The sequence below is a fragment of the Pan troglodytes genome, chromosome 9 (assembly GCF_028858775.2).
Source record: "Pan troglodytes isolate AG18354 chromosome 9, NHGRI_mPanTro3-v2.0_pri, whole genome shotgun sequence".
Lineage (NCBI taxonomy): Eukaryota > Metazoa > Chordata > Mammalia > Primates > Hominidae > Pan > Pan troglodytes.
Window position 1 is genome coordinate 116,517,719 of NC_072407.2, and position 72,089 is coordinate 116,589,807.

Genomic DNA, 72,089 nt, shown 5'->3' on the forward strand with positions numbered 1-72,089 from the left:
TCTGTATTTTCTTAGTTATAAGACATAACAATTACAATGAGAAGCAGAAAAATTAATTCATCAGCATGTCTTTTGGGGGAAGATTAGGGATAGTGGATGGAACCACAGGAATATGCTCGTATTACAAAACATAATCTGTAAAATGCCTTTAAAGAAAGCCAGTCCTGTTAACTGGGCAGGGAAGTGGGATGGGTAGCTTTTGTTTTGCTGAATGCCAAGTCTGAAATTTGGAAATAGAAACTCCTTCAGGAATGAATTACTCTGCATAATAAAGAAGAGATGATCCAATAAGGCTGGGCACCGTGTGAGGAAGGGGGAAAAAGGAGATAGAAAGAGACGATGAGGGAGAGAGATGGAGAGAGAGAGAAAGAAGCTCCTCCATACCATGCCCATGTTAGTACTGTCATGGAGAACAGAAATAAAATTATATGATTTAAATAGCTTATTTTAGGAAACAAAATGTAAAGCCTTGCCTCTTTGTCCCTTACCAAATCCTCAGTGAAGTCTCAATTGTGTGAAAGCTTTTGTGTGAGTGGATTCGTTTTGTGGAATCCAAAAAGTTTCTATGTTTTGAATCTGGATGCGCAGAGCAATTTAGATACTTCACAGGCAAAATGGAAGTGAGGGAACAAAGGATCAGTTTAGAGTTGGTTAACCTTTGGGAAGTCCAAGATGAAATTATTTTAAATAAGATATAGTACACAGTTGCAACTCATATTGAATCACTACCTTCTGATTGATCTATGACTTCCCAATTACTGAAGCGTGGTGTGGGAGAACTTGTAGAGGTGTTGAGTGTTGAGACCAAATGAATGAATGCAGAAGAGAAGACAAGGGGCAGCTCTAATTTGTGTCACACACTATATTGCAATAGATTATTTACTTTTTAATTTCCAAAAGACTGTCAATTTCTGAAGAATTGGAATATTGTCTATCGCAGCATTCTATGTCCAGTGTCTAGCATGGTGCCTGACAAGCACAATATTTGTTGAATAAATAATTTCAACAGAATCCTGATTTTTAGACCAACTTCAACTTCTGTCCACTGAAATTTCATATTTTCTCGGAATGTACAAAAAGCATGTTCAATAGGGCAAAGAAGAAAAAATCAGTCAAGGGGCTACTCTGACCCCTCCTGCCCCCGAGACTGATCCAGGTTTTCTGACTGTTAAGTGAATTTTGTAAAGTATGAGTTATAATGTCTCATCTGATTCATTTTTCCTTGCCTAGAAAGTAGTGCATATGGATATGTTTCAGCAGCATTGAAAAAAAAGTATGATTGCTATTGCACTTTTATAAATCTTAGATTCTCAATCTCCTTTTCATAGATCTTTAAACTTATTCTGTAAAATACTGGGTACTTACCCAATAGGTGTCAGGTAGCACAGAATGCACTGAAAATAAGGAGAAGCAGCAAAATGAATGAAATAAACATTTATGTTGGATTAGAATACAGTAGTAGAAATACCAAATTCTTGTTTATCTCTGAAGAAACCTTGTTCTTCTAAGCTCCTGAGTCTTTGCCCAAGCTGTGCTGCCTGAAATTCTTATTATCTCCTCCCTCACTGCACCAACACTGCTCAATCTCCACCATGCTTCCTGGTAAACTTGGAAAATTCCTATTCATTGTTTGGGTTTGAGCTTTAATGCCAACTGTTCTTTCCTCAATAGTTTTCATTGATAATTTATTCCTTTGTGCTCTTATAGTCTCATATGCGTACCTTTGTAATAATATGTGCTATACTGTTGTATCTCCTTATGTGTCTGTGCCTTCATTAGACTGATGGACATTCTAGAGGAGATTCCCTCGGAGAGTCCCTCATTCGAGAGGAGAATCACCTCAGGCTGAATCTACCTATCTTGGATTGCTGATATGTCACAAGATCCCAGTCCTGACAACCAAGCAGTTCTGTGGTTCATATCCCTGGTCTGACATTTCCACTGATGCACTACCAACTTTGGTTAGAGTTGGCTCCTTTGAGAGTGGCCAGAGAGCTTCTTTGTCAGATGGAATTTTACTGATGGCAGAGTTTTGGAAATTTATTAACCCCATCCTCTATACCATGCTTATTTTTGCATCTATTTTCTACTTGCAACCCTTAATCAAGATCACATTTGTCTAAGCCATAAGTAACTGCAAATCAGACTTCTTAGAATCCTATGGCCAGATAATCTCATTTATCCCAAAATCAATGTCTCACCTAGATTCTACTCCTTAGCTTGAGCTCTGCATATCCCAGTGTCTTTAAGATGCCTCCATTTGGAAATCCTCACTGGTAGAGGTGAGCTGAACCTAGCCTTTGCTGGCTTATGAAAGCCTATTCATGCACATTTCTTTCCAACTGCTCATTCAGTGACATCATCTTGGTAGCTTGAAATAGGCCATGATGGGTACATTTGGATCGTGGAAATCATCAAAGGCTATAAACAGGATTTTTGTTTTTGTTTTCTGGGAGAGCAGGTTTGTCAGTATACCCCTGCTCATAGGAATCTCAAAGTCAACTTGTCCAATTGCAATGTTTTTTCTTCTTCCAAATGTCTTCTACTTTTTGTTCTCCCCATCTTTGTGAATGGTATCCCAAATCAGAAACTTGGCCACTGTCTGACTCACTTGTCTCCTCTCCTTATGCTTCTATATGGTCATCCTCAGACAGGATTGAATCAATGTACAGAGCCCGCTAGTTGTCTCTTTCATCAGCTGTAATAGAAACTTGTAGCTGGACATGTGTTAGCCGAGATACACAACCTTTCCTGGCCTCTGTTGTATTTGACTGTGGCCAGGACACTGAGTTCTCTGATATGTAAGCAGAGGCCATGTGTGCCATACCTCCTCCAGGTTCTCTTTCCTCTTCCTACTTGTGTAAACGAGAGGGGGCAGCAGCCTAGCTTAGACCACAGAGGTGATGACAATATTCCAGAACAGGGGGTTCTTAAACATTCTTTGTGACATGGGCCCTTTGATAATCAGTCCTATGACCTCTTTTCCAAATACATAAAATAAAATGTATAGAATTATAACAAAAGCCAACTATACTGAGGTATAGTTATCAACATTTTAAATAAACTAATTTGTTATATAGTCAAATAGCATTTTTTAATTAACACGCTAAATAACAAAATTTAGCAACCAGGTCTTATATTTACAGTAATTTCAAGGCAATAATAATTATGAGTGATATTTCAAGATTCTTTATTAACAGTACTGTGATATGAAAATAATCTGTGACTTCAAGTTGCTAAGCCACAGGCATTGCTAATACTACCGTGATTTGTTGTCATAATTCATAATTGAAGAGATTGCTAAACTTTATTTAGAAGCTAGTGAAAATAAAGATGTAATTTTTTTCCCATTCAGGTTCACAGGCCTCCTAAATTCTGTGCATGGGCCCATTTGTGGGCCTGCCAACCCTAGAATAAGACCACTGGCAGGGGATAGCAGAGCTTGATGTTTACCTTCCTGGATGACCTCAAGGTGCATACCCTAACTAGATAGTTACATGAGACATAAATCCCTATCTTGTTTTCTTGTTTAAGTCATTGCATTTTGGGAGTCTTTTCTTTTTTTTTCATGGCAGTCCAGCCTGTCTACATCTACCTATTAAGTATCTCTTCAATTTGTGGTTCTTTTTTTTGTCATTACTGTTGCTGTCTGGTATAGGTATTTCTGGGGCATTAACTGGGAATTGTTTCAGTTTTGTTTTTACAGCATTACTGAGGTATAATTTACATTCAATAAGAATACATGGTTTTTTTTTTTTGAGATGGAGTCTTGCTCTGTTGCCCAGGCTGGAGTACAGTGGTGAGATCTCAGCTCACTGCAACCTCCACCTCCCGTGTTCAAGTGATTCCCCTGCCTCAGCCTCCTGAGTAGCTGGGACTACAACAGGTGTGTGCCACCATGCCCGGCTGATTTTTTATATTTTAGTAGAGACAGAGTCTCACCATGTTGGCCAGGATGGTCTCGATTTTCTGACCTTGTGATCTGCCTGCCTTGGCCTCCCAAAGTGCTGGGATTACAGGCGTGAGCCACCACACCCGGCCAAGAATACATGCATTTTAAGTGCACTGTTTTATGAATGTTGGCAAATGTAGACACCTGTGTACCCATCACAATCAATAAGTAGAATATTACCACCACTCCAAAGTTCCATTTCCTTGTCAATTTTGTCCTCCTCCTGTGCATGCCCCGCTGCCCATGCCTAACGTGTTTCTGGCCCCGGATAATCACAGATTTAGTTTTTGGCACTACAGATGAGATTTGTTTTTCTAGAGTTTCACATAAATGGAATAATGTAGAATGTACTCTTTTGTGTCTGGCTTCTTAGACTTATGATTATGTTCTTGAAGATTCATCAAGGTTGCATTTATCAGTAGTTTGTTCCTTTTCATTATTGAGGAATATCTCATAACATCTGTTCCTCATTTGATAAATATTTGGGTTGTTTCAAGATTGGGGCTATTGTGAATAGAGCTGCTCTGAATATTCATATATTGTTCTCTATATGGACAAATGTTTTAATTTCTTTTTGGTAAGTACCTAAGGGTGGAATGACAGGGCCATATGGTAAGTAAATGTTTAACTTTTGACAAATCTACAAAAAGCCTACTGGAATTTATTGCTCTTAATCTGTAGGTAAATTTGGGGAGAATTGCTCTAGTAACAATATTGAGTTTTCCAATTCATGAAAACAGTTTATACCTCTCAGTTTGAATTTATGGAGAGTTGGTTTTATTTACTTTAAGGTGGGTCTTGAAAAGCCTGGGCTTTTTACACCACGTTCCTCCCTTTTACTGGAACTCAAAACCTACAAACTCTGTTTCCTCCTTCAGTGAGCAACAGATTAAATCTCTACTTATTCAGCTGTTGTTCTGTGCTACACTTTGTGGAGTCTCCCTTGGATACACAGAGCTCAGGGATCAGTCAAAGATTTGAGAGTAGATTTCAGGGTTTTTTCTTCTAAGGCCTTTCTCCTGGAATTTCCTTGGTCAATTGCCTTGAACTCCATCCTGTGACATCTCCAGGCTGCAAGTCTGCAGTTTTCTGCTTGAATTCAAGTTGCTTTGCACAGTACACACTGAGGTATATTGTCAGGATAAGAGCCCTTAAAGCTGGCTTCCATGCAGCATGATTCCCTACTTTTAAGTGTCAAATTCCCTCCAGTTTCTGCCAGTTTTTGGCCTTTTTCTAGTGCTTTCATATCATTTTTTAAAATATATTTTTTCCAGAGTTTAATACTGTTCTATGAGAAATATTAGTCTCATCTAAGCCACTCTGCCATTTTTTTGCAGCTAGAACTTCCTAGTCCATTTATATTTCATATTATCATTGATATATCTATGTAATTTTATCTTACTATTTGGTTTTTATTTGTCCCACCTTCTTTATTTCTATTCCATTTTCTCCCTTTTTGACTTTTTTTTTTTTTTTGAGACAGAGTCTCACTCTGTTGCCCAAGTTGGAGTGCAGTGGCACTATCTTGGCTCACTGCAACCTCTGTCTCCTGGGTTCAAGCGATTATAGTGCCTCAGCCTCCTGAGTAGCTGAGATTACAGGCGTGAGCCACCACACCTGGCCAATTTTTTGTAGTTTTAGTAGAGACGGGGTTTCACCGTGTTGGCCAGGCTGGTCTCGAATTCCTGACCTCAAGTAATCTGCGTGCCTCAGCCTCCCAAAGTTCTGGGATTACAGGCATGAGCTACCGTGCCTGGCCCCCTTTTTGACCTCTTGTGTATTAATCAAAAATTCTAAAATTATTCTATTTCCATTCTCATTTAGCTTGTTATAAAAACTACTTTAATAATTTCTACTCTATTTTGGAAATTTCAATATGCATCTTTGACTTAATGAAGTCTAATATAAATTGGTACTTCTACTAATTATTAGGAAATGAGGGACCTTAGAAAACTGTACTCCATTTACATTTAACTCTTTCACATTTTCTTGCTATAGTCAGGCATTTCAGTTCTAGAAATATTTATTTTATTTCTTTTAGAGATGGAAAAGAAATATGCTGCCTAGGTTGGACTGGAACTCCTGGGCTCAAGTGATCCTCCTACCTTAGCCTCCCATGTAGCTGGGACTGTAGGCACTCACCACTGACTGGTTTAATTCTAGGAATATTTAAAACACCACAATATATTATATATAATACACACACACACATATATATATATATATATATAATCCTTGTTCATTTAGATTTGTACATTTAGTTTCCTTCTTTTTCATTCTTCTTTGCCGTTCTTTACTGTCATTTGGGAGAATTTATCTTCTGCTTCAAGAACTATCTTTAATATTCTGTAAGACATCTTCTAGTGACAAATTCTCAAGTTTACATTTTAAAAAATCTTATTTTGCTTTCATTTTGAGGGTTACTTTTGTGGGCTATACAATTCTAGATTGACAAGTGTTATTTATTTATTTTTGTTTTTGGTGGTTAGAGTATCAGCACTTTGAATATGTTACCTCATTTTCCTTCTATTTCCCTAACTGCCCTTTGTTCCTCTCTTGCTTTCTCTCTAGAATCTAGATCTCTCAACCCCTCACTGCCCCAGTTGCTCTCTGATGCTTAACAGATCAAATATAACATTCTCTAGCTTTTCTAGTTGCTCTCAAAAGGAGACTATAAGCAAGTCTACTATTTTGGGAAACATAAATTTTATTTATAATTATAAATATAAACTATACACACATCTATGTATATGTGTTTATGTGTGTGTGTGTATATATATCCATATATATGCACATTCTATATGTTTTTCTTTTTATTTCATTTTCCAAACAAATGTCTGTGGCTGATGTGTAGAAATGCAAGTGTTTTATTTTAATAGTGCTTTTATATAGGCACACATAGAGAACAAAGATGATTAGAAGTGGCCATATTGGGTACGTTTGCCTTGTTTTCATTGTTAGTTTCAACATTTTACTATGTGTAATTAAATATATGATGTTGGATTTATGATATTTGCTTTTCTTAATGCCTTCTATTAGATTGAGGAAGTTATTTTTTAAGAAAGAGTTTGTGAAGTGTTTCTATTACTAATGGAAGTTGAGTTATTGACAGAGGCCTTTTCTGATTCATTGAGGTAATTATATGAATTTTTAAACTTTTATGTTTAAAGGTGATATATTACATTAGTATATTTTCTAAAGCTAAACAATCCTCCTGTTACGGACTTAAGCTGAACTAGGTCAAAATATAGATTGGATCTTTATACATAACTCTGCTGTGCTACATAAGAGTACAAATTAACATGATCGTTTTGAAAGCAGAATGGCAATATTTTTGTTAGTTTGTGTTTATCTATGCCCTATGTCCAAGCAATTCATTCTGGATACATCACAGAGGACTTCTCAGTCAGGTCCATAAAGAATCACATACAAAGTTTGTTTTCAGTTGATTATATGTATAGCTGTAATTGTAGGGAATTAAATAGACTTTATTACTATGAAATGGTTAAGAAACATGTAGTGGATGTGTATTGTGGGACACTATCCAACAGTTAGATACAACTCACTAGATTTACCTGTAACATGAAGAGCTCTTAAAAACAGCTCTAGGTGAAGAAAGAAATAAACATAAATCTTTATCACATTTTTATGTAAATTAAAAATATACATACAAAGCACAATACATGGATACACACATACTCAAAGACAAAAATTAAAAAAGAATCCTTCCTGCTTTTCTGGCTTTGTTTATGACTCATCCTGCTGCCCACCTGGGATGGCCTGCCCCTGCACCAATCTAGACTCTATAGTCAGTGAATCCCCAGCTCAGGGGCAATCTCTACAGGAAACTTTCCAGCATAACTCTAGACCACAACGATCTCTCCCGTATTTTGAATTCCTGTGACATATTCATACATTTTCCACCCAAACAATGTCATACATAAAACAAGGCAAAGAAATATCAGTTGTAAACAGGTATTTTTGATGTCCTTCTTCCTCTCTCCCACTAGATGTTAGGTTGAGTGACTATATCCATGCTTGCTTCCCACAAAGCACTGGGGACTTTTGCTGGTTGGTTATTAGAGAAATATTTTATCTTGATGCTGTCTCACCATCAAAACCAGCCTATCCTTGTCAGTAAGAGAGGCTCTCAGTATCAGTTTTTTTTTGTTTCCCACACTTTCTTCTGAGCTTTCTCCCTTTTCTTCTCTTTCTTTGACTTGAGAGAACCCCTCGGCAGACACAGTCTTTCTAATTTCTTTTGCTTTGTTCTTCCCTGCCCTCCACTGACCACTGGCAAGATTAGAAATAGAGAAAGGCAGTCTCCATAGTTTTGCTTACTCACCTGTTTTAATGATCTCTCCTATCTGGGTGGCTGGAAAAGTACCTGTGAGTTCTTAACTGGCTCTTGTGGCTGTGTAAAATGTTTTTGTTTCTTGTCTGTGAACACATTTATTTTCATCAGTCTGTTTTCCTCATAAATTGGCTTATCTTGGGGTGGAGACTTGAAGAGGCAATAAAGAGTAGTACAATTAACTGACAATTAGATAATCCCACAGCCTCTGTTAACTGGGTGTTTCTTGGATATTCTTTGAGATTCCTTCTCTCTCCATGTTACTGGTGACCCTTGGGAATGGAAAACCTCTTAGATCTGAAACAGCTGTGGTCCTTGAAGTCATAGTGTAAAAATACCCCAAGTGACTCTATGGATAGGCTTTCCTCAGAAAATCTGAAGTCTCACCACAACTCCAAACAAGAGAACAAATTGTCAGTGGACACCATGTGAGAACTGGTGGGTGATTGAGAATTCTTTTTTTTTTTTTTTTTTTGGACAAAGTTTTGCTCTGTTGCCCAGGCTGGAGTGCAGTGACGTGATCATAGCTCACTGCAACCTCGAACTCCTGGGCCCAAGCCATCCTTCTGCCTTGGGCCTAGGGCCTACAGGTGCATGCTGCCACACCTGGCTAATATTTTTAATTTGTATTTTGTAGAGATGGGGTCTTACCATGTTGCCCAGGCTGGTCTTGAACTCCTGGGCTCAAGTGGTCTGTCTTCCTCGGCCACCCAAAGTGCTGGGATTACAGGCATGAGCCACTTTTCCCAGCTGGATCTTTTATCGGTTTGAAAAGGATATCTAATAAATGGGGAGGACTATTTGCTCTGAGTTAGGGAAAGGGGATATGGTTCATTAACTCTTCATTATCATAAACATTATTTAATTCACCAATACAGTAAATGTTGCTGTAACTTCTGCTATGCCAAATGCCTGTAACATGAAAGGGAATATATGGGTGTATATGAATAATTAGGCCTATTAATCCTTCTTTCCCCTCTAACCCCTGGTCACCACTGGTTTTCTTACTGTCTCCATGGTTTTGACTTTTACAGAATGTCATATAGCTGCAATCATACAGTGTGTAGCTGTCCCAGATTGGCTTTTCTCTTAGTGATACGGATTTCAGTTTCTCTGTCTTTTTGTGGCTTGATAGCTTATTTCTTTAGTGCTGAATAATATTTTACTGACTACATGTTGGAGACCTTTCTCTCATGCCTCATGCCCTTCCCTCTGGAACCTTCATATTTGTCATGTGACTGTTACTTCAGCTCTGTAACATAAATCTAACTTCATCTCTCTTTCTAAGCCTGGATGCCCAGACCCTGTGCCAATTTGTAAGATTTAGTTTTGAAGATCACAAGTATTATTAGTACTGTGCTAAGTACTCATAGGATTAAATGAATTAATACATGTACAACATTTAAAAACAGTTTCTGGCACTTAGTTTAAGCACTAAATAATTAGCAACTACTACTATCACCACCCCAACTACTACTATTTATGCATGGGAGTAAATTTTGAGATTGGCTTTTTTCTCCCACTCAGCGTAACGTCCACGATGTCCATCCAAGTTATTGCATGTGTCAACAGTTCATATCAACATATTGCCTCACTCACAATTAGGCAATATTGTTTGTTACCTTGGTTTCTTTAACCAATATTGTTTCTCAAACCTACTCCTCACTACTCAATTTGTTTCTTATCTTGTAAAGTCTTTGGTAGCTCTTTCAGAGGGGACCAATATTAGACTGAGTACATATTTTTTCTTCCTAAATGGATGATAAATTTACTTGCTATAGAATTAGGTGAAAAATATTTTTCTTCTTAGCCTTGAGGATACTGTTTCATTCTCTTCATGCATCCAATGTCATTTATGAAATGTCTGATGTCAAAGTTAGTATCATTGTGAATCTTTGCAGCATTTTTCTCTTCATCCTTGGTATTATGAAATTTTATGCAGATCTTTTTATCTTCATGATGTTTGGCACTTTTAATGGCCCATTAGACCTGAGATCTAATATCTGTTAACTTTTCTTTCATAATTTTGATCACACTTTCCTTTTATTCTGTATTCTGCAAGAATTCTTGAGTTAACATTTTATTTCTCCAGTTTATTGTTTTCATTTTGAACTTTAGTGTGTCCGTCAAGTTTTTCTTTATTTCACGTATCATATTTTAAATTTAACAAATATCTAGTTAACTCTAAGTATGGCTGCACTATCCTCTCACATCCGTCTGGTAATTAAACACACTTATTCTAAATTCTTGTATCAACTGTCCTTTTAACTTTGTTTTCTTGGCATGTCAATTTCTTCTGATTATTGTGCTTTATGCCTCTCTTTCAAGTATTAGTCTCTTTCAAATGATTGGTAATTTTTGATTATGTGTTCATCTTTCCATTTGAAATTTTCTGCTAGCCTCCCTGTAAATGTTGGGTTTATTTATTGCATTTTCTTCAGGGAGAGTGGTTAGAAATATTTCCTGGTGCTGAGTGCCAATATCCAGTCTTCTGAGAGTCCATGCTCTCTTCTTCCCTCTTGGGGATTATGCACAGCACTGCTCTGTCTTCCCAGCCCTTGCACACATTCTCAGTGCTTCCATATGATATGTGGAGAGGTCATACCTCATGGCAGTCTCTGTTAAACTCTGTGTCCACCTTTACTGATTTCAGTAGGAATCATAGGAAAAGACAGAAATACTATTATTTTACATATTTCTCGTCAGGATATCCAACAAGTTCTGTTTGATATCAAACATACATCCTGGGACTATTTAATTATGCCATTTTCCTAGACTCTGTAACAACTTTCACAACTGCATCTGTAATCTCTCTTATTTATTACTATCCAGAGTCAAGTTGACTTTACAGAAGTAAATTATCTCTTTCAGTTGTTGTATCCAATCACACAAGCTAAAGGAAAAAGTATACTTAATGACTCATATGAGTGGGAAGTCTTAGGAATTAATCTAGCTTCAGATAAGGCTCGATCTGTGGTTCAAACAATGTAATCAAGCTTCTCTCTAAGCCTGTAGGCTCTCCTGTCCTATTTTCTTAGAGATGCTTGCTCTCAAGATAATGCAGCAAGATAGTCCTAACATGTTTAATCCATACATGGTCGTTGGTGTTCAAGATCTCAGAATGAGAGAGACCCATTTCTTTTCAGAATTTATATTACGTCACAGAAAAAAATCAACAACTCTAATCAACTGTCCTAGTACCAATCACTTATGAAGGGTTTGGGGGAAGAGTGTTTTGATGAACCAGTAGGCACCAAAAATAGGCAAAAATCACATGATTGAGAGTCTCAGTAGCATGCTATAAAGTGGGGAAGCTACAGTTCTCCAGGAAAAGAGGGGCCCTCTTTCTGGAAGTAGGAATATTAGTCACAATTCAGCAAGAGATGTTCAGTACAAGAGGCAATAAAGATGAGGGCAAATAAGAGGGTGAGTCATATTTTCTGTCACTAATCCCTCATCTCTCTTTTTATCTCTCAGGAAGCTTTTCTGAAATTTTACTTTCTCCTCATATGAGTCATATAGGGAACTTACTTATTGATTCATTCATTTTCTTATTTACTTCCAGTCATTTATTACATGCCTGCAGTTGCAAACTTGGAAATAACTGGGATCCCACATGTGGACGCTTATCTCTAAAGTTTGGGATTATTTTAATTAACTCCTAAAAAGCTTCTGCACAGCAAAGGAAATAATCAGCAGAGTTAACAGACAACCCACAGAGTGGGAGAAAATTTTCACTAACTATGCATCTGACAAAGGACTAATATCCAGAATCTACAAGGAACTCAAACGAATCAGCAAGAAAAAAACAAACAGTCTTATCAAAAAGTGGGCTAAGGACATGAATAGACAATTCTCAAAAGAAGATTTAGGAATGGCCAACAAACATATTGAAAAATGCTCAACATCACTAATTATCAGGGAAATACAAATCGAAACCACAGTGCAAACCACCTTACCCCTGAAAGAATGGTCATAATTTAAAAAACAAAAAATAATAGATGTTGGTGTGGATGTAGTGAAAAGGGAACACTTTTACACTGCTGGTGGGAATGTAAACTAGTACAACCATTGTGGAAAACAGTATGGAGATACCTTAAAGAACTAAAAGTAGATATACCACTACTGGGTATCTACCCAGAGGAAAAGAAGTCATTATATGAGAAAAGACACTGGCACACACATGTTTATGGCAGCACAATTAGCAGTTGCAAAAATATGGAACCAGCACAAATGCCCATCAATCAATGAGTGGATAAAGAAAATGTGGTATATATATACCATGGAATACTACTCAGCCATAAAAAGGAAGGAAATAATGGCATTCGCAGCAACCTGGATAGAGTCGAAGCCTATTATTCTAAATGAAGTAACTCAGGAATGGAAAACCAAACATCATATCATATGTTCTCACTCATAAGTGGGAGCTAAGCTATGAGGACATAAAGGCATAAAAAGTGATCCAGTGAACTTTGGGGACTTGGGGGAAAGGTTGATAGCGAGGTGAGGGATAAAAGACTACACATTGGGTACAGTGTACACTGCTCAGGTGATCTGAGCACCAAAATCTCATAAATCACCATTAATCACAAATAATCATCCTAAAAAAATAAAGTTTGGGGATTATTTATATATGAGTAAGATATATTCCCTGCCCTCACGAAATGTATGATTTAATTGTAGTGTTATATGTGTCTAAATGCAGATACATAAATAACTATTTCTAGCACAATACAGAATAGCCATATGAAAATAGTGCAGGAGTGCACAGAGAGGGGGTGGTTGAGTATGCCTACACCACCTGGGACTTGACTGACCCAGATCCCACCTGGGATCTGGGACTTGAAGGGTGACTGAAATCTCATTGGTTGGAGAAAGCCATGAGGGATATTCTTTCCATAAAAAAGGAACAGCCAGGACAATGGATTGAATGCAAGAATATATGTTTCATATGATCTTTACCTAATTCTGGAAAGGAAAATCCATTAAAGGGCCACCTTTAGAGCCTAATTTATTGTGGGATATAGGAGTTTGAGCTATTCCAGAAGACCTCTTGTTTTACTTATAAGTTATTTCTATACCCTATAAAAGATTATCTCCCTAGTTGGATAATGAGTACTTTCCAGGCAGGAAAAAATCTTATTCATCTTTATTTTTCCAAGCACGCCAAGCCTTTTCCAGGAACCGTTTGTATTGATATCATTGTCTACATTCCAGAAGAGCAAGTCTTTCCTGGCAACAGAAACAGTACAGCAAATAACAGATGTCAGGATTCTCCTATTTTAAAGCTTTAGCCATCAATGGAAAATATTGAAAAACATAATTTGTCCTTAAATTCTTCATTTGTGAGTCAGAACATCAAAAATATTTGTGATATACTTCACATGGGCTTTTGCAGGCTTGATGAATTTTGGGGCCTCTCTGTCATATTTTGGATATATTCTCCTAAAAGAGAACGTGTCTTTATTGTAGGCCATGCCCTTTTTACACAAAACCATCTGTTTAAATAGGTGGCTGTTACATTCCACTTACTCCCTGGCAAATGTAAAATGAATCATTGTATTTTATTTAACAGGTATAGACTGAATCTTTAACATATGCTAGACATAGTTCCTGATGCTGCGAACAAGGCACCTAGTGAACAAATACGTGGTCCTTACTGTTAGAGAACCTAGAGTTTACTGTGAGTAGAACAGGTAAAAATAATATGTACAACTAAATTAATGAGATTATTTTGGATAGTGATACATACACTCATGAAAAGGAAACAGTGAAGTAATTAAGAGTAATAGGGAGTTGGAGTGATCTAGTTTTACATTGTGTGGTCAGGAAAACTTATCTGAGATTGGAATGACAGGAAGACTCATCATTATGGATCATAGAAAGGAGTTTGGAAGCCATTACAGGGTTTTATCCAGGGATGTAAAATGGATCTCATTTACAGTTTAAAAAGCTCAGTCTGGCTACTGGGCAAAGAATGGGTTGTAGAAGTTTCAAGATTATGAGCAAAAGATCAGTTATTGCCTGAGTCCAGGAAAGAGGTGATACTGTTTAAACTAAGATGGTAGCAATGGAGATAGAGAAGAGGAGAAAGATTCTCCACATATATTGTAAAAAAAATATGGCAGCACTTTGAGAGGAATGAGAGAAGTAGATGAATCAAGGACAATTTATGACTACCTGTATGAATCTTGGAAACATTTCTGAGCCGGAGAAAACTAGGGACAAATGCATTTTGGAATATAAATAAAGAATTCTACTTTGATCATACTGAGTTTGAGATGTCTCCTAGACAGGTAAATGGGAAATTAAGTAGGCAATTAGATATGCAAGTCCTAAGCGCAGTGGAGAAATCAGAGCTGGAGACAAATACTTAGAAGTTATGGAAATTATCGGTGGTATTTAAGCCAGGGAGTGGGTATCACCCCAAATTAGCATATAGATAGAGCAAAGTAGATGCATAGGAATGAATCCCAGGGCACTCCAACTTTAGAGGCCAAGCAGCTGAGTGGGGATTGGCAAAGGAAAATGGGAAGGAGTGACCAAGGAAGCAGGAGGAAAACACAGAGAAATTTGTGGCACAGAAACAAAGGAAAGTGAGTGAGTGAATAAAGAAGGCACAGTCAGTTGGGTCAAACACTACTGAGAGGCTGAGTTGGATGAAGACAAAGAAGTAGCCATTGGATTTAGCAACACAAAGGCCATTAGTACCCCTGGCAGGAGCGATTTAGAACATAAGCCCAACTGGAATGTGTTGTAACAGAGAATAGGAGGTAGGAAGGACAAAAAACTATATGTTTTCAAGAAGGTTTTATAAAAAGGGGAGAAGATATGTGGCCATACCTCAAGAGACACATGTAATATCAAGGGATCTCTCTCTCTCTCTATCTCTGTATATATAGAATATTTGCACACATATGGAGAATATTTACATTCTATATACACACATATATGTATTTAAATTTATGTTTTCTTTTTTAAGATGCAAACTATTAGAGAGTAGTCTATTTGTTTCCTAAAGAAATGACCCAGTTGAAAGGATTGGGTTGATGACTGTGTCAGTTATTGATTTATTACCTCTTGGCTCCAAATTTGCCTTTGTATACATTCTCTGCAATCATGGACAGAAGTGCCTTAAGCACCCTCCTGTATAGTGAGCACATTGCTAAGCTTTCTCAGCAGAGGGCTTTGGAGGGGCATTGCAGAAAGAAGGAACTCTCCTGCTGTTTCTGGTGGCTGTGCAGTAGGCTAGTGTTTTTGGTATGGGGACATCCAGTAGGGCTCTTCCCCAGCCATGTTCCCAGAATAAGCAATCTTTTGGCAACCTTGCAGCCTCATCCTGGCCTGGCAATAACCTTTCCTGGCCTTCCACATTGGCTACAGCACCCCAGCACTCCCTGTCTGTGAAGGCCTACTGCTTGCATGGGCACTCGATTCCCCATGCAGTCCCCCTGCACAGCTCATCTTTGTCCTAGGCCCTCACCCACTTGTCCACACCTCTGGTTCCTGATTGCCTGAACCCTGCCTGGACTATGGAGGATTCCCTTCTGCTTGTCCAGCAACTGCAGACCAGCTCTAGCCTGGGAAAACCAACGATCTCTGCTTTCCAGTGAAATGAACTATACATTTCCCAATAAGGCTGAACCGCAGCCTTGGGGAGGGACCTTCTTTCAAGTTTTTTTTGGACACCGTCCCTCAGCCTTAGGCATACCACATAGAGATTCCTTTTATCTTATAGTCACTCATTTATCAGAGTTTAGTAATTCTTTATATCAAACTTTCCCCGTTTGGCCCACTGGGTGGTTTCTACCTCCTCATTGGACCCAGACTGTTAGTTACAATGATGAGAAAGATTATAACTGTAAGGATTCAGCACAAACTGGTACTTAGAATATACTTTTTATTTTTTTTAAATACCCTCTCTTGAAAAAAATACCTCACCTTGTCAGTTTCTTTTCAGTATATTCTTGTATATACTGAATATATCAAGTATATATATATATATATATATATATATATATATATATATATATATATACTGGCCAATCATCTCAGACAAGAAATAAACATATGAAACATCACACAGACATTGACACAGTGTGTATATTGATTTAGTTTTCAGAAGAACCATTAAGCCTTCATGGACTGCCCCTAGAAAGTGCTAACTTCTGAGAATTATCATTCCGAATGTATCTTTCTATCTGAGCTTACATTCCCTCTTAGAGTTCACATATTACAAACATATATCTTCTTTTTCTTTTCTTAAAAAAAATCTCTGGGTCACATTCAAATTTTAGTTTCTGTGCTAAAATTATAGTGCTCTGTGTTCCTTTTAAATATTCTGCCCTTTTGCAAGATCTTCAATACCTTTTATCCTTCCTTACCTCAAGTAGAAAGGGGTAGTGGAAAGTCACTCTATTAATAGAAGAAAGCAGGTGCTGTTCTACCATTCCTGGAGCTTCACAACCCTTGTTCATTCTTACCTTAGCAGCTATAGTAGTCCATGGTGATGCTTGAGTTAAGGTACTGCTCCCCCCTCCCTTTATTTCCCCCTCTCTTCTTCACTCTCTTCCTCTCTTTCATTCCCTCTTTCTTATTTTCCCTCTCCCTTCCTTCCTCCCTCAACTACCCCCCCATTATAATTAGGATAAAATTTAAACTCCTTGCCATAGGTAATAAGGCCACATAAGATCTAGCTCCTGCTTGTTTCTCTAACTTCTCAAGCCTCTGTCTTCCTCCATTTTGTCTCACGGCTGCCTCCTTTTTATCTTTTCTATCCCACTTTCAATGCTTCTCTTCTGAGATGCTTTTCTAAATACCTAGTCACCTCCATCACCACCATGCCATTACCCTATCACTGATGTGATATGCTTTGTTCATATGACTTTATCATGAACTGTGGAATAATTTTATGTCTTTTTTGTTTATTATCTTTTTCCTTTATTAGAATATAAAATCTTTGATGGCAGAGATATCATTTATCTTTTTGACGACTATATACCTAAAGACTAGAACAGTTCTTGGTACATGGTAGGGATTTAAAAAAAAATGTTGACCATCTGAGTGTATATGGGGCATTGGACTATGAACTGTGATTATTGGCAAATAAATAGAAAATGTATTATCTCCTGCTGCCCCCAAAAAACTGGATAAACATATTTAAGTTGCCCTATTGTAATTGTTTTTTTCCAGATGCAAGTACTATTGCCATTCTTACTATTGGGTCAGGGGCCTGGTGGTATCTGGGGCATGATGAACGGTACAAAATTAAGGAAGAATATGGTACCAAACTGTTTGACAATAACCACATTGCTCTATTCAACTGAAATTCTCATATCCAACACTCTTTTTTGATCAAGTCTTGAGAAGGCCTATTAAAATGCAAATGAAAGTGATTAAAATGTTAACCTACATGTGTAGATTATAGGAACCATTGTTATTGATTATCTACTTAATAGCTTTCAGACAATAGTGGCTCGCAAAGATGTTTTAAGCCGTGGAATTTTTTCAAACAAAAAGCTCACCCAGGATTCCATATACATATAGGTAAGAATGACTGATATTCTGGCTGAAGCAGTGGTATTGGAACTAGTACTCTGCCCCATGGGGCACCTCTCCTGACTCCTGCCCCTCAAGGTAGTGCCCAAAGTACCACATGAGACCCAGAGAGCTGAAGTTACTTATCCAGTCTTTTGTTGTTGTTGTTTTTTGAGGCTGGGTCTTGCGCTGTCACTCTGGCTGTAGTGTAGTGGTGTGCCACTGCAGCGTCAAACCCCTGGACTCAAGTGACCCTTCCACCTCAGCCTCCAAATGAAGAAGGAATTAGTGAAATCAACTATAAGCTAATAGTAGTAGTAATAGATATTTTAAAATCCTCTTAAAGCTGCTGCAAAGTGTGACCCCTCACCCCCACACTCAAGTTAAAAGGGAGTATTAACAGCCTGTCTTCTTTCTGTGGACAGTGGACCTTATCTATACTCCCCAACTCTACATTCCTCAAAGTTTTTTATAGGCCCATAGAGTGCCTGCTTACCTTCCTACATGGCTGCAGGGTCACAAGACTGATAAGTTTAGGTTGCAAGACCTGTTTCTCTCAAGATGTAAGAAATGTTGTAATGCTGCGTTTGTTTCTTGCTTCTGTAACTCGCTTCCTGCCTCACATGGTTCCCGCCTTAAGATGTTTAAAAGTAGGAAAAGCCCTTTGTTTGGGGCTCAGACTATCTGGACCTATGTATGGCTGAGCCAGTGATCACCTTAATTTAATAAACTCTCCTGGACTTTTTTGGTCTCTCCAGTCTTTGACTGTCTTGCAACCCAAAGTGCTAGGATTACAGGTGTGAGCCACTGCACCCAACCCTCCAAAGTCTTAAAATGATCAACAGCAACAAGACTAAAGACAAACTTCCTGAATTCTAGTGGCCCGTGCTTTTACCTGTGTTATCCTATAAACCTGGATGAAAAATACTATAGAATCAGATTAGAGCCTAGTATCAGGAGTTCCTACAGAGAGAGAAAATTTAGAGGTTTTCAGGACCCACATGTCCTTGCTTAGAATTCTCTCTATGACTATGGGAGAATTGCCTCACAAGAATTCTCTTCTGACTTGGAAATTCATCTAGAGCTTGTCTTTAGTGGTAGAAATAAACAAACAGGACTGCTTTCTCCAAATATTTATTTTAAAATTACTTTATCACTCTGAATTTTCATGCATCAGAGAGAACTTTTACCCATAGGTGTCTTGACTTCCCATTGGTGAAGAGGGGTATGGCTCTGATCAAGAAGGGTAGGCTCTTTTCATGAGTATTTTTAGTTTTATTTTTAAGTGGAAGCCCAGATTAGAAACATCTCATTTAGCTGAATTGGTGGCTTATGGATCAGCCATAATGTAGATTCTCTGCTCTTGCTAGTTGGGAATTCAGAGCCAAACACAGCATCTGGCCTGCTAGTAGACAGTCAATAAATTTTTTTACTTAAGTGAATGAATTTCAGACTTTTGTGTTATTTAACAAATATAGTTTAATAATATATTAATCTGATTTCCAACTACATGTTGAGGTGGGTGTACATTATTTGTGCCATATGCAATTGTTATATCCCAGGCATCAATGATACTCACACTGAGATCCTGGAAAATGTCCTTTATGATGAGATACTGAATGTAACCATGAAAGTCACTAAATCTTTCTGCATCATTGTACATCTCCCTGATGTTTTCTGTTTTGATGATAACCATAGTGTCTGGGCTTCTCAGAAGAAGATGCTGAATGGCTTTGTGGACATTGAGGGCCCTTCGGATAAAAACATCAATGGGAAAGGGTCTGAAATGCTGGCCCAGGGAAATAACGATGACAGTATTTTTTTCTCCTCCAGTTCTGTCAATGGCCCGGGTGAGGTACTCCATCTCTTTGACTGAATAGGTCATTGATCCTATCAAGGGATAACAATGTTTTTGCCACTGGATGTTGATGTTCCTATCCAAATCCACAGCAAGCTGGTGTTGCAATTTTCCAGATTCATGCAGATCCACTGACTTCAGCGCTGATAACAAATAGGCAATCCCAAAATAAAAGGAGGATATAGTTACCAAGATTGAGTAGATATAAAGATAGAAGAGATTTGATCGGTATAATTAAATAAGCTAATCATGTCTAATTTATTATAGGTTTAGATGAGGGGATGTTTTTGAAAATTATTTGAACAGTCAAAAGTGTTACTTGGCATCTTGGATTAAGATGGTGGATAGGAGGCAGGACTAGCTTGCAGCTCTCACTCAGACAAACAGAGCAGCCTGTGGAGACTCACATCGTGAACTTCTGCTCCAAAAACTGCCACAGGAACATACCAGGAAAGTCAGAAGAATCCATAGACCCTTTGAAGGAACAGGATCACCACTGCAGGCTCTCTGAGATGCTGAAAAACTGTGTCCCTAGGGCAAGTTTGCATCCTGCCTGTAGGACAGCAGCTGATGTGCTCTTGAAAGTGCCACCTGCTGGCTGGAGGCCAACCAACACAAAACCAGCACACTAAACAAAAACACAACCAAAGACCCTCACAGAGTCCACTTCACTCCCCTGCTAACTCCACTGGAGCAGGTGCTGGTATTCAAGGCTGCAAGACCTGAAGATGGGTCACATCCTATGGGATTCTTTGCAGACACTCTCCAGTACCAGCCCAGAGCCCAGTAGCTCCACTGGGTTGCGAGACTCAGAAGAGCAAAAACAATCACTACAGTTTGGCTCTCAGGAAGCCCCATTCCTAGGGGAAGAGGGATTAAACCACATCAAGGGAGCACCCTGTGGGACAAAAGAATCTGAATAGCAGTCCTTGAATCCCAGATCTTCCCTCTGACATGTCTACCAAAATGAGAAGAAACCCCAAAATCAATTCTGGTAATATGACAAAACAAGATTCTTTAACTCCCGCAAAAGACCATACCAGTTCACCACCAATGGATCTAAACCAAGAAGAAATCTCTGAATTGCAGGAAAAATAATTTAGAAGGTTGATTATTAAGCTAATCAAGGAGGCACCAGAGAAAGGTGAAGTCCAACTTAAATTAAAAACATGATACAGAATATGAAAGGAAAATTCTTCAGTGAAATAGATAGTATAAATAAAAAACAATCACAATTTCTGGAAATCAAGGATACACTTAGAGAAATGCAAAATGCACTGGAAAGTCTCAGCAATAGAATTGAACAAGCAGAAAAAAGAACCTCAGAGCTAGAAGACAAGGCTTTAGAATTAACCCAATCCATCAAAGACAAAAAGGATTTTAAAAAATGAACAAAGCCACCAAGAAGTTTGGGAGTATGCTAAATGCCCCAACCTAAGAATAATTGGTATTCCCAAGGAAGAAGAGAAATTTAAAAGTCTGGAAAACATATTTGAGGGACTAATCGAAGAAAATTTCCCTGGCCTTGCTAGAGATCTAGACATCCAAATACAAGAAGCTCAAAGAACACCTGGGAAATTCATCACAGAGAGATCATTGCCTAGGTACATAGTAATCAGATTATCTAAAGTCAAGATGAAGGAAAAAATCTTAAGAGCTGTGAGGCAAAGGTATCAGGTAACCTATAAAAGAAAACTTATCAGATTAACAGCTGATTTCTCAGCAGAAACCCTACAAGCTAGAAGGGATTGGTGTTCTATTTTAGCCTCCTTAAACAAAAAAATTATCAGTCAAGAATTTTGTATCCAGCAAAACTAAGCTTCATAAATGAAGAAAAGATAGTCTTTTCGAGACAAATGCTGACAGAATTTGCCAGTACCAGCAAGCACTACAATAACTACTAAAAGGAGCTCTAAATCTTGAAGCGAGTTATCAAAGCACACCAAAATAGAACCTCCTTAAAGCATAATTCTCAAAGGACCTACATGAAATAATGCAATGAAAAGAAAAACAAGGTATTTAGGCAACAAGTAGCACAATGAATAGAATAGTATCTTATATCTCAATACTAATATTGAATGTAAATGACCTGAATGCTCTACTTAAAACATACAGAATGGAAGAATGGGTAAGAATTCACCAGCCAAGTTTCTGCTGTCTTCAGGAAAGTCACCTATTAATAACACATAAGAACTCACATAAACTTAAGGTAAAGGGGTGGAAAAAGATATTCCATGCAAATGGGCACCAAAAGCAAGCAGGAGTAGCAATTCTTATATCAGACAAAACAAACCTTAAAGCAACAGCAGTTTAAAAAGACAAAGAGGGACATTATATAATGATAAAATAACATTCAACAGGAAAATACTACAATTCTAAATATATATGCATCTAACACTGGAGCTCCCAAATTTACAAAACATTACTAATAGACCAAAAAAAATGAGAGAGATGGCAATACAATAGTGGGGAACTTTAACACTCCACTGACAGCGCTAGACTGGTCATCAAGACAGAAAGTCAACAAAGAAATAATGGACTTAAACTATACCCTACAACAAATGAACTTAACAGATATTTACAGAACATTCTACCCAACAAGTGAAGAATATACATTCTATTTATCAGCACATGGAACATTCTCCAAGATAGAGCATATGATAGGCCACAAAACAAGTCTCAGTAAATTTAAGAAAATCAAAATTATATCAAGTACTCTCTCAGACCACAGTGGAATAAAATTGGAAATCAACTCCAAAAGGAACCCTCAAAACCATGCAAATACATGGAAATTAAATAACCTGTTCTTGAATGATCACTGAGTCAACAATAAAATCAAGATGGAAATTTAAAAATTCTTTGAACTGAACCATAATAGTGATACAAGCTATCAAAACCTCTGGGATACAGCAAAAGTGATGTTAAGAGGAAAGTTCATAGACTTAAATGCCTACATAAAAGTCTGAGAGGGCACAAATAGATAAACTGATGTCATAGCTCATGGAACTGGAGAAACAAGAATAATCCAAACCCAAACCTGGCAGAAAAAAAGAAATAATGAAGATCAGAGCAGAAGTAAATGAAACTGAAACAAAAGTAATACAAAAATAAGTGAAACAAAAAGCTGGTTCTTTGAAAAGATAAATAAAATTGATAAACCATTAGCAAGATTAACTAAGAAGAGAGAAGATCCAAATAAGCTCAATTAGAAATAAAACAGGAGATATTACAACTGTTACCACAGAAATACGAAAGATTATTCAAGGCTACTGTGAACACCTTTAAGCACATAAACTAGAAAACCTAGAGGGGATAAATTCCTGGAAATATACAACCCTCCTAGATTAAACCAGGAAGATATAGAATCTCTGAACAGACCAGTAACAAACAGTGAGATTGAAATGATAGTTAAAAAATTGCCAACACAAAAAGTTCGGGATAGATTCACAGCTGATTTCTGTCAGACATTCAAAGAAAAATTGAAACAAATCCTATTCACACTATTCCAAAAGACAGAGAAAGAGGGAATCCTCCCTAAATAATTCTATAAAGCCAGTATCATCCTAATACCTCAACCAGGGAAGGACACAACAAAAAAGAAAACTACAGACCAGTAACATCCCTTATGAACATAGATGCTAAAATCCTCACCAAAATACTAGCTAACCAAATCCAATAGCATATCAAAAAGATAATCCACCATGATCAAGTGGGTTTCATACCAGGGACGCAGGGATGGCTTAACATATGTAAGTCAATAAATGTGATACACCATATAAACAGAATTAAAAACAAAAATCACATCATCATCTCAGTAGACGCAGAAAAACATTTGAGAAAATCCAGCATCCATTAGGATTAAAACCCTCAGCAAAATCAACATAGAAGGGACATACCTTAAGGTAATAGAAGCCATCTACAACAAACCCCTAGCTAACATAATATTGAATGGGGAAAAGTTGAAAGCATTCCTTCTGAGAACTGGAACAAGACAAGAATGCCCATTCTCACCACCTATCTTCAACATAGTACTGGAAGTCCTAGCTAAAGCAATCAGACAAAAGGAAGAAATAAAGGACATCCGAAATGGTAAAGAGGAAGTCAAACTGTTGCTGTTGCTCATGATATGATAGTGTACCTAGAAAACCCTAAAGACTTATCCAAAAAGCTCCCAGAACTGGTAAATGAATTCAGCAAAGTTTTAGGATACAAAATTAATATACACAAATCAGTAGCTCTGCTATACACCAACAGCAATCAAGCCGAGAATCAAATCAAGAACTCAACTCCTTTCACAATAGCTGTAAAATAAAATAAAATAAAATAAAATAAAATAAAATAAAATAAAAACCTTAGGAATAACTAGCCAAGGATGTGAAAGACCTCTACAAGGAAAACTACAAAACACCGCCCAAAGAAATTATAGATGACATGAATAAATGGAAACACATCACATGCTCATGGATGGGTAGAATAAATATTGTGAAAATGACAGTACTGTCAAAAGCAATCTACAAATTCAATGCAATTTTCTTCAAAATACCACCATCATTCTTCACAGAACTAGAAAAAACAATTCTAAAATTCATATGGAACCAAAAAAGAGCCCACATAGACAAAGTAAGACTAAGCAAAAAGAACAAATCTGGAGGCATCATATTACTTGACTTCAAACTATACTATAAGGCCATAGTCACTGAAACAGCATAGTACTGGCATAAAAATAGGCACACAGACCAATGGAACAGAATACAGAACCCAGAAATAAAGCCCAATACTTACAGCCAACTATATCACTATTATTATTCCTGGTTGATTGGTGAGAAACACCAGGCAGGGAAAATAAATAACATGCCCAAAGTCATTGTTTCTAAGTAGCATAGCCTAGATCTGTTAGACCCCAAGCCCATGCTTTACTTGTGTCTACCTGATGCAAAGTCTACCTCACTTCTGACATCTGTTCTCTTAGGTAATGATGACAGTAATGATACCTTACACCAAAGAGAAGTTATGTAAGAAACAATATTCTAAATGCACTGTATGCATTACCTCATTTTACCAGGTAGAAACTCTTTTCATCTTCAGTTGACAGATGAGAAAACTGAGGGATGGAATGGTTATGTAACTTGTTCAAAGTCACCCAGATAGGAGGTAGAGACGTCAGGTTCTGAACCCAGGTTGTCTGGTTCTAGAATCATACCCTTAATCATTATGCTGGTTCTAGAAGCTGGACAATTTAATATCTTACATTATCTTTGGTTCCATCAATAGTTTTTGGAGCCTACTGGGTACATACTGAAGTGTGAATTCTGCAGAGATAGGGATGTAATAAACCTTTTTCTACACTGCTTTCCTTCCAGTTAGATAGCTGTATTGTTTTTTTAAAGGAAAGATAACAATGCCTTGTGAAAAATTTTGGTGTGTTGTGATTGAAGAATATGAAAAAAAGAGGAATTTCCCATATTCCCTTCTCCCCTTTGAAATGGAAAAGAAGTTTCTGAAAGGGGTAAGAATTATAGCTTAGACTGAGGCATACTGTTGATACTGGCTTTGAAGTATTCCATCCACTGGCGGATCGTGGAATCTCCCATTAGGTATATGAGTTTTCCCCTCAGGCATTCCTTCATTTTGACTGTAGCCAAACTACAGGAGACAGGATTCCATGTGTTTCTCCAGACATGCCCACTGGGGATTGTGGATGTCATTCCAAACTTGCATTTCTCTTTCATTGCAACTGTTTCTTCTGCCAAAGAATCAATGAGATAGGATCTTCCAAAACATCAAATTACCCATCAGTATGTATTAAGAGCCTTCTATCCTCTAAGTATCCTAAGAGGGGGTAAGGTGGTGGTAATGGTGGAAAAAGTATTATTGAAGTATTCTCTTAATGAAACAGCTTTTTTTTTAATAAAAATTTTTCTCTGATGTGAATTTCCTAAATAATGTTCATTAATGTTTGTTATAAGAGTATATGTTTCTTCCCAGAAAAAAATGACTTTCTGGAGGAAAATTTAAGTATTTTCCAGCTTTTCTATGAAACTAAAGTCATCAATTCTTGCATAGGAATGGAAGCTCAATTATCCTATCATTTTAGCTCACTTTACCCCTAAGTTTGTCACACTGTGTCTTAAATGACACCATCAAAATATAAATCCTTTGAGTTAAATAAAGGTGATATAAAAAATATTAACAACTAGTTTGGCTTGGGAACTGACCAATCCAAATGAATATAGCTATAGGCTGGAGAGTGTCTTGGAGGTCCAAGATGGGCCAAAGATGAACCCCTCAGTCACTGGTTTAGAAGAGTCTGGGAATCCACAGTTTGAGGTAGCCACAATGGTGAGGAGCCCGTGGCAGGTTTGATTATTAATCAACTGAGAGAAGTAGTTTAATATTTTAATAAGTGGGATGAGTGTACTCATGTATGTGTGGTAAAAATAACATTTCTACATCTAGGTACATATTTACACTTCAGTGTAAATAGGTTTATTAGTGATTAGCAAGGCTTTCTTTCTTTTTTTATGATTAGCAAGGTTTTAATGCTGAACTTGCAGAGACATAAAAGCTCTTGCCTTGAGTCGTTTTAGATAGGAATTTCCTAGGCTATTTGGATTCAAAGAAATTGGAGAGAAATTAGTAAATATAAGTGTGGAAGTTCTATTTTGTATGCTAACAATTGTTTGAAAGGTGGCAAAGATCAAGAGGGAGGGGTTATAATAAACTGACACTCAGATGGCAGGTTGGAAACCTCTAGATGGTGATGGGCTAGTGGTGATATGGGAAGAGGTGATGGGAGTGGTATGAAGAGGGGTGTTGTGGTGAGGTAAAGAACTGGGTATACAATTGGGAAAGAGTTAACGTTTAAACGTTGTTGTATAAAATGGGCAGGGAATTCACTGACTGACAAATAGACTGATGATGAGAGTTACAGTTACTAAAATAGGCTTATGATATTCCAGTGATTGAATTATTCACTTACCTAGGTAACTGGTGTCTTGGCCAACCTTAGATAAGCCAGATGAACAGAGTGCTGATAGGACTGAAACAGTGAACAAATCCAGTAGAAAGAAGAAACCCTTTAAATGGGTCTAGAACTAGGCACCACCCACCAAACACAGGAGTACTTACTGTTGCATTTGGAGACACTAATTGTATTGAATTTTTCCATAATCTCTACACCCACATTTGACCTTAAAGACACAAATAAAGAAATTAATCTGTAGGTGGCCTCAAATCAGGAAACATACAGAAACTAGATTATCCAGTGTCTCAGTTATTTCTTAGAGATAAGTCAATTATTATGCCTACAGTTTCAGGCCATTTAGTAAATTTCCATTTCTTTGCCTATTAGGCTATGGGATACAGTTACCCAGAAGTTATGCAAGAGAATTTGTTGAGTTTCAGAAATAATGTATTAGAGCACACACACATACACACATGTGCATTTCTCATTTTCTTCTAGTTTTTATTCTGTATATATATTTTTCCCATTGATAAGAATTAAATGTTCAAAAAGTTTGTGGATTACTAGAGAATGGGCACTGTCTCTAAATGAATTCACAGATCCTTTCCCCAAAGGCTCTTACTAAAGACACCCAAAATTGATACACTCACAAGACTTTTCTTTGGATCAGTATATAGGCCAAATCACAATATTTGCACAGGTAGTCTCAAGAAGTAATTATTTTTACCTTTCAAAGAGGCTCTTTTCTTGTTTGCTAAGATAAGAAACTTTTTTGTTCTTAGAATACATGTGAGTGAGTGCAGCACAGGGCATGTGTTGAGGCCTCACACAGTAGAAGCCTTCTTGGTCTCTGTTGTCCAGGTACTGGCACAATTCAGCATTTGTGTTTAGGATCAGGCCACATTCAGAGTGGACTTGGGAAGTGCCATTGACAAACTGGCCAATGAAGATCACCCTGTCATAGCCTTGGTTCCTTGCACTCCAGAGAGCTGACACCCCTTCACTGGGGTGGATGAGCAGCAGAGACAGAGAGACCTGGCCCTCCCAGAACAGAGTGAAGCTGACCAGGTAGGTGCCGTTGTTGAAGTCAGTCACCTTTCCTGAAGCACCTGCCATCAGCGCTGGGGAGGACATCCTGGCCCTCAGGAAATCCCCGCCGTATTGCTTCCTGCGTCCCAAGTGGTCCCTCACCTCCAGCAGGATGTGCAGCTGGTCTCCCCTGCAGTATGTATCTCGAGGGTTGAGGATGGTGGCTGTGCTGTGTGCGGCGCTGGTGGTGGTGTTCACGTGGGTGAAAGGTCTGGGTGGGATCTGCTGATCTAGTTTCTCTATGATTTCCTTTATTCTGAGTTCAGTCTCTGTTAGTGGCTTTAATGATATCAGTGGTGTTTTAGGGAATAAGGACTTTGTGGAGTTGTTCCAGTAATGGAGGGAGATGGATAAGTTTAGAGCAGACCAAACCTGAAATGACAGCAAATGTGACATGAGATGGATAAATTTAGAGCATATCTGAACTGAAATGACAGGAAGTGTAACATGCTATGAAATTAACCTGTTCCTAGTCATTTTTACTTATTATGATTTTGAATATTGATTTACATACTATTATCAATATTATTTAAATTCTCCAATAAAAAGGCATAGAATGGAGATTGACTGACAGGAGAGACAGAGGGACAGGAAGTGAGCAAGATGGTGCAAAGGCAGGGCACCATGAGAAAAGTCTGTTACTACTACGATAGGGGTGTTGGAAATTACTATTATGGACAAGCCCACCCAAGGAATCCTCACTGAATGCGTGACTCATAATTTGCTGCTCAACTATGGTTTCTACTGAAAAATGGAAACCCATCACCCTCACAAAGCCAATGCTGAGGAGATGACCAAGTACCACAGTGATGACTACATTAAATTCTTGTGCTCTATCTGTCCAGATTACGTGTCTGAGCACAGCAAGCGGATGCAGAGATTCAACGTTAGTGAGGACTGTCCAGCATTTGATGGCCTGTTTGACTTTTGTCAGTTGTCTACTGGTGGCTCTGTGGCAAGTGCTGTGAAACTTAATGAGCAGCAGATGGACACTGCTGTGAATTGGGCTGGAGGCCTGCACCATGCAAAGAAGTTCAAGGCATCTGGCTTCTGTTATGTTAATGATACAATCTGGGCCACCTTGGAACTGCTAAAGTATCACCAGAGGGTGTTGAATGTTGACGTTGATATTCACCATGATGATGGCATGGAAGAGGCCTTCTATATTACAGGCTAGGTCAGGACTGTGTCCTTTCATAAATATGGAGAGTACTTCCCAGGAGGTGGGGACTTATGGGTTATTGGGGCTGGCACAGGCAGATATTATGCTATTAACTATCTGCTCCTAGATGGGATTGATGATGAGTCCTATGAGGCCATTTTCAAACTGGTCATGTCCGAAGTAATAGAGATGTTCCTGTCTAGTGTGGTGATCTTACAGCATGGCTCAGATGCCTTGTCTAGGGGTCAGTTAGATTGCTTTAATCTGATCATCAAAGGGCATGCCAAGTGTGTGGAATCTGTCAAGAGTGTCAACCTGCCTATGTTATTGATGGCAGAAGGTGGTTACACCATTTATAATGTTGCTCAGTGCCCTGGAAATAAGAAAGAGCTGTGGCTCTGGATATGGAGATCCCTAATGAGCCTTCATACAATGATTACTTTGAATACTTTGGACCATATTTCAAGCCCTACATCAGTCCTTCCAATATGACTAACCAGAACACTAATGAGTACCTGGAGAAGATTAAACAGTGGCTGTTTGAGAACCTAGTAATGCAGGCCCATCCACCTGCAGTCCAAATGCAGGTGATTCTGAGGATGCTGTCCCTCAAGAGGGTGGCGATGAGAATGAAGAAGACCCTGACAAGCTCATCTCCATCCGTTTCTCTGACAGATGAATTACCTGTGAGGAAGAGTTCTTCGACTCTGATGTGGAGGGAGAGGGTGGCTGCAAGATTTCTCCCACCTTCAAAAAAGCCAAGAGGATTAAAACAGGATGAAAAAGAGACTCAGAGATGAAGAAAGAAGTCACAGAAGAGGAGAAAAATGAAGGAGGAGAAGCCAGGAGCCAAAGAGGTCAAGGAGCAGGTCAAGCTGGCCTGAGGGAACCTCCCCAGCTCTGGCTTCCTGCCTAGTCCCCAATCTTTCTCTCCCAAACCCTCAGATTTTATGTCTTCTGTTTCTCCAGGTATTCATATAAAATTTATTAAATATAAATAGTTCCAGGGACTAGACAGAAATCAAGACCCTGAGCCCAGGGCAGCTGTGCTGGGTGATCTCTTCTAGGAACTGCCTTGCCACCCATCCCTCTGCAGGTCTTAACTCTGAAGCATAAAAGGCACCAGGTCTGGGTGAAAGGAATACTTTTGTGCAAACAGAAGACAAAATCCTGAAATGCCAAGTGCCTGCTTAGTAGCTTTGGAAAGGTGCCTTTATTGCACCTTCTAAAAGGGGTGTCTGGGTCTTCAAGGATGCCCTGTTCTTTTCAGCTCCTAAAGTAACATCAGCCATTTTTAGATTGGTTCCATTCTCATACCTTCTCACTGGCCTCAAGTGAGCCAAAAAACTCACACTGTCTGCCATCTGTCTTCCCCCAGTTCTGCAGGTGGAGGATGGTAGTCTAGTCTCCTGCCATCCTCCATCTGCAGAATTGGGGGAGTTTTGAGATACTATTTTTATTTTTGTGAGACTCTGTAATAAAATGGTATATTTCAATACTCCCTACCCCAAAGACAGAATGGTTGAGTAGATTATAAAAAAACAAGACCCAACTCTATCCTTCTGCAAGAGATTCACTTCAGCTTTAAGGACACCCATAGACTGAAAGTGAAGTAATGGAAAAAGATATTCCATGCAAATGGAAACCAAAAGAGAGCAGGAGTCACTATACTTATATCAGATAAATTGGATTTAAGTCAAAAACTGTAAAAAGAGAAAAAGAAGGTCATTATGTAATAATAAAGGGATCAATTCATCAAGAGAAAATAACAAATATATCTACGTGTGTGTGTGTGTGTGTGTGTGTGTATGTATGTATATACATTCAACATTTAGAACACCTAAATATATAAAGGAAATGAAACAGGAGCTATAAAGAAATTATTTAGGTAGACAGTGAGGGTAAAGGAGTCCTTGGCAAGGCTTTCCTTTTTAACAAAAAGGAGCCCTCAAATCATTTCTTTTCTAACAAAGAGCAGCCTGAAAAATCAAGCTGCAAACATAGATAAGCAAGCTGAAAGCTTGCATGGGTGAATGCTGGCGGCTGTGTCAATAGAAAAGGGCTACCTGAGGGCCAGGCATGTTCAACATGGAGGCTCCATCTTCCCTTTTCTTTGTCACCATGTGTACAGTAAAAAAGCAGGCAACATGGAGCTGGCCAGGTAGAGAACCCATCTGCATAATGAAAGATTAGAGTGGGACAGCCAGCTTCTTCATATGCTATGCAAATGGCACACTGAGTCCTAACCAGTTCTTTGTGTGCTATGCAAATATTACACCTGGGGTGACCAATCTTTTTTGCCCTGTGTAAATCAGACACTACCTCCTCAAGCTCATCTATAAAATCTCCTACACTTCACTGTGGACCAAAAGACCCACTTAAATCCCCTCTCTCTACAGAAGAGAGTTTTTCTCTTTCTTTTGCCTATTAAACCTCTGCTCTTAAACTCACTCCTTGTATGTCCATGTCCTTGATTTCCTTGGAGAGAGACAATGAACCTCGGGTATTATCCCAGATGAAAAATGCCGTTTCATTATGGGAGCCCACCTGGGATCCGAGGAAGATTCATAGAAGGGGGAGTATAGAAGTGGACCCCAACTGCTTCTTTTTATTTCAAGGCCTTCTGCTCTCCATTTAAAAATCAAATGAAATACTGGGCCCCCAATCAGCCATTTAAAAAGTTAGCATGGCTACCAGCCTTACAAGACTCAGGGGACAGGCTTGCCAGGGAGAACTTAGCTAATCCCCCCATGTCCTCAGGGTGCTGGGAATGTTGGCTTTGTTTCTAATTGGTTTCCTTTTACAGAGAGCCTCGCTGTCATGTGGGGCTGGAAGAGGTTGAGAGGCACTGAAGGTTCCTTGCCAGGGAGACACCCTGGTGTTACCTGAAGGTTTCTGGACTAATTCCAGCCTCCAACAGCCTGATGGGTGATGGCAACAGGATCTGCAAGCTTTTTCTATTGCAAATTTTCTCCTTTCCTATCTGCAACTTCCATGTCTCCTTTCCACTCTCTGTATGCAATGCTTTAAAAATTTTTACAGTTCAGTGAAGTAATCCTCTTAGGCAAGATAAGGAAATGCCATAATGCCTGGGAATATAGCTCATGGGATTGCCGTTTTTGTGATTTTCTAGGCACAGAGGGCCTCCTTCCCTCCCCACAACCCCTGTGAACATCTCTCTCTTTACCCTTGGTCTGGAGAGCACATGGTATTTCAAGGTCAACAGCATCACCTAGTGGAATAGGAACCCTATTCCATGAGGCACATTGTTGGCCCTTTGCCGAAACACTCTTAGCTTCCTAATTCTCGCTTTTTGTGCCCCTCTACAAGAGAGCAGGCTTTATGCTCCTTCTTTGAACAAGAAAACTGTCTTCAACAATGAGGGGAAAAAGGTCCTCCAAAACCAAATTTTAGTCTGAACATGGTCCCATCAGCAGGAAAACAACCATTTGGTTCCTACGTTCTTTTAAGGCACCTATTCTGCCTCCAATTAAAATGGTACTTAAATAGTAAGGGGAATTTAATTCCGGAAGTTAGCCAGAGCCACTGCGTAAGAATAAATACTTTAGTACAGGCCATAATAGCAAATTGTACAGCTCAAACCTGCATTCTCTATTAAAGGGCATTACCCAAATGTAACTGTAATGAAGTCTCTCTCAAGATCCATCTATTGGAGAGTCATGCAGATCACACAAGTCTAGAAAGTCAAAGGGAAATCACCAGCAAAGGACTAGAGTCACATGGGTGAGCATGACTAATCCCAATCAATTGGTTCCTCTGGTTTCATTGCTATGGGTTATGCTTGCATCAATGGATGGCACCTTAAAAAATGCCAGGGCTCAGGGCGCCAAGGAGGGAAAACTGTTGAGGGGATGCCCCCACTGTCTTCCCCTCCACCCTAGGCCTTTCCAAAGGAAATGAAGGTGATTAAAGGGACACCTTTTTTCTTGCTTCTCTTTCTAGATGAATAACAGACCATCTTCGGTCTGCACTCCTCTGGAGTGCTTTCTGAAGCACTGGGATTCCTTTGACCCTGAGACTGAAGAAAAAGAGGCTCATTTTCTTTTGCATAAGGGTGTGGCCTTCTTACCATCTTGAACCATCCTGGCCTGCAGAGGGGAGCCTTGATTTTAATACTATCCAACAATTAGATATTTTCTGTAGATGGGACAGCAAATGGTCAGAGGTCTCTTAGGTACAGGCTTTCTTTGCCCTGTGAGACAACCCAGAACTTTGCAAGCATTGCACAATCAGCTCAGCTCTTTCAGCAGTCATATCAGGAGGGCCCAAAGGGAATGATTCCCCAAAACTAGAGAAGCAACCTCCAGGGAACTATCTGAGGCAGCTATTGAGTGTCCAGGCCCTTCTTGTCCTCCCTCTCTGGGGCCCCTTCCAGCTGTGCCATCAGGTCCTTTAGCTCCACCATCTCCAAAACTCCCCACTCCCCCAGCTTCACTCTTATCCTTATAGGAAATGCTCAATGGAGGTGATGTCACTAGGGTTCCTTTCTTATTGCAGGATCTTAGACAAATAAAGGGAGACTTAGGCCAATTTTCTGATGACCCTGATAAGTATATAAAAGCTTTCCAAAATTTAACTCAGGTGTTTAACCTCTCATGGAGGGATGTTATGCCGCTCCTAAGCCAAACCCTAACTGCAGCTGAAAAACAGGCAGCTCTGCCGGCAGGGGAGAAATTCAAAGATGAGCAATATGTCTCCTATAGTAGGCCAAAAGGGAAAAAAGAATATAGAGAAAATGAAGAAATAGGGGAGCCATCATTCCCAATACGAAGAGAGGCACTACCTCTTGACAACCTTGTTTGGAACCCCAGTGACATCACAGATGAATAGAAAAGGAAACAGTTTTTAATGTGCATATTGGAGGGCCTATGAAGAACTAGGGCCAAACCTCTTAACTACTCTAAACTGTCCATGGTAGACCAAAATCCAGATAAGAATCCCACAGCCTTTATGGAAAGGCTGAAAGAAGCACTAATAAAACACACCTTCTTGTCCCTTGATTCAGTAGAGGGACAGCTCATCCTAAATGACAAGTTTATTACACAGGCAGCTCCCAATATTAGAAGGAAACTACAGAAGTAGGCTATAGGGCCAGATAGCATTTTGGAGAACCTCCTGAGGGTGGCCACCTTAGTCTTTTATAGTAGGGACCAGGAGGAGACCCAGGAAAAAGAGAGGAAACACAAGAGAAGGACTGAGGCTCTGGTAGCTGCTTTGCAGGCTTGCAAAGTCTGGGATCCCTGAGGTGCATCTGTGAGTTGCTATTGATGTGGGAAGTCAGAGCACTTTAAAAAGGATACCCAGGAAGCAAGAAGAAGCCACCTTGACCCTCTCTAGCCTGTGGTGGGGACCACTGGTGATCAGACTGCCCCCAGAGATGAAGGTCAACAGGTTCAGAACCAGTCTCAAAGATGGTCCAGCAGGACTGATGGGTCCTGGTGCTCAAGCCGCGGCTCCAGTGGCTCAAATTGCCATTACAGCACAGGAGGCCCAGGTAATTCTGGAAACTGAATGAAGGAAGGTGGACCTCCTTCTGGACACCAGAGCCAGACTCTTTTCCCCTCTATAATCGAGGCCTCCCCTTTTCCCATAGCATGAGGGACGAGGGGTGTCTCATAAACACTCTGTTTTTCTCAACCCCTTAGTTGCAGTTGGGGGGACATATTATTTACATGTGCCTTTTAAATCATGCCTGAAAGTCCCACTTCTTTATTGGGTAGAGACGTTCTAGCTTGCATGTGGGCCAGCATAGTTATAGCCCCAGGAAAAACTCTTTTTCTCATCTAGTGGAAGCTAATATCAATCCAGAAGTCTGGGCAACTCAAGGAAGAATAGGTTGAGTTGTAACCACTATGCCAGTCTGGATCTATCCTAATGATCCCACTTTTTTCCTAATCGCAGACAATATCCCCTAAAGCCAGAGGGTAAGAAAGGGCTAGAAGCCATTATTAATAACCTGAAGATGTAGGGCCTCCTTAAGCCCTGTAACAGTCCCTACAACACCCCAATATTAGGAGCACAAAAACCCAATGCAGAATGGAGATTCATTAATGAGGCCATAGTCTCAATCCATCTGGTAGTACCTAATCCCTATACCTTGCTAATCCAAATGCCTGAGGGAACTAAATGGTTTACAGTCCTAGATTTAAAGGATGCCTTTTTCTGCATACTGTTGCATCCTGACTCTCAATACCTGTTTGCCTTTGAAGAATGCTTCTGGCCAAACTGCCCAGTTAAAATGGATGGTGCTGCCTCAGGGATTTTGAGATAATCCCTCATTTGTTTGGACAGGCATTGTTAAAGGACCTCTCTGAGTTTTCCCATCCTCAGGTCAGGGTCTCCCCAAGAAAACTGGGGAACCTGAACATGACCGTGAGCAAGTTGTGGTACAGATCTATGAAGCCAGGGAGGATCTCAGGGAAACTCCCCTGGAAAATCCAGACTGGACCATCTTCACAGATGGCAGTTCTTTTGTAGAGCAAGAAGTCCATAAGGCAGAATATCCAGTAGTCACTCTGAATGATGTTATTGAAAGTGCACCTCTCTATCCAGGCACAAGTGCTCAACTAGCTGAACTGATAGCTCTTACAAGAGCACTTGAATTAAGCAAGGGAAAGGTAGCTAACATTTACATTGACTCCAAGTATGCTTTCTTAGTTCTCCATGCTCATGCTACCATTTGGAAGGAAAGACACTTTCTTACTACTAGTGAATCTACTATAAATTACCACCAGGAAATTAACAGGTTATTATCCTCAGTTTTCCTTCCATGAGAGGTAGCAGTAGTGCATTGTAAGGGACATCAGAAGGGAATAAATGAAATAGCTGAAGGAAACAAGTTAGCAGATCAGGCAGCCAAGTCAGCAGCAAGAAAGCCTCATGGCATCAACTTGAAGCCTCTCTAACCTGGGAAGGCTTCATAAAAGAAATTAAGCCTCAGTACTCCCCTGCAAAAATAGAATGGGCCATTTCTCGAGGGTATACTTTCCAGCCCTCAGGATGACTACAGTCAGAATATGGCAAGCTCTACTTTCCAGCCTCCAGCCAATGGAAAGTCCTTAAAATCCTTCACCAAATGTACCTCAAAACAATAAATTCCATGCCCCCTCATGGAATTCCAGGCCCCTGTATGATGTTTGCTAAAAGTAGTGGCCTACAAATCTGTAGGTGAACAGGAGATGTCTGGACTGACAGCCCTTGATGCAAGGATTATCTGAGATATTGACCAGGGTATATTATGTCCCTAATTTTTTGAAAGTCCATTTGTCAGGTGGACCCTTCTCATTCAACAAAAATCATATAATCATCTCAATAGAAAAGACATTTGATAACATTCAACTTTGCTTCAGATAAAAATATCTCAACAAATTAGGCATGGAAGAAATGTACCTCAAAACAATAAAAACCATGTATAACAAATCCACAGCTAACATCACATTCAATGTGAAAAAGTCAAAAGCCTTCTGAGATCTGGAACAAGATAGTGTTGACCACTTTTACCAGTTTTATTCAACATAGTATTGAAAGTCCTAGCCAGAGCAATTAAGTCAGAGAAATAAATAAAGGGCATACAAGTTGGAAAGAAGGAAATTAAATTGTCCCTGTTTGCAGACCACATAAACTTATATTTAGAACACTCCATAGACTTCAGTGAAAAACTGTCAGAACTGATTTTAAAAACTCAGTAAAGTTGCAGGATACAAAATCAACATATAAACATCAGTAACATTTCTATACACCAATACCAAACAACCTGAAAAAAAATCAAAAAAGCAATTTCATTTACAGTAGCTACAAAACCCTAGGAATAAATTGATCTAAAGAGGTGAAAGATCTCTACAATGAAAACTACAAAACATTGATGCAAGAAATTGGAGAACACACACACACACACACACAAAATAGAAAGATATTCCATGTTAATGGGTTGGAAGAATAAATGTTAAAATATTCAGACTACTAAAAGCAATCTACAGATTCAAGGCAAACCCTATCAAAATACCAATAATATTCTTCATCAAAATAGAAAAACAATTCTAAAATCTGTAAGGAAACAAAGAAGATCCAGAATAGACAAAGCAATTCTGAGCAAAAAGAACAAAGCTGAAGGCATTATATTACCTGACTTCAAAATATACTACAAAGTTATAGTAAACAGTGTTATACTGGCATAAATATAGTCACATACACCAATGGAACAGAATAGAGAACACAGAAATGAATCCACATATTTACAGCCATCTGGATTTTTGACAAAGTCATCAAAAACGTACAATGGGGGAACAAAAGTATTTAAAATAGATGGTGCTGGAGAAACTGAATATCCATATGCAAAAGAATGAAATTAGACCATTTTCTCTCACCATATACAAAACTCAGTTACAAAATGAATTAAAGACTGATATGCATGACCCAACGTATGAAAATACTAGAAGAAAACAGGGAATACTGTTCAGGACACTGATGTAGCCAGAGGATTTTTGGATAAGACCTCAAAAGCACAGAGAACAAAAGCAAAGATAGACAAATGGGATTATATAAAACTAAAAACTTCTTCACAGCAAAGGAAGCAATCAAGTGAGTGAAGAGTTAACCTACAGAATGGGAGAAAATGTTTGCAAACTATCCATCTGACAGGGGATTACTATCCAGAGTATTCAAGGAACTCAACCAACTCTATAGCAAAAATATTTAACAATCCAATTAAAAATCGGGCAAAAGATCTGAATAGACACTTACTAGAAGATATACAAATGGCAAACAAGTATATGAAAAGGTGCTCAACATCACTGATCATCAGAGAAACACAAATCAAAACTACAGTGTAATATAATCTCACTCCTGTTAAAATGGGTTTTATCCAAAAGACAGGTAGTAACATATGCTAGTGAGGATGTGGAGAAAAGGGAACACTTGTACACTGTTGGTGGGAATGTAATTAGTACAACCACTATAGAGAACAGTTTGGAGGTTTCTCAAAAAACTAAAAATAGGCTACCATATGATCCAGCAATCCCGCTGCTAGGTATATACCCAAAATAAAGGAAATCAGTATATCCAAGAGCTATCTGAACTCCCATGTTTATTGCAGCACTGATAACAATAGCCAAGATTTGTAAGCAACCTAAGTGTCCATCAACAGACAAATACATAAAGAAAATATGGTATATATACACAACGGAGTAGTATTCAGTTATAAAAAGAACAAGATTCTGTCATTTGCAACAACATGGATGGAACTGGAGGTCATTATGTTAAGTGAAATAAGCTAGGCACAGAAGACAAACTTTGCATGTTCGTTTTTATTTGTGGAAGTTAATACTTAAAATAATTGAAGTCATGGAGATAGAGAGTAGAATGATGGCTACCAGAGGCTGGGAAGGGTGGTGGGGGCATGGAGGAGAAGTGGGCTTAGTTAATGAGTACAAAAATATGATTAGACAGAATGAATAAGATCTAGCATTTGATAGTATAACAGGGTAACTACAATCACCAATAGTTTATTTTACATTTAAAAATAGCTAAAAGAGTATAATTGTCTTGTTTGTAGCACAAGAAAAGATAAATTCTTGAGGCAATGAATACCCCATTTACCCTGATATGATTACTATGTATTGTATGCTTGTATCAAAATATCTCATCCACCCCATAAATACATACACCTACTTTGTACCCACAAAAATTAAAAATTAAAAACAAACAAATGAAAACCAAAAATATAGATATTCTGTTCTTCAGATGTTCCCTTAAAGAAAGTAAAAAGATGAGCTAAGCATTGAAGAAGATAGGTGCAATGCATTTATTTGTGACAAAGAAAGAATGTGTATGTGTGAACACACACACAGTATTTATCCTCTCACATATTGCTTAATGATTATCAGGTATGTTGTTTGGTATCTAGCTATTCAAACTCCCCTCCTATAATCTACAAGTCTTGTAGTTTAGCCTTTCCTAGAACAGATGAGGTAATAAGCAAAAATAAGCTTCTGTAAACCACATAAATAAAGCATTTCCTACCTTTGTGGAGTTCTGGAAAACTGCAAAAATGATCCAGGAGGCTAATATAAACAACAGTGCCAATAGCGACTTATAATTTATCATACTTATTTTCATGATTAGGATCCTACAAGAGACAATACAAAAACAAGCACAAAAACATACAACAAAACAGAAAAGCAAACAAACATGGGAAACATTTGAAATTTTTTTGGCTCATGATTACTTTTTAGCCTCAGATAAATAACTCCCAGAAATAAACCTTCACCCCCTCAAGCTGTACTTGGTATCTCCCAGGTGCTCTCTTTTAGCTATCTGCTTGTACATTCTACAGAACAGATAATTCAAGCCCACTGTGATCTTTAAGAAATCGAGCAGCTTAAGGGCCTGAAGGATGCAAGCTTGCTCGTGTCTAGATGAAGTCTCCAGACTATTTGTCACCTATCAGGTTCCCTGTTCTATTCCCTTAAACTCAAGGGCAGACACAAAATACTCCAGCAAATATTAACACTGAGAACCACATCATTACAGTGCCTGTTGAATGCAAATTAGTTTTTCTGTTTCATTAATGCCAATCTATTAATATGTCCTCCTTTTCTGTTTTAGCAGGCTTTCTAGCACCCCTCAAGCTTGAAAAGAATTATTTTAAAACATTTCTTACTTAAAAAAATTTCAGGCTTTATCAATATTTTTCTATGATTCATCTTAACATTTCTCTTTGCACCGGAATTCCAAGTACTCTTTTAACTTGGAACTTTAAACTTTAACATCAGATTGCTTGAATGCTGCCTTTCTAAAACTTTCCATCCCTCAAAATTTACCCTCCCCTAGAAGCACCTTTCACCCCAGATCCCTAGTTTATACATGGGCATTAGATGTTTCTGCACCCAAAAATAAATGTTACACCTTTCCCTCACCTTCCCAATTTTACAAATTTTTTCATACCTTTAGTTTACAGATTGTTCAATCCCATACGTAGACTCTCTGGCGAGCTAGGTGTTGAGAATTTCTTCTGAAGCCACCAGTGTGCTACTGGCATACCTCTTGCCTATACCAAAATAAATTGCAGATATAAGTTGCAGTTTGTTTACCTTTAGCATGGATTCACAACCTTCTGCTTGTTTCAGCTAAGACAGAAGTGTCAGCCACGTCAGCTCCACCTTAAGGAGGGGCCTGGATCACAAACTGTAGTTATTAGCTCAAGCAGAGGTAGGAAGGAGAAATGAAGTGCTCTGCATAGTAGGTTATATGATTTCAAATTCCTGAAGTTTTATAAGTCTAATTCTAGTTACAATAAATAACTGACGAGAAAAAGAGTGTTTGATAAATAATTGTATTTAGTTAATACAATTTGATAAATATTATAGTTACAATAAATAACTGATGAGAAAAATAGCCACAAGTTTGAATGATTGAGAGTAATCATCAACAGAAAGTCAAACTTTCTAGTTTCCATCTAGCGTTATCATCAAGACCCAGTTGGCAGGATTCAAGTGCATATTATCTCATACATAGTAGGTTTCAATACAATTTGCTGAATTGAACTAAAAGAACTTCAAATATAACATAGGGAAGACAATAATATTAATTGCATCTGAGACTAACAGAGTGACAGCTTATAGTCATGGGTTTGACTCCATCTGGGATTTGTATTCTTGATCTGATGAAAATAGTGCTGGAAAGAGCAGGCACCCAGAGAGCTGCACCAGTGCCCACAAGGAAGCAGTAGCTGCTGGCCCTGTGGCTCCGTCCATGGGTTGATTACTGCTGCCCTACACAGGAGGGCATGCCCATCATCTTTCCATCTTATTTAAGCATGCCCATCCATCTTTCCAGTCTTATGTTTTTAAAAAGATGGAATCAAGACCAGTTTCACAACTGGTCTACTTGTTTCAGATCTTGAAATTCTTCCAGCATCTTTGATCCTGTTCTACCAAATTCGCCTTAACAATACTTCTTTATGTCTTTACTTGATGACCTTTGGAAAAGCTGTTTTAACATTATAAAACTGGGTGTAGGATTGTTAAATTTTTCACTGAGGAACCTATAATAAGAAAAAAGTATTTGCAGTGGGTTTGGTTTGGCTGTTCCTTAGAGGACTGATGCCAGCAACCACCCAAGTTCACAGTCTACTCTGAGACATATAGATTTATAGATTTTAATTTGGTTTGGTCACATAGATTTTGAAATATAATGTTAACCTGGAGTCTTTTTATGAGGTAGGCATAATAGATATGCTTGACTTAAAGAACCAAGAGTACAAAAGAAAGTTTGAATGATTTGTGCAGGTCATCTGATGAGCTTTGAAACAGGGCTGAATCCAAGATTCCTTTCATTTTGATCTCTAACAGTGTGTGTTTATAGTGTATATGTATAACAACATAAGCACAAAGAATGAAAAGTAGGAAGTTGGAAAAACTATCTTGAAGTCTTTATACCATGTGTGAATTGGGATAATATTACTTGAAGGTAAACTCTGATTAATTAAGAAAAATATTGTAACCCTAAATGGTTATCACTAAATATAAAGTGTAACCCTAGTGGTTATCACTAAGTATTTCTTTTAAAAAGTGGTATACATAATAAATCAACAATGAAAATTAAATGAAATAATAAAAAATGTTTGATTAGCCCAATAGAAGGAAAAGAAGGAAAAAAAGAAGTGGAACATAGAAAAGTGTCAATATATTCTTAAATTCAAATATATGAACAGTGATCTGAAATCTGAATGATATTAACCAGGGGTGGACAAACTTTTTCTATAAAGAATCAGATAGAAAATATTTTCGGAGAAAGAAACTATAAACAAGAAAATGTAATGGGTATATTAAAATTAACCTTGTGATATTCAGTTGGAATTAGAATAATCAGTATGCACTCAGTTTTTTGATGGGTAAATATGCATTTTTATGTATACATGGGTTCATGCACACAGATGTATATTTTCAAGCTCTGTCCATAGAGAAGCCCTAGAAGCAATGACACCTAGTGCCTAGACCTTGGTTTCTTAATTCTCCAGTAAAGGGAGCCAGAATTTCTTGGAGAAGTGGCTGGTTGATTCCATCACTTTGTCAGGGGATATGAAATGAGCCTGGAGCATCTCGGGGTGCTAGGAAATGCCTTTTAAAAAATGGAGGTACATGTCAAAATGGCCCAGAAGCTAACCTGAAAGAGCTCCTGATGACCAAAGTTGCAACAATTTGAACCACAAAATAAATAACAATTGTTTTGGAATATATATTAATCTACACTCACATTTCAAAATACAATCATTGTTCTCACATTTCAAAATACAATCATGCCTTCCCAAGAGTCCCTCAAAGTCTTAGTGAATTTCAGCATTAACTCAAAAGTCTGAAGTCCAAAGTCTCATTTGAGACAAGGTAAGTCCCTTCCACCTATGAGCCTGTAAAATCAAAATCAAGTTAGTTACTTCCAAGATACAATGGGACTATAGGCATTGGGTAAATGTAAAAAAATTCCCTTTTACATTCTAAAAGGGAAAAATTGGCAGAAAGAAAGCAGCTACAGGCTTCATGCAAGTTCAAAACTCAGAAGAGCAGTCACTAAACTTCAGAGCTCCAAAATAATCTCCTTTGACCCCATGTCTTAGATCCAGGGCACACTAATGCAAGGGGTGGGCTCCCAAGGACCCGGGCAGCTCTGCCCCTGTGGCTTTGCGGGGTTCAGTCCCTGCAGCTGCTCTCAAGGGCTGATGTTGAGTGCCTTTGGTTTTTCCAGGTGCAGAGTGCAAGCTGCCAGTGTATCTACCATTCTGGGGTCTGGAGGATGGTGGCCCTTTTCTCACAGCTCCACTAGGCAGTGCCCCAGTGGGGACTCTGTGTGGGGGCTCCAGCCCCACATTGTCCCTCCACACTGCCCTAGTAGAGGTTATCTAGAGGGTTCCACTCCTGCAGCAGACTTCTGCCTGGACATATAGGCTTTTCCACACATCCTCTGAAATCTAAGTAGAGTCTCTCAAGCCTCAACTCTTGCACTCTGTGCACCTGCAGGCTTAACACCCTGTGGAAGCCACCAAGGCTTATGGCTTGCACTCTCTAAAGCAATGGCTTGAGCTGTACCTGGGCCTCTTTGAGCCATGGCTGGAGCTGGAGCAGTTGGGATGCAGGGACCAGTGTCTTGAGGCTGTGCAGGGTGACAGGGCCCCGGGCCAGGCTCACAAAACCATTCTTCCCTTCTAGGCCTGCAGGTCTGTGATGGGAGAGGCTTCCACAAAGTTCTCTGAAATGCCTCTGAGGCCTTCTCCCCATTGTCTCCACCTGCAGGCTTAACACCCTGTGGAAGCCACCAAGGCCTATGGCTTGCACTCTTTTTGCATTTGGCTCCTTTTTACTTATGCAAATTTCTGCAGCCTTCCTGAATTCCTCCCCTGAAAATGGCCATTTCTTTCTACCATATGGCCAGGCTGCAAATTTTCCAAACTTTTATACTTTGCTTCCTTTTTAGTATAATTTCCAGTTTTACATCATTTTTTTGCTCATGCATATGAGCATAGGTTGTTAAAGTAGCCAGGCTGCTTCTTGAACACTTTGCTGCTTAGAAATTTCTTCCTCCAGATACCTTAAATCATCACTTTCAAGGTCAAAGTTCCACAGATCCCTCGGACAGGGGTACAGTGCCTCCAAGTTCTTCACTAAAGCATAACAAAACTGACCTTTACTCCAATTCCCAATAAGTTCCTCATCTCCATCTGAGACCTCCTCAGACTGGACTTCATTGTCCATATCACTACCAGTATTTTGGTGGCAACAATTTAACAAGTCTCTAGGAAGTTCCAAAGTTTCTCTTATATTCTTGTCTTCTTCTGGGCCCTCCACCCTCTGCCTGTTATCCAGTTAAAGTTGCTTTGACATTTTCAGGTATATTTATGGCAGTGTTCCACTCCCCAGTGCTAATTTTCTGTATTAGTCTGTTCTCACGCTGCTATAAAAATATTTGAGACTGGGTAATTTATAAAGAAAAGAGATTTAATTGGCTTATGGTTCCACAGGCTGTACAGGGAGCATGGTTGCTTCTGCTTCTGGGAAGGCCTCAGGGAGCTTTTACTCATGGCAGAAGGCAAAGTGGGAGCAGGCGTCTTACATGGCCAGAGCAGGAGCATGAGTTTGCGGGAGGGGCTACACATTTTTAAACAACAAGATCTTGTGAGAACTCACTCACTATACAGTACCAGTGGGGGATGGTGCTAAACCATTTATAAGAACTCTGCCCCCGTGATCCAATTACCTCCTACCAGGCCCCAGCTCCAACACTGGGGATTAGAATTCAACATGAGATTTGGGCAGGGACACAGATCCAAACCATATCAGAATATAACCCATGGAATTAAAAAAAATCTATGAGTTCATATCTATAAAAGTAAATAATAGCATAAATAAATGGGGTTGAATAAACAGCTGTTCCTCACAGAAGAATTCCAACTAACAAATATGGCAAAAGTGAAGGAAATACAAAGTGAGCATTAGAACTCTTTAGTAATAATTGCTGTACTCAATATGTGCTAATGAATACTAAAATCAGTGAGGAAAAGTTTGAAGAAAAACAAGTTTATTTCCACCAATATATTTCTAATTTCAAAGTTAAAAATAGTAACATTAGAGTGCAGAAAATCAATGAACATCTGCTTACCCAAGTGATGATGGGTTAACATAACCAGTAAGAAGACATATCTTGGTTGGCAATAATCTGCCAGGCTTTTCTATAATTCAAAAACTCATTTAAAAGTCAAAACAATTAAAAGTCTTCTCAAATTGAAACAAAAATAGTTATATATGAAATGACCAATTTTCCTCATTCCTTCATTTACCAAATAATCTGCCAAATAGTTAATCATTTCTAATAAGAAACAAATGCTGTACTGAGAAGGGCACATCACGTCTATGGTATTCTTGAAAGCAATGTATAACTTCAATGTAATTATGAGAAAATTTTGCATAGAAAAAAATTGAGTGACATTCTACAAAATAATATTTTTCTAAAGTGTCACACTCATGAAAAACCATGTAAGACTAAGCAACTGTCCCCAGCTAAGGAGACATGATAACTAAATGCAATTTGAGATCCTGGATTGGGTCCTGAAATAGAAGAAGGACATTAATGGAAAAACTAGTAAAATCCAAAAAAAGTCTGTAATTTCATTGATAGTTACTAGTGTACCAATGTTAATTTCTTAATTCTGAACATTTGATTATTATGCAAGATGTTATTTACTGATGCTGACTGAAGGATATATGAGAATCCTCTATACTATTTTGAAACTTTTCTATAATTCAAAAATGTATTAAAAGTAAAAAGATTTAAAAACCTTTTCAAATTGGAAAATATAATATAGTTCTCCATGAAATGATTCAGTTTCCACATATCGTATACCAAATAATTTGCCAAATAGTCCATCATTTCGAACAGGTTGATGTTGCCACTTGAACATTTCAAGTTGCCATCTGTACAAGTTTTAATCTATCGATGTCACACTGTTGTTTTTTGTTTTGCTATTTACTTATTTATATTTAAATAACTTTAGGGGCACAAGTGATTTTTGGTTACGTGGATGAATTGTATAATGGTGAACTCTGGAGTTTTAGTGTACCTGTCACTCAAATAGCATACATTTTACCCAATAAGTAATTTTTCATCCCATTTCCCTTCCCACGCTCCCTCTTTCTGAGTCTTCAAAATCCATTATACCACTCTGTATGTTTTTGGGTACTCATAGCTTAAATCCCACTTATAAGTGAGAATATGTGGTATTTGCTTTTCATTCCTGAGTTATGTCACTTAGGATAATACCCTCCAGTTCCATCCGTGTTGCTGCAAAAGATGTAATTTTGTTCTTTTTAAATTTATGTATATATTTATATTATATATAATATAAAATTTATATAAATTAAATATTTATTATATAGTATATAAATTATATATTATATTATATAATATATATTATTTATAATTATATATATTTTATATTATAATATATAATATATATTATTTATAATTATATATATTATATATTATAATATATAATATATATTATTTATAATTATATATATTATATATTATAATATATAATATATATTATTTATAATTATATATAATATATATTATAATTATATATTGTATATTATAATTATATATTATATATATTATTTATAATTATATATAATTATATATTATATATTATTTATAATTATATATAATATATTATTTATAATTATCTATAATTATAATATATAATATATGTAATTATATATTATAATTATATAACATATTATATATAATAATATATATTATATAATATATAATATATATTATATATTATATAATTATAATATATATTATATTTATATATTATATAATTGTATATAATATTATATATTATATATTCTCTTATATATAATATATAATGTATCTAATGTATTATATGATATATAATATATGTTATACCATATAATAGATATTATAATATATATTCTATATTTTATTATATATAACATATATTATACTATATAATATATGTTATATATAATATACATTATACATAACATATACTATATATAATATACGTTATGTATAATATATAATACTATATACATTATATATAATATATAATACTATATACAATATATGTTATAGATTATATATTATACTATATACAATATATGTTATGTATAATATATATTATACTATATATGTTATCTATAACATATGCTATGTATAATATGTTATATACAATATATATTATACTATATATTATATATTATACACTATTAAACATATATAAATAAATGTAATTATAATATATAATATATATTATAAATAATATATAAATTATAGATTATATATAACATATATTATCCCATATGTAAATTATAGATTATACCACATATGATAATTATCTCATATACAAATTATAGATTATATCATTTATAATAATTATCTCACATATAAATTACAGACTCATATATAATAATTATCTCATATATAAATTATAGATTCATATATAATAATTATCTCATATATAATAATTACAGAATCATATGTAATAATTATCTCATATATAATTACAGAATCACATATAATTATCTCATATATAATTAAAGAATCATATATAAGTATCTCATATATAATTACAGAATAATGTATAATTATCTCATATAATTACAGAATCATATATAATAATTATCTCATATAATTACAGAATCACATATAATTATCTCATATATAATTATAGAAACATATAATTATCTAATATATAATTACAGAATCATATATAATAATTATCTAATATATAATTACAGAATCATAATTATCTCATACAATTACAGAATCATATAATTATCTCATATATAATTACAGAATCATATATAATCTCTCATATATAATACGGAACCATATATAATAATTATTGTCTCATAGGTAACTATTATTACCTAGTGGATAATAATTATTGTCTCGTCTCATAGGTAACTACTATTATCTAGTGGATAATAATTATTGCCTCATCTCCTAGGTAACTACTATTACCTGGTGGATAATAAGTATCGCCTCGTCTCCTAGGTAACTCCTATTACCTGGTGGGTGATAAGTATTGCCTCATCTCCTAGGTAACTCCTATTACCTGGTGGATGATAAGTATTGCCTCGTCTCCTAGGTAACTCCTATTACCTGGCGGATGATAAGTATTTCCTCATCTCCTAGGTAACACCTATTACCTGGCGGATGATAAGTATTGCCTCGTCTCCTAGGTAAATTCCATTACCTGGTGGATGATAAGTATTGCCTCGTCTCCTAGGTAACTCCTGTAACTTGGTGGATGATAAGTATTGCCTCGTCTCCTAGGTAACTCCTATTACCTGGTGGATGATAAGTATTGCCTCGTCTCCTAGGTAACTCCTGTAACTTGGTGGATGATAAGTATTGCCTCGTCTCCTAGGTAACTCCTATTACCTGGTGGATGGCAAGTATTGCCTCGTGTCTTGGGTAACTCCTATTACCTGGGGGATGATAAGTATTGCCTCGTCTCCTAGTTAACTCCTATTACCCAGTGGATGATAAGTATTGCCTCGTCTCCTAGGTAACTACTATTATCTGGTGGATGATAAGTATTGCCTCGTCTCCTAGGTAACTACTGTTACCTGGAGGATAATAAGTATTGCCTCGTCTCCTAGGTAACTCCTATTAACTGGTGGATAATAAGTATTGCCTCCTCTCCTAGGTAACTAATATTATCTGGTGGTTAATAAGTATTGCCTCGTCTCCAAGGGTAACTACTAATACCTGGTGGATAATAAGTATTGCCTCTTCTCCTAGGTAACTACTATTACCTGGTGGATAATAAGTATTGCCTCATCTCCTAGGTAAATACTATTACCTGGTGGATAATAAGTATTGCCTCGTCTCCTAGGTAACTACCATTACGTGGTGGATAACAGTATTGCCTCATAGGTAACTACTGCTACCTGGTGGATAATAAGAATTGCCTCGTAGGTAACTACTGTTATCTGCTGGATAATAAGTATTGCCTCATAGGTAACTACTGATACCTGCTGGAAAATAAGTATTGCCTCGCAATTAACTACTGTTACCTGGCGGATAATAAGTATTGCCTTGTGGGTAACCACTGTTACCCGGTTTATAATAAGTGTTGACTCGTGGGTAACCAGTGTTACCTGCTAGATAATAAGTGTTGCCTCGTGGGTAACAATTCTTACCCTGTGGAAAATACGTGTTGCTTCGTGGGTAACCATTGTTACCTGGTGGACACTAAGTATTGCCTCGTGGGTAACCACTGTTACCTGGTGGATAATAAGTGTTGCCTCTTGGGTAACCACTGTTACCTGGTAGATAATAAGTATTTCCTTGTGGATAACCACTGTTACCTGGTGGATGATAAATATTTCCTCGTGGGTAACCACCATTACCCACCGGATACTAAGTATTGCCTTGTGGGTAACTGCTGTTACCCGGTGGATAATAAATATTGCCTCGTGGGTAACCACAGTTACCTGGTGGAGAATAAGTAATGCCTTGTGGGTAACCACTGTTACCTGGTGGATAATAAGTATTGCCTTGTGGGTAACCACAGTTACCCGTTGGATAATAAGTGTTGCCCCGTGGGTAACCGCAGTTACCCAGTGGATAATAAGTGTTGCCTCATGGGTAACCACTGTTACCCGGTGGATAATAAGTATTGCCTCGTCGGTAACCACTGTTACCCGGTGGATAATAAGTGTTGCCTCGTGGGTAACCACTGTTAGCTGGTGGATAATACGTGTTGCCTCATGTGTAACCATTGTTACCCTGTGGATAATACGTGTTACCTAATGGGTAACCACTTTTGCCCAGTGGATAATAAGTATTGCCCCTAGGGTAATCACTGTTAACCAGTGGATGATAAGTGTTGCCTCTAGGTTTACCACTGTTATACGGTGGAAAACAAGTATTGCCTCATGGGTAACCACTGTTACCTGGTGGATAATAAGTGTTGCCTCATGCGTAACCAATGTTACCCGGTTTATAATAAGTGTTGCCTCATGGGAAACCACTGTTACCTGGTGGATAATAAGTGTTGCCTCATGGGTAACCATTGTTACCAGGTGGATACTAAGTATTGCCTCATGGGTAACCACTGTTACCAGGAGGATAATAAGGTCTGCCTCGTGGGTAACCACTGTTATGCACTGAATAATAAGTATTACCTCATGGGTAGCCACTGTTATCTGGTGGATAATAAGTATTGCCTCTACGGTAACCACTGTTACCTGGTGGATAATAAGTATTGCCTTGTGGGTAATCACAGTTACCCGGTGGATAATATGTATTGCCTCATGGGTAACCACTGTTACCTGCTGGATAACAAGTGTTGCCTTTGGTAAGCACAGTTACCTGGTGGATAATAAATGTTGCCTCATGGGGAACCAGTGTTACCCAGTGGATAATAAGTGTTACCTTGTGGGTAACTACTGTTACCCAGTGGATACTTAGTGTCGCCTCATGGGTAACCACTGTTACCCGGTGGATAATAAGTATTGCCTCGTGGGTAACCAGTTTTACCCGGGAGATAATGTGTTGCCTCTAGGGTAACCACTGTTCCTTGGTGGATAATAAGTGTTGCCTCTAGGGTAACCACTGTTACCCTTTGGATAATAAGTGTTGCCTCGTGGGGAACCACTGTTACCTGGTTTATTATAAGTATTTTCTTGTGGGTAACCACTGTTACCCAGTGGATCATAAGTGTTGCCTCGTGGGAAACCAGTGTTACCCGGTGGATAGTAAGTATTGCGTCATGGGTCACCACTGTTACCCGGAGGGTAATAAGGACTGTCTCATGGGTAACCACTGCTACCTGCTGGATAATAAGTAGTACCACAGGGGTAACCACTGTTATCTGGTCGATAATAGGTATTGCTTCTAGGGTAACCACTGTTACCCAGTCGATAATAAGTGTTGCCTCGTGGGTAATCACTGTTATGCAGTGGATAATGAGTATTGCCTCATGGGTAACCACTGTTACCCGGTGGATAATAAGTATTGCCTCATGGGTAACCACTGTTATCTTGTGGATAATAAGTGTTGCCTTGTGGGTAACCACTGTTTCCCAGTGGATAATCAGTATTGCCTCTAGAGTAATCACGGTTACCCAGTGGATAATAAGTATTGCCTCGTGGGTAACCACTGTTACCCTGTGGATAATAAGTATTGCCTCGTGAGTAACCACTGTTACCCAGTTTATAATAAGTGTTGCCTCTTGGGTAACCAGTATTACCCGCTGGATAATAAGTGTTGCATCGTGGGTAACAATTCTTACCCTGTGGAAAATAAATGTTACCTCATGTGTAACCACTGTTACCTGGTGGATAATATGTGTTGCCTCATGGGTAACCACTGTTACCTGGTGGATAGTTAGTATTGCCTCGTGGGTCACCATTGTTAGCCCGTTGATACTAAGTATTGCCTCGTGGGTAACCACTGTTACCCGGTGGATAATAAGTGTTGCCTCTTGGGTAACCACTGTTACCCGGTGGATAATATGTATTTCCTCGTGGGAAACCACTGTTACCTGGTGGATGATAAATATTGCCTCATGGGTAAACACCATTACCTGCCGGATACTAAGTTTTGCCTGGTGGGTAACCACAGTTACCCAGTGGATAATAAGTCATGCCTCGTGAGTAACCACTGTTACCCGGTGGATAATAAGTGTTGCCTCGCGGTTAACCACTCTTACACAGTGGATAATAAGTGTTGAGTTGCGGGTAACCACTGTTACCTGGTGGATAATAATTGTTGCCTTGTGGGTAACCACAGTTGCCCGGTGGATAATAAGTGTTGCCTCTAGGGTAACCACTGTTACACGGTGGAGAATAAGTGTTGCCTCTTCAGTAACCACTATTACCCATTGGATAATAAGTATTGCCTCGCAGGTAACCACTGTTACCTGGTGGATAGTAAGTACTGCCTCATGGGTAACTACAGTTACCCAATGGATAATAAGTATTGCCTCATGTCTAACCACTGTTACCCCGTGGATAATAAGTGTTGCCTCGTGGGTCACCGCTGCTACCTGGTGGATAAGTGTTGCCTCAGGGAAACCACTGTTACCCGCTGGATAATAAGTGTTTCCTCGGGGGTAACCACTGTTACCCTGTGTCTAATAAGTGTTGCCTCGTGGGTAACCACTGTTACCCAATGGATAAGTATTGCCTCATGGGTAACCAGAGTTACCCTGTGGATAATAAGTATTGCCTCATGGGTAACCATGGTTACCCGGTGGATAATACATGTTGCCTCATGGGTAACAACTGTTGCCCTGTGTATAAAAGTTTTGCCTCGTGGGTAACCACTGTTACCCAGTATTTAATAAGTGTTGCATCATGGGTAACCAGTGTTACTTGCTGGATAATAAGTGTTGCCACGTAGGCAACAACTCTTACCATGTGGATAATAAGTGTTGCCTCATGGGTAACCACTGTTACCTGGTAGATAATAAGTGTTGCCTCGCGGGTAAGCACTGTTACCCGGTGGATAATAATTGTTGCATCGCGTGTATCCACTGATACCCACTGGATAATAATTGTTGCCTCTAGGGTAACCACTGTTACCTGGTGGATAATACTTGTTGCCTCGAGGGTAACCACTGTTACCCGGTGGATAATAAGCATTGCCTCCCAGGTAACCACTGTAACCAGGTGGATAATAAGTACTGCCTCGTGGGTAACCACTGTTACCCAATGGATAATAAGTAATGCCTCGTGGATAACCACAGTTACCCTGTGGAAAATAAGTGTTGCCTCGTGGGTAAGCACTGTTACCTGGTGGATAATAAGTGTTGCCTTGTGGGTAACCACTCTTACCCGGTGGATACCAAGTATTGCCTCGTGGGTAACCACTGTTACCCAATGGATAATAAGTACTGCCTCGTGGGTAACCACTGTTACCCTGTGGAAAATAAGTGTTGCCTCGTGGGTAACCACTGTTGCCAGGTGGATAATAAGTGTTGCCTTGTGGGTAACCACTCTTACCTGGTGGATACTAAGTATTGCCTCGTGGGTAACCACTGTTATCCAGTGGATAATAAGTGTTGCCTCTTGGGTAGCTACTGTTACCCGGTGGATAATAAGTATTGCCTCGTGGGTAACCACTGTTACCTGGTGGATTATAAATATTGCCTCGTGGGTAGCCACCATTACCCACCAGATACTGAGTTTTGCTTCGTGGGTAACTACTCTTACCCAGTGGTTAATAAGTATTGCCTCATTGGTAACCACTGTTACCCGGTGGATAATAAGTATTGCCTCGTGGGTAACCACGGTTACCCTGTGTATAATAAGTAATGTCTCGTTGGTAACCACCGTTACCCGGTGGATAATAAGTATTGCATCGCTGGTAACCACTGTTACTCTGTGGATAATAAGTGTTGCCTCTCTGGTAACCACTGTTACCCAATGGATAATAAGTGTTGCCTCTAGGGTAACCATTGTTACCCGGTGGATAATAAGTACTGCTTCATGGGTAACCACTGTTACCCAATGGATAATGAGTATTGCCTCCTGGGTAACCACTGTTACCATGTGGATAATAAGTGTTGCCTCGTGGCTAGGCACGCTTACCCAATGGATAATAAATGTTGCCTCATGGGTAACGACTATTACCCGGTGGATAATAAGTATTTCCTCATGGGTAACCACTGTTACCCGGTGGATAATAAGTATTGCCTCATGGATAACCACTGTTACCCGGTGGACAATAAGTATTGCCTCGCAGGTAACCACAGTTACCTGATGGATAATAAGCATTGCCTGGTGGATTACCATGGTAACCCGATGGATAATAACTATTGCCTCGTGGGTAACCACTCTTACTCAGTGGATAATAAGTGTTGCCTCCTGGGTAACCACCATTAACCGGTGGATAATAAGTGTTGCCTCGTGGGTAACCACTGTTACACGGTGGATAATAGTTGTTGCCTCACGGGTAACCACTGTTACCTGGTAGATAATACATGTTGCCTCGTGGGTAAGCACTTTTCCCCGGTGGATAATAAGTCTTGCCTCATGGGTAACCAGTGTTAACTGGTGAATAATAAGTGTTGTCTTGTGGGTAACCCGTTACCCCGTGGATAATAAGTATTGCCTTGCAGCTAACCACTGTTACCTGGTGGATAATAAGTATTGCCACGTGGGTAGCCACTGTTACCCGGTCAATAATAAGTGTTGCCTCGTGGTTAACCACTGTTACCCTCTGGATAATAGGTGTTGCCTCATGGGTAACGACTGTTACCCGGTGGATAATAAGTGTTGCCTAGTGTGTAACCACTGTTATCCAGTGAATAATAAGTATGGCCTCATGGGTAACCACTGTTACCCAGTTGATAATAAATATTGCCTCGTGGGTAACCACTGTTATCCAGGGAATAATACCTATTGCCTCTAGGGTAACCACTGTTTCCCGGTGGATAATAAGTGTTGCTTCTAGGGTAACCACTGTTACCCAGTGGATAATAAGTGTTGCCTCATGTGTAACCACTGTTACCCGGTGGATAATAAGTGTTGCCTCGTGGGTAACCACTGTTACCCAGTGGATAATAGGTATTGCCTCGTGGTTAACCACTGTTACCCGGTGGATAATAGGTATTGCCTCGTGGTTAACCACTGTTACCTGGTGGATAATAAGTGTTGCCTCATGGGTAACCACTGTTAACCAGTGGATAATACATGTTGCCTCATGGTTAACCACTGTTACCCGGTGGATAATACCTGTTTCCTCCTGAGTAACCACTGTTGCCCTTTGGATAATAAGTGTTGCCTTGTCGGTAACCACTGTTACCCAGTGGATAATAAGTATTGCCTCTAGGGTTATCACTGTTACCCTGTGGATAATAAGTATTGCCTCTAGGGTAACCACTGTTCCCCAGGGGAAAATAAGCATTGTCTCATGGGTAATCAATGGTACCTGGTGGATAATAAGTATTGCCTTGTGGGTAACCACTGTTGCCTGGTTTGTAATAAGTGTTGCCTCGTGGGTAACCACTGTTACCCGCTGGATAATAAGTGTTGCCTCGTGGGTCACAACTCTTACTCTGTGGAATATAAGTGTTGCGTCATGGGTAACCACTGTTACCCGGTGGATAATAAGTGTTGCCTCGTGGGAAACCAGTGTTAACCAGTGGATAGTTAGTATTGCCTCATGGGTCCTCACTGTTACCCAGAGGATAATAAGGACTGTCTCATGGGTAACCACTGCTACCCGATGGATAATAAGTAGTACCGCATGGGTAACCACTGTTATCCAGTCAATAATAGGTATTGCTTCTAGGGTAACCACTGTTACCCTGTCGATAATAAGTGTTGCCTCATGGGTAATCACTGTTACCCAGTGGATAGTAAGTATTGCCTCATGGGTAACCACTGTTATCCTGTGGATAATAAGTGTTGCCTCGTGGGTAACCACTGTTTCCCAGTGGATAATAAGTATTACCTCTAGGGTAATCACTGTTACCCAGTGGATAATAAGTATTGCCTCATGGGTAACCGCTGTTACCCTGTGGATAATAAGTATTGCCTCGTGAGTAACCACTGTTACCCGGTTTATAATAAGTGTTGCCTCTTGGGTAACCAGTATTACCTGCTGGATAATAAGTGTTGTGTCGTGGGTCACAATTCTTACCCTGTGGAAAATAAGTGTTACCTCGTGTGTAACCACTGTTACCTAGTGGAGAATACGTGTTGCCTCGTGAGTAACCACTCTTACCCGGTGGATAGTTAGTATTGCCTTGTGGGTCACCATTGTTAGCCAGTTGATACTAAGTATTGCCTCATGGGTAACCACTGCTACCCGGTGGATAATAAGTGTTGCCTCTTGGGTAACCACTGTTACCCGGTGGATAATATGTATTTCCTTGTGGGAAACCACTGTTACCTGGTGTATGAGAAATATTGCCTCATGGGTAAACACCATTACCTGCCGGATACTAAGTTTTGCCCGGTGGGTAACCACTGTTACCTGGTAGATAATAAGTATTGCCTCGTGGGTAACCACAGTTACCCAGTGGATAATAAGTCATGCCTCATGGGTAACCACTGTTACCTGGTGGATAAGAAGTGTTGCCTCGTGGGGAACCACTCTTACATGGTGGATAAGAAGTGTTGAGTCACGGGTAACCACTGTTACCTGGTGGATAATAATTGTTGCCTCGTGGGTAACCACAGTTGCCCGGTGGATAATAAGTGTTGCCTCCAGGGTAACCACTGTTACACGGTGGAGAATAAGTGTTGCCTCTTCAGTAACCACTATTACCCGTTGGATAATAAGTATTGCCTCGCAGGTAGCCACTGTTACCTGGTGGATAGTAAGTACTGCCTCGTGGGTAACCACAGTTACCCGATGGAAAATAAGTATTGCCTCATGTCTAACCACTGTTACCCCGTGGATAATAAGTGTTGCCTCGTGGGTCACCACTGCTACCTGCTGGATAAGTGTTGCCTCATGGGAAACCACTGTTACCTGCTGGATAATAAGTGTTTCCTCGGGGGTAACCACTGTTACCCTGTGTCTAATAAGTGTTGCCTCATGGGTAACCACTGTTACCCAATGGATAAGTATTGCCTCACAGGTAACCAGAGTTACCCTGTGGATAATAAGTATTGCCTCGTGGGTAACCACGGTTACCCAGTGGATAATACGTGTTGCCTCATGGGTAACAACTGTTGCCCTGTGTATAATGTGTTGCCTCGTGGGTAACCACTGTTACCCGGTATTTAATAAGTATTGCCTCGTGGGTAACCACTGTTACCTGGTGGATAATAAGTGTTGCCTCGTGGGAAAGCACTGTTACCCAGAGGATAGTAAGTATTGCCTTGCGAGTAATCAATGTTACCCCATGGATAATAAGTGTTGCCTCACGGGTAAGCACTGTTACCCGGTGGATAATAATTGTTGCATCGCGTGTATCCACTGTTACCTGCTGGATAATAATTGTTGCCTTGCGAGTAACCACTGTTACCCGATGGATAATTAGTGTTGCCTCTAGGGTAACCACTGTTACCTGGTGGATAATACTTGTTGCCTTGAGGGTAACCACTGTTACCTGGTGGATAATACTTGTTGCCTTGAGGGTAACCACTGTTACCCGGTGGATAATAAGCATTGCCTCGCAGGTAACCACTGTAACCAGGTGGATAATAAGTACTGCCTCATGGGTAACGACTGTTACCCGATGGATAATTAGTGTTGCCTCTAGGGTAACCACTGTTACCTGGTGGATAATACTTGTTGCCTCGAGGGTAACCACTGTTACCCGGTGGATAATAAGCATTGCCTCATGGGTAACCACTGTTACCCAATGGATAATAAGTACTGCCTCGTGGATAACCATGGTTACCCTGTGAAAAATAAGTGTTGCCTCATGGGTGGGTAAGCACTGTTACCTGGTGGATAATAAGTGTTGCCTCTTGCGTAACCACTGTTACCTGCTGCATAATAAGTATTGCCTTGTGGGTAACCACTCTTACCCAGTGGATAATAAGTATTGCTTCATGGGTAACCACTGTTACCTGCTGCACAATAAGTGTTGCCTATTGGGTAACCACTGTTACCTGGTGGATAATAAGTATTGCCTCGTGGGTAACCACTGTTACCCACTGGATAACAAGTGTTGCCTTTGGTAACCACAGTTACCCAGTGGATAATAACTGTTGCCTTGTGGGGAGCCACTGTTACCCAGCAGGTAATAAGTGTTGTCTCATGGGGAACCACTGTTACCCGGTGGACAATAAGTGTTGCCTGGTGGGTAACCACAGTTAGCCGGTGGATAATACGTCTTGCCTCATGAGTAATCACTGTTACCCTGTGGATAATATGTGTTGCCTAATAGGTAACCACTTTTGTCCTGTGGATAATAAGTGTTGCCTCGTGGGTAACCACTGTTACCCAGTGGATAATAAGTATTGCCTCTAGGGTTACCACTGTTACCCAGTGGAAAATAAGTATTGTCTCGTGGGTAACCACTGTTACCTGGTGAATAATGAGTGTTGCCTCATGCGTAACCACTGATACCTGGTTTATAATAAGTGTTGCCTCGTGGGTAACCAGTGTTACCTGCTGTATAATAAGTACTGCCTCATGGGTAATGACTGTTACCCGATGGATAATTAGTGTTGCCTCTAGGGTAACCACTGTTACCTGGTGGATAATACTTGTTGCCTCGAGGGTAACCACTGTTACCCGGTGGATAATAAGCATTGCCTCACAGGTAACCACTGTTACCAGGTGGATAATAAGTACTTCCTCATGGGTAACCACTGTTACCCGATGGATAATAAGTACTGCCTCGTGGATAACCACGGTTACCCTGTGGAAAATAAGTGTTGCCTCGTGGGTGGGTAAGCACTGTTACCTGGTGGATAATAAGTGTTGCCTCTTGCATAACCACTGTTACCTGCTGCATAATAAGTATTGCCTCGTGGGTAACAACTCTTACCCAGTGGATAATAAGTATTGCTTCATGGGTAACCACTGTTACCTGCTGCACAATAAGTGTTGCCTATTGGGTAACCACTGTTACCTGGTGGATAATAAGTATTGCCTCGTGGGTAACCACTGTTACCCACTGGATAACAAGTGTTGCCTTTGGTAACCACAGTTACCCAGTGGATAATAAGTGTTGCCTCGTGGGGAGCCACTGTTACCCAGCAGGTAATAAGTGTTGTCTCATGGGGAACCACTGTTACCCGGTGGATAATAAGTGTTGCCTGGTGGGTAACCACAGTTAGCCGGTGGATAATACGTCTTGCCTCATGAGTAACCACTGTTACCCTGTGGATAATACGTGTTGCCTAATAGGTAACCACTTTTGTCCTGTGGATAATAAGTGTTGCCTCGTGGGTAACCACTGTTACCCAGTGGATAATAAGTATTGCGTCTAGGGTAATCACTGTTTACCGGTGGATAATAAGTATTGCCTCTAGGGTTACCACTGTTACCCAGTGGAAAATAAGTATTGTCTCTTGGGTAACCACTGTTACCCGGTGAATAATAAGTGTTGCCTCATGCGTAACCACTGATACCTGCTTTATAATAAGTGTTGCCTCGTGGGTAACCAGTGTTACCTGCTGGATAATAAGTGCTGCCTCATGGGTACCAACTCTTACCCTGTAATAAGAGGGATATTATCCACCATGTAATGTTAACGGATAATAAGTATTTCCTTGTGGGTAACCACTGTTTCCTGGTGAATAATAAGTATTTCCTCGTGGGTAACCACTGTTACCCTGTGGATAGTAAGTATTGCTTCGTGGGTAAGCCCTGTTACCCGGTGCATAGTAAGTATTGCCTCGTAGGTAACCACGGTTACCTGATGGATAATAAGTGTTGCCTCTAGGGTAACCACTGTTACCTGGTGGATAATAAGTGTAGCCTCTAGGGTAACCACTGTTACCCAGTGGATAATAAGTATTGCCTCGTGGGTAACCACTGTTACCTGCTGGATGACAAGTGTTGCCTTTGGTAAGCACAGTTACCCAGTGGATAATAAATGTTGCCTCATGGGGAACCAGTGTTACCCAGTGGATACTAAATGTTACCTTGTGGGTAACTACTGTTACCCGGTGGATAGTAAGCATTGCCTTGTGGGTAACCACTGTTACCTGGTGGATTATAAGTATTGCCTTGTGGGTATCCACTGTTACCCACTGGATAAGTGTTGCCTCGTGGGTAACCACTGTTACCTGGTGGATAATAAGTGTTGCCTCCTGCGTAACCAGTGTTACCCAGTGGATAATAAGTGTTCCTTGTTACCGGGTGGATGATAAGTGTTGCCTCGTGGGTAACCACTGTTATCTGGTGGATAACAAGTGTTGCCTTATGGGTTACCACTGTTTCCCAGTGTATAATAGGTATTGCCTCTAGGGTAATCACTGTTACCCGGTGGATAATGAGTATTGCCTCTTGGGTTACCACTGTTACCTGGTGGATAAGTATTGCCTCATGAGTAACCACTGTTACCCGGTTTATAGTAAGTGTTTCCTTGTGGGTAACCAGTGTTACCCGCTGGATAATAAGTGTTGCCTCGTGGGTAACAATTCTTACCCTGTGGAAAATAAGTGTTGCTTCATGGGTAACCACTGTTACCAGGTGGATAATAAGTGTTACCTTGTGTGTAACCACTCTTACCAGGTGGATAGTAAGTATTCCTTCGTTGGTAACCACTGTTAGCCGGTGGATACTAAGTATTGCCTCTTGGGTAACCACTGTTACCCAGTGGATTATAAGTACTTCCTTGTGGGTATCCACTGTTACCTGGTAGATGATAAATATTGCCTTGTGGGTAACCACCATTACACGCTGGATACTAAGTTTTGCCTCGTGGATAACCACTGTTACCCGGTGGATAATAAGTATTGCCTCGGTAACCACAGTTATCCTATGGAGAATAAGTAATGCCTCATGGGTAACCACTGTTATCCGGTGGATAATACGTGTTGCCTCATGGGTAACCACTGTTACCTGGTGGATAATAAGTGTTGCTTCACGGGTAACCACTGTTACCCGGTGAATAATATTTGCTGCCTCGTGGGTAACCACTGGTACCTGGTGGATAATAAGTGTTGCCTCTAGGGTAACCACTGTTACGCATTGGATAATAAGTATTGCCTCACGGGTAACCGCTGTTACTCGGTGGATAATAAGTACTGCCTCATGGGTAACCACTGTTACCCAATGGATAATAAGTATTGCATCCTGGGTAACCACTGTTACCCTGTGGATAATAAGAGATGCCTCGTGTGTAAGCACTGTGACCTGGTCGATAATAAGTGTTGCCTCGTGGGTAACCACTGTTACCTGGTGGATAATATGTATTGACTCATGGGTAACCACTGTTACCCATTGGATAATAAGTATTCTCTCATGGAAAAGCACTGTGACCCAGTGGATAATAAGTATTGCCTCATGGGTAACCACTCTTACCCGGTGGATAATAAGTATCGCCTCATGGGTAAACACTGTTACCTGCTGCATAATAAGTATTGCATCATGGGTAACCACTGTTATCCGGTGGATAATAAGTATTGCCTCATGGGTAACCATGGTTACCCTGTGTATGATAAGTAATGTGTCATGAGTAACTGCTGTTACCTGGTGGATAATAAGTATTGCCTCGCTGGTAACCACTGTTACCCAGAGGATAATAAATGTTGCCTCGTGGGTAACCACTGTAAGCCCCTGGATAATAAGTGTTGTCTCACGTGTAACCACTGTTACCTGATGGATAATAAGTGTCGCCTCACGTGTAACCACTGTTACCCGGTGGAAAATAATTGTTGCCTCGTGGGTAACCAGTGTTACCTGGTGAATAATAAGTGTTGCCTCTAGTGTAACCACTGTTACCTGATGGATAATAAGTGTTGCCTCGAGGGTAACCACTGTTACCCGGTGGATAATATGTATTGTCTGGTGGGTAACCACTGTTACCCGGTGGATAAAAATTATTGCCTCATGGGTAATCACTGTTACCCAGTGGATAATGAGTATTGCCTCATGGGTAACCACAGTTACCCACTGGATAATAAATGTTGCCTATTGGGTAACCACTGTTACCAGGTGGATAATACGTGTTGCCTCGTCTGAAACCACTGTTACCCTGTGTATAATAAGTGTTGCCTCCTGGGTAACCACGGTTAACCGGTGGATAATAAGTGTTGCCTCTTGGCTTACCACTGTTACACAGTGGATAATCAGTGTTGCCTCGTTGGTAACCACTGTTACCTGGTAGATAATAAATATTGCCTCATGGGTAACGACTGTTACCCGCTGGATACTAGGTATTGTCTCGTGGGTAACCACTGTTACCTGGTGGATAATAAGTGTTGCCTCGTGGGTATCCACTGTTACCCAGTTTATTATTAGTGTTTCCTTGTGGGTAACCACTGTTACCTGGTGGATAATAAGTATTTCCTCGTGGGTAACCTCTGTTACCCAGTGTAGTAAGTATTGCCTCTTGGGTAACAACTGTTAATGCATGGATAATAAGTGTTGCCTCGTGGGTAACCACTGTTACCCTGTGGACAATAAGTGACGTTTTGTGGGTAACCATTGTTACCCAGTGGTTAATAAGTGTTGCCTCGTTGGTAACCACTGTTATGCATTGGATAATAAATATTTCCTCGTGGGTAACCACTGTTACCTGGTGGATGATAAATATTGCCTCATGGATAACCACCATTACCCACCAGATACTAAGTTTTGCCTCGTGGGTAACCACTCTTACCTGGTGGATAATAAGTATTACATCATTGGTAACCACTGTTACCCGGTGGATAATAAGTATTGCCTCGTGGGTAACCACTGTTACCGGGTGGATAATAAGTATTGCCTCGTGGATAACCACTGTTATCTGCTGGATATCAAATGTTCCCTCGTGGGTAACCACTGTTAACCGGTGGATAATACGTATTGCCTCGTGGATAACCACTGTTACCCAGTGGAAAATAATAGTTGCCTCACAGGTAACCGGTGTTATCCGGTGCATAATAAGTGTTGCCTTTAGGGTAACCACTGTTACCCAATGGATAATAAGTGTTGCCTCTAGGGTAACCACTGTTACCCGGTGGATAATAAGTACTGCCTCGTGGGTAACCACTGTTACCCAATGGGTAATAAGTATTGCCTCCTTGGTAACCACTGTTACCATGTGGATAATAAGTGTTGCCTTGTGGGTAAGCATGGTTACCCGATGGATGATAAGTGTTGCCTCATGGGAAACCAGTGTTACCCAGTTGATAATAAGTATTGCCTCATGGGTAACCACTCTTACCTGGTGGATAATAAGTATTGCCTCATGGGTAACCACTGTAACCTGCTGCATAATAAGTATTGCCTCATGGGAAACCACTGTTATCCAGTTTGTAATACGTGTTGCCTCGTGGGTAACCAGTGTTACCCGCTGGATAATAAGTGTTGCCTCGTGGGTAACAACTCTTACCCTGTGGATAATAAGTGTTGCCTCATGGGTAACCACTGTGACCCGGTGGATATTAAGTGTCGCCTCGTGGGAAACCAGTGTTACCCGGTGGATAGTAAGTATTGCCTCATGGGTAACCATTGGTACCCGGTGGATACTAAGTATTGCCTCATGGGTCACCACTGTTACCCGGAGGATAATAAGGATTGTCTTATGGGTAACCACTGCTACCCGCTGGATAATAAGTATTACTGCATGGGTAACCACTGTTATCTGGTGGATAATAGGTATTGCTTCTAGGGTAACCACTGTTACCCGGTCAATAATAAGTGTTGCCTCATGGGTAATCACTGTTACCCAGTGGATAATAAGTATTGCCTCATGGGTAACCACTGTTATCCTGTGGATAATAAGTGTTGCCTCGTAGGTAACCACTGTTTCCCAGTGGATAATAAGTATTGCCTCTAGGGTAATCACTGTTACCCAGTGGATAATAAGTATTGCCTCGTGGGTAACAACTGTTACCCTGTGGATAATAAGTATTGCCTCGTGAGTAACCACTGTTCCCTGGTTTATAATAAGTGTTGCCTCTTGCATAACCAGTATTACCCACTTGATAATAAGTGCTGTGTCGTGGGTAACAATTCTTACCCTGTGGAAAATAAGTGTTATCTCGTGCGTAGCCACTGTTACCTGGTGGATAATAAGTGTTGCCTCGTGGGTAACCACTGTTACCCAGTGGACAGTTAGTATTGCCTCGTGGGTAACCACTGTTACCCGGTGGATAATAAGTGTTGCCTCATGGGAAACCAGTGTTACCCAGTGGATAGTAAGTATTGCCTCGTGGGCAACCATTGGTACCTGGTGGATCCTAAGTATTGCCTCATGGGTCACCACTGTTACCCAGAGGATAATAAGGACTGTCTCATGGGTAATCACTGCTACCCACTGGATAATTAGTAGTACCGCATGGGTAAACACTGTTATCTGGTGGATAATAGGTATTGCTTCTAGGGTAACCACTGTTACCCAGTTGATAATAAGTGTTGCCTTGTGGGTAATCACTGTTACCCAGTGGATAATAAGTATTGCCTCATGGGTAACCACTGTTACCTGGTGGATAATAAGTATTGCATCATGGGTAACCACTGTTGCACTGTGGATAATAAGTGTTGCCTCGTGGGTAACCACTGTTACCCAGTGGGTAATAAATATTGCCTCTAGGGTTATCACTGTTACCCTATGGATAATAAGTATTGCCTCTAGGGTAACCACTCTTACCCGGTAGAATATAAGTAATGCCTCTTGAGTAATCAATGGTACCTGGTGGATAATAAGTATCGCCTCGTGGGTAACCACTGTTCCCCGCTGGATAATAAGTGTTGCCTTGTGTGTAACCACTGTTACCCGGTAGATAATAAGTGTTGCCACCTGGGTAACCACTGTTACCCAGTGGAGGATAAGTGTTGCCTCGTGGGTAACCACTGTTATCCGGTGGAGGATAAGTGTTGCCTCGTGGGTAACCACTGTTACCCAGTGGAGGATAAGTGTTGCCTCATGGGTAACCACTGTTACCTGGTGGAGGATAAGTGTTGCCTCATGGGTAACCACTGTTACCTGGTGGATAATGTGTTGCCTCGTGGGTAACCAGTGCTTCCCGGTGGATAATGTGTTGCCTTGTGGGTAACCACTGTTACCCTGTGGATAATAAGTGTTGCCTTGTGGGTAACCACTGTTTCCCAGTGGATAATAAGTATTGCCTCTTGAGTAATCACTGTTACCCTGTGGTTAATAAGTATTGCCTCTTGGGTAACCACTGTTACCAGGTGGATAATAAGTAATGCCTCGTGAGTAACCACTGTTACCCAGTTTATAATAAGTGTTGCCTCGTTGGTAACCAGTGTTACCCGCTGGATAACAAGTGTTGCCTCGTGGGTAAGAATTCTTATCCTGTGGAAAGTAAGTGTTACCTCATGGGTAACCACTGTTACCCGGTGGATAATAAGTGTTGCCTCGTGAGTAACCACTGTTACCCGGTGGATAGTTAGTATTGCCTTGTGGGTAACCATTGTTACCCAATGGATACTCACTACTGCCTCGTGGGTAACCACTGTTACCTGGTGTATAATAAGTGTTGCCTCTTGTTTAACCACTGTTACCCAGTGGATAATACGTATTTCCTTGTGGGAAACCACTGTTAACTGGTAGATGATAAATATTGCCTCGTGGGTAACCACCATTACCCGCTGAATACTAACTTTTGCCTGGTGGGTAACCACTGTTATCCGTTGGATAATAATTATTGCCTCGTGGGTAACTATGGTTACCCGGTGGATAATAAGTAATGCCTCATGGGTAACCACTGTTACCCGGTGGATAATAAATATTGCCTCGCTGGTAACCACTGTTACCGGTGGAAAATAAGTGTTGCCTCGTGGGTAACCACTGTTACCCATTGGATAATAAGTGTTGAGTCATGGGTAACCACTGTTACCCAGTGGGTATTAATTGTTGCCTCTAGGGTAACCACTGTTGCCCGGTGGATAATAAGTGTTGCCTCTAGGGTAACCACTGTTACGCAGTGGATAATAAGTGTTGCCTCTAGGGTAACCACTGTTATGTGGTGGATAATAAGTGTTGCCTCTAGGGTAACCACTGTTACGCGGTGGATAATAAGTGTTGCCTCTAGAGTAACCTAGTGGATTACCCAGTGGAGAATAAATATTGTCTCCCAGGTAACCACTGTTACCTGGTGGATAATAAGTACTGCCTCTTGGGTAACCACAGTTACCTGATGTATAATAAGTATTGCCTCGTGTCTAATCACTGTTACCCGGTGGATAATAAGTGTTGCCTCAGGGGAACCACTGTTACCCTGTGTCTAATAAGTGTTGCCTTGTGGGTAACCACTGTTACCTGATGGATAATAAGTATTGCCTCATGGGAAACCACTGTAACCCGGTGGATAATAAGTGTGGCCTCATGGGTAACCACTGTTACCTGGTGGATAATACGTGTTGCCTCGTGGGTAACCACTATTACTAGGTGGATAATACATGTTGCCTTGTGAGTAACCACTGTTACCTTGTGGATAGTAAGTGTTGCCTCGTGAGTAACCACTGTTACCTTGTGGATAGTAAGTGTTGCCTCGTGGGTAAACACTGTTACCCTGTGGATGATAAATACTGCCCCGTGGGTAACCACCATTACCTGGTGGATAATAAGTATTGCCTCATGGGTAACCACTTCTAATGGCTGGATAATAAGTATTGCCTTGTGGGTAACCACTGTTACCCAGTGGATAATACGTGTGGCCTCGTGGGTAACCACTGTTACTGGGTGTATAATAAGTATTGCCTCTTGGGTTACCACTGTTTCCCAGTGGGTAATACAAGTTGCCTCATGCGTAACCACTGTTACCCAGTGGATAATAAGTGTTGCACTGTGGGTAACCACTGTTACTGGGTGTATAATAAGTATTGCCTCTTGGGTAACCACTGTTACCCAGTGGATAATAAGTATTGCCTCATGGGCAACCACTTCTACCACATGGATAATAAGTATTGCCTCTTGGGTAACCACTGTCACCCGGTGGATAATATGTATGGCCTCGTGGGTAACCACTGTTACCAGGTGGATAATAAGTATTGACTCATGAGTAACCACTGTTACCCGGTGGATAATAAGTATTGCCTCGTGGGTAACCGCTGTTACCTGGTGGATAATAAATATTGCCTCGTGGGTAACTGCTGTTACCTGGTGGATAATAAGTATTGCCTCGTGGGTAACTGCTGTTACCCGGTGGATAATAAGTATTGCCTCTCAGGGAGGAGCGAAGATGGCCAAGTAGGAACAGCCCCGGTCTACAGCTCCCAGCATGAGCGACGCAGAAGGCAGGTGATTTCTGCATTTCCATCTGAGGTACTGGGTTCATCTCATTAGGGAGTGCCAGACAGTGGGCGCAGGTCAGTGGGTGCGCGCACTGCACGCAAGCTGAAGCAGGGTGAGGCATTGCCTCACTCGGGAAGTGCAAGGGGTCAGGGAGTTCCCTTTCCTAGTCAAAGAAAGGGGTGACAGACGGCACCTGGAGAATCAGGTCACTCCCACCCGAATACTGCACTTTTCCGATGGGCTTAAAAAACGGCGCACCAGGAGATTATATCCCGCACTTGGCTCAAAGGGTCCTACGCCCACGGAGTCTCACTGATTGCTAGCACAGCAGTCTGAGATCAAACTGCAAGGAGGCTGGGGGTGTGGCGCCTGCCATTGCCCAGGCTTGCTTAGGTAAACAAAGCAGCCGGGAAGCTCGAACTGGGTGGAGCCCACCAAAGCTCAAGGAGGGCTGCCTGCCTCTGTAGGCTCCACCTCTGGGGGCAGGGCACAGACAAACAAAAAGACAGCAGTAACCTCTGCAGACTTAAATGTCCCAGTCTGACAGCTTTGAAGAGAGCAGTGGTTCTCCTAGCACGCAGCTGGAGATCTGAGAACGGGCAGACTGCCTCCTCAAGTGGGTCCCTGACCCCTGACCCCCGAGCAACCTAACTGGGAGGCACCCCCCAACAGGGGCAGACTGACACCTCACATGGCTGGGTACTCCAACAGACCTGCAGCTGACGGTCCTGTCTGTTAGAAGGAAAACTAACGGAAAGGACATCCACACCAAAAACCCATCTGTACATCACCATCATCAAAGACCAAAGGTAGATAAAACCACAAAGATGGGGAAAAAACAGAGCAGAAAAACTGGAAACTCTAAAAAGCAGAGCACCTCTCCTCCTCCAAAGGAACGCGGTTCCTCACCAGCAACGGAACAAAGCTGGATGGAGAATGACTTTGATGAGCTGAGAGAAGGCTTCAGACAATCAAATTATTCTGAGCTATGGGAGGACATTCAAACCAAAGGCAAAGAAGTTGAAAACTTTGAAAAAAATTTAGAATAATATATAACTAGAATAACCAATACAGAGAAGTGCTTAAAGGAGCTGATGGAGCTGAAAACCAAGGCTCGAGAACTACGTGAAGAATGCAGAAGCCTGAGGAGCTGATGCGATCAACTGGAAGAAAGGGTGTCAGTGATGGAAGATGAAATGAATGAAATGAAGTGAGAAGGGAAGTTTAGAGAAAAAAGAATAAAAAGAAATGAACAAAGCCTCCGAGAAATATGGGACTATGTGACAAGACCAAATCTACATCTCATTGGTGTACCTGAAAGTGATGGGGTGAATGGAACCAAGTTGGAAAACACTCTGCAGGATATTATCCAGGAGAACTTCCCCAATCTAGCAAGGCAGGCCAACATTCAGATTCAGGAAATACAGAGAATGCCACAAAGATACTCCTCAAGAAGAGCAACCCCAAGACACATAATTGTCAGATTCACCAAAGTTGAAATGAAGGAGAAAATGTTAAGGGCAGCCAGAGAGAAAGGTCGGGTTACCCTCAAAGGGAAGCCCATCAGACTAACAGCAGATCTCTTGGCAGAAACTCTACAAGCCAGAAGAGAGTGGGGGCCAATATTCAACATTCTTAAAGAAAAGAATTTTCAACCCAGAATTTCATATCCAGACAAACTAAGCTTCATAAGTGAAGGAGAAATAAAATACTTTATAGACAAGCAAATGCTGAGAGATTTTGTCACCACCAGGTCAGCCCTAAAAGAGCTCCTGAAGGAAGCACTGAACATGGAAAGGAACAACCGGTACCAGCCGCTGCAAAATCATGCCAAAATGTAAAGACCATTGAGACTAGGAAGAAACTGTATCAACTAATGAGCAAAATAACCACTTAACATCATAATGACAGGATCAAATTCACACATAACAATATTAACTTTAAATGTAAATGGACTAAATGCTCCAATTAAAAGACACAGACTGGCAAATTGGATAAAGAGTCAAGACCCATCAGTGTGCTGTATTCAGGAAACCCATCTCACAGGCAGAGACACACATGGGCTCAAAATAAAAGGATGGAGGAAGATCTACCAAGCAAATGGAAAACAAAAAAAGGCAGGGGTTGCAATCCTAGTCTCTGATAAAACAGACTTTAAACCAACAAAGATCAAAAGAGACAAAGAAGGCCATTACTTAATGGTAAAGGGATCAACTCAACAAGAAGAGCTAACTATCCTAAATATATATGGACCCAATACAGGAGCACCTAGGTTCATAAAGCAAGTCCTGAGTGACCTACAAAGAGACTTAGACTCCCACACGTTAATAATGGGAGACTTTAACACCCCACTGTCAACATTAGACAGATCAACGAGACAGAAAGTCAACAACGATACCCAGGAATTGAACTCAGCTCTGCACCAAGTGGACCTAATAGACATCTACAGAACTCTCCACCCCAAATCAACAGAATATACATTTTTTTCAGCAACATACCACACCTATTCCAAAATTGACCATATACTTGGAAGTAAACCTCTCCTCAGCAAATGTAAAAGAACAGAAATTATAACAAACTGTCTCTCAGACCACAGTGCAATAAAACTAGAACTCAGGATTAAGAATCTCACTCAAAACCACTCAACTACATGGAAACTGAACAACCTGCTCCTGAATGACTACTGGGTACATAAAGAAATGAAAGCAGAAATAAAGATGTTCTTTGAAACCAATGGAACAAAGACACAACGTACCAGAATCTCTGGGACACATTCAAAGCAGTGTGTAGAGGGAAATTTATAGCACTAAATGCCCACAAGAGAAAGCAGGAAAGATCCAAAATTGACACCCTAACATCACAATTAAAAGAACTAGAAAAGCAAGAGCAAACACATTCAAAAGCTAGCAGAAGGCAAGAAATAACTAAAATCAGAGCAGAACTGAAGGAAATAGACACACAAAAAACCCTTCAAAAAATTAACGAATCCAGGAGCTGGTTTTTTGAAAGGATCAACAAAATTGATAGACCGCTAGCAAGACTAATAAAGAAAAAAAGAGAGAAGAATCAAATAGACGCAATAAAAAATGATAAAGGGGATATCACCACCGATCCCACAGAAATACAAACTAGCATCAGAGAATAGTACAAACACCTCTATGCAAATAAACTAAAAAATCTAGAAGAAATGGATAAATTCCTCGACACATACACTCTGCCAAGACAAAACCAGGAAGAAGTTGAATCTCTGAATAGACCAATAACAGGCTCTGAAATTGTGGCAATAATCAATAGTTTACCAACGAAAAAGAGTCCAGGACCAGATGGATTCACAGTTGAATTCTACCAGAGGTACAAGGAGGAACTGGTACCATTCCTTCTGAAACTATTCCAATCAATAGAAAAAGAGGGAATCCTCCCTAACTCATTTTATGAGGCCAGCATCATCCTGATACCAAAGCCGGGCAGAGACACAACCAAAAAAGAATTTTAGACCAATATCCTTGATGAACATTGATGCAAAAATCCTCAATAAAATACTGGCAAACGGAATCCAGCAGCACATCAAAGAGCTTATCCACCATGATCAAGTGGGCTTCATCCCTGGGATGCAAATCTGGTTCAATATACACAAATGAATAAATGTAATCCAGCATATAAACAGAACCAAAGACAAAAACCACATGATTATCTCAATAGACACAGAAAAGGCCTTTGACAAAATTCAACAACCCTTCATGCTAAAAACTCTCAATAAATTATGTATTGATGGGACGTATCTCAAAATAATAAGAGCTATCTATGACAAACCCACAGCCAATATCATATTGAATGGGCAAAAACGGGAAGCATTCACTTTGAAAACTGGCACAAGACAGGGATGCCCTCTCTCACCACTCCTATTCATCAGAGTGCTGGAAGTTCTGGCCAGGGCAATTACGCAGGAGAAGGAAATAAAGGGTATTCAATTAGGAAAAGAGGAAATCAAATTGTCCCTGTTTGCAGACGACATGATTGTATATCTAGAAAACCCCATTGTCTCAGCCCAAAATCTCCTTAAGCTGATAAGCAACTTCAGCAAAATCTCAGGATACAAAATCAATGTACAAAAATCACAACCATTCTTATACACCAATAACAGACAGACAGCCAAATCATGAGTGAACTCCCATTCACAATTGCTTCAAAGATAATAAAATACCTAGGAATCCAACTTACAAGGGACGTGAAGGAACTCTTCAAGGAGAACTACAAACCACTGCTCAAGGAAATAAAAGAGGATACAAACAAATGGAAGAACATTCCATGCTCATGGGTAGGAAGAATCAATATCATGAAAATGGCCATACTGCCCAAGGTAATTTACAGATTCAGTGCCATCCCCATCAAGCTACCAATGACTTTCTTCACAGAATTGGAAAAAAACTACTTTAAAGTTCACATGGAACCAAAAAAGAGCCCTCATCACCAAGTCAATCCTGAGTCAAAAGAACAAAGCTGGAGGCACCACACTACCTGACTTCAAACTATACTACAAGGCTACAGTAACCAAAACAGCATGGTACTGGTACCAAAACAGAGAGATACATCAATGGAACAGAACATAGCCCTCAGAAATAACACCGCATATCTACAACTATCTGATCTTTGACAAACCTGAGAAAAACAAGCAATGGGGAAAGTATTCCCTATTTAATAAATGGTGCTGGGAAAACTGGCTAGCCATATGTAGAAAGCTGAAACTGGATCCCTTCCTTACACCTTATACAAAAATCAATTCAAGATGGATTAAAGACTTAAACGTTAGACCTAAAACCATAAAAACCCTAGAAGAAAACCTAGGCATTACCATTCAGGACATACGCATGGGCAAGGACTTCATGTCTAAAACACCAAAAGCAATGGCAACAAAAGCCAAAATTGACAAATGGGATCTAATTAAACTAAAGAGCTGCTGCACAGCAAAAGAAACTACCATCAGAGTGAACAGGCAACCTACAAAATGGGAGAAAATCTTCACAACCCACTCATCTGACAAAGGGCTAGTATCCAGAATCTACAATGAACTCAAACAAATTTACAAGAAAAAAACAAACAACTCCATCAAAAAGTGGGCAAAGGACATGAACAGACACTTCTCAAAAGAAGACATTTATGCAGCCAAAAAACACATGAAAAAATGCTCACCATCACTGGCTATCAGAGAAATGCAAATCAAAACCACAATGAGATACCATCTCACACCAGTTAGAATGGCAATCATTAAAAAGTCAGGAAACAACAGGTGCTGGAGAGGATGTGGAGAAATAGGAACACTTTTACACTGTTGGTGGGACTGTAAACTAGTTCAATCATTGTGGAAGTCAGTGTGGCAATTCTCAGGGATCTAGAACTAGAAATACCATTTGACCCAGCCATCCCATTACTGGGTATATACCCAAAGGGCTATAAATCATGCTGCTATAAAGACACATGCACACATATGTTTATTGCAGCTTTATTCACAATAGCAAAGACTTGGAACCAACCCAAGTGTCCAACAATGATAGACTGGATTAAGAAAATGTGGCACATATACAGCATGGAATACTATGCAGCCATAAAAAATGATGAGTTCATGTCCTTTGTAGGGACATGGATGAAATTGGAAATCATCATTCTCAGTAAACTATCGCAAGAACAAAAAACCAAACACCGCATATTCTCACTCATAGGTGGGAACTGAAAAATGAGAACACATGGACACAGGAAGGGGAACATCACACTCTGGGGACTGTTGTGGGGTGGGGGGA

The 72,089-nt window shown here is 39.8% G+C and overlaps 2 protein-coding genes and 1 pseudogene across 4 annotated transcripts in view; 1 reads left to right on the forward strand and 2 right to left on the reverse strand.

Moving 5' to 3' along the window:
* NXPE1 (neurexophilin and PC-esterase domain family member 1) overlaps positions 1–2,916 on the reverse strand; it is a 34,950-nt gene extending 32,034 nt beyond the window's left edge. The window contains exons 1-2 of one of the 3 annotated variants that reach the window (XM_063784541.1): positions 2,202–2,916; positions 1,366–1,394 (exon numbers count right to left, since the gene is read on the reverse strand). The gene's annotated coding sequence lies outside the window, so the exon portion shown is untranslated. The remainder of the gene's footprint in view (positions 1–1,365; positions 1,395–2,201) is intronic. The other 2 variants (XM_063784540.1, XM_016922027.3) reach the window with 2 other exon arrangements.
* A 16,184-nt stretch (positions 2,917–19,100) lies between these two features.
* NXPE4 (neurexophilin and PC-esterase domain family member 4) lies at positions 19,101–39,056 on the reverse strand. The gene is made up of 5 exons (XM_016922028.3): positions 38,955–39,056; positions 27,393–28,126; positions 26,830–26,891; positions 25,238–25,444; positions 19,101–19,844 (listed from the first exon to the last, which is right to left on the reverse strand). Exons 1-5 carry the CDS (start codon positions 39,048–39,050, stop codon positions 19,309–19,311), a joined length of 1,635 nt encoding a protein of 544 aa, XP_016777517.1. The 5' UTR covers positions 39,051–39,056; the 3' UTR covers positions 19,101–19,308.
* On the forward strand, positions 28,046–38,846 carry LOC129136475 (histone deacetylase 1-like; annotated as a pseudogene).
* Positions 39,057–72,089: the final 33,033 nt, after the last annotated feature.

What these genes read in the sequence shown, in the direction of transcription:
- NXPE4 (XM_016922028.3), bottom strand. Translation starts at nt 39,050, where the DNA reads ATGAAAATAAGTATGATAAATTATAAGTCGCTATTGGCACTGTTGTTT. An exon ending in GAAAAGAGCCTCTTTGAAAG is followed by an intron (nt 26,892 to 27,392) that starts GTAAAAATAATT and finishes TGTGTCTTTAAG; the next exon opens with GTCAAATGTGGGTGTAGAGA. An exon ending in CTTCAAAGCCAGTATCAACA is followed by an intron (nt 19,845 to 25,237) that starts GTATGCCTCAGT and finishes ATTTGTTATCAG; the next exon opens with CGCTGAAGTCAGTGGATCTG.